This window comes from Vanacampus margaritifer, chromosome 15 (genome assembly GCF_051991255.1).
Source record: "Vanacampus margaritifer isolate UIUO_Vmar chromosome 15, RoL_Vmar_1.0, whole genome shotgun sequence".
Lineage (NCBI taxonomy): Eukaryota > Metazoa > Chordata > Actinopteri > Syngnathiformes > Syngnathidae > Vanacampus > Vanacampus margaritifer.
In genome coordinates, this window is record NC_135446.1 from 11,540,647 (window position 1) to 11,596,238 (window position 55,592).

A 55,592-nucleotide genomic window follows, 5' to 3' on the forward strand; every position below is an offset into this window, starting at 1 on the left:
TCAACGACTTATGCCTTCATTTTTTATTTGAGATCGAAAACAGCATATGAAGGAAACTGAGCGATTACCTAATTGTGGGAGGGTTTTTGCCATGCTCGTTACCTCAACCGAGTTTGGCAGACTAAAAGCAACGCACTCTGGGTGATCCAGCCAGGCAAGGATCTCGCACAGCGGGAGGGGCCGCGGCGCCTCATTATGGCGCTATTTTAACAAAGCACTCTCTCTCCCCTCTGCAGAGTTGCATGTAACCGCCGCTCAATATCCCATGCCTTTCCTTTCAGCCCTCACAAAGAGATATAAATCTTTCCGGGCAGGATAATTACCAAGATAATTTTATCCATAATGATACTTGTCAGTCAGGGGTGGTGATGAAATTGGAGAGAGAAAAAAAAAATCTCCTCTGTGAAGTTTCCAGCACAGATTTATCCCTAGATTTATGCAAGGGAAAGAAGAAAAGAGTAACTGAAATCTGAGAAACTTTTAGCAGTATAATGGGCTAACTCCATAAATCCCCGCAGTGTGAGTAGAGTCTACATTTTTCCACCTGGCCTCAGGTGGAGCTTGTCTCAATTTTGAAATAAAGGCAGCTAGCTATGAATGATTGATCAGTGTTGACATTATAATGAACGGACTTCCTCTTTTTCTCAAATGTCTTCAAACTACTCAGGGTCCATATATATATATATATATATATATATATATATATATATATATATATATATATATATATATATATATATATATATATATATATTAGGATTATTTTTATTTAGAAAAATCGATTCGGCAATATATCGCGATATTACAGCGCGCAATTTTTGATTTTTAAACATCAATTTTTTATGGGAATATTCAACAAAACGTCTTACTAAGGGTTAGGATTCACACATTAAGCATGGAAAAATGTTATATTAATGGAACATTAAGCCTTAATATTTTATTTCAGTGCTGTTCAGACATGAAACACACTGCAACCTGTTTGGTAAATGCAATGGCTCAGTTATAAGCCTGAATTTTCAGATAAATAAATACATTTTCATACAAATCCTACAGTGTAGTTTACTGATTAGTATTTTCTAAATTTTTGTTAAAACAAATTGCATTAATCAATTTATAAATTCGTATCGGGATTAATCGGTTTCGAATCGAATGTGATCTATGAAACCAGGTACTAGGCAATTTACACCACTAATATATATATACAGACGCTCCCCTACTTACGAACATTCGAGTTACGAACAACGGTACATACGAACATGTCTGCGCGCATGCGCGCATGTCAAAAAATGTTCGGAAAGAGATGCTGTAAGTTAGATTTTGTATTGCGCACCTTTTTCCGAGTACTGTAGTGCTTCTTTCCGCCGCTAATACCGCCGCTTGGCGCTGTGAGAGCTCACCCAGCATTGGAGGCTCAGCAACGTGTCGAGGAGGAGGAAGAAGAAGAAACGCCTGTCGCTCATAGATAAAGCCATCGCACTCTTCGAGCAGCAAGACCCAAATATTGAACGTTGCACAAAGGTTGCAAATCAATTGAATGATGCCATACAGTGCTACCGCATCATTTATGATGAAAAAAGAAGAAAACTGTGCAATCGTCGTTAGATCGCTTCTTTCGGCCAGTTTCTAGTAAATCCTCCAAGGAAGATAAACATCAACCCTCATCTTCTTCTCCGCGACCCTCAACTTCTTCCTACATTGAAGTTACGGAGGAGGAAGTAACTTTTGAAGCCCATTCCAGCGACGACGAAGAACCTCTCATGATATAAAATCCTCCTCTTCCTCCTCTTCCTCCTCCTCCATCAAATCCTTAAGCATCGAGTACATCTTCCAAAAGTAAGTTAAACTTCATTTTATTTATCTTATTACGTACATGTACATACTGTGTGTCTCTCGCTCTCTCTCTCTAACATACGTAGTACAGTACTGTACGTATTCTCTTTAAACATAAATTATAATACAAAATATAGCACTGAAGCAATTTACGAACAAATTCACTTTACAAACGATCGCTCGGAACGTAACTCGTTCGTAAGTTGGGGAGCGTCTGTATATATATATATATATTAGGGGTATATGGGTATATATATATATATATATATATATATATATATATATATATATATATATATATATTAGGGGTGTAACAGTCCGGTTTGAAGCAGATTTTTTTTTTTTAAGATGGGATGTGAGCCCATCGAACCATTCCACTTTGAAATATGTCAAGATACACATCAAATTGTCTATTTTTGAAGCCATATATATCTTAAAAATCAAACCGCCCCCCCACATATCAAAAACCGTATCCAATCGTCCTTTGTAGAGAGATGCACACCCCGAATATATACTCACTACTTGAGTACTTTTCACTCAATACTTATTGTTAAGTAATTATTTGGAGGACTGATTTCCACTTTACTCTTACTTGGGTGCAACTTTTGGCGATTCTTCCAATATCTTCAGGCAGCAAACTCATCACAACATGTGCCACCCTAACCCCCAACCTTACATGAGATTATCCACAGTGACATAAAATGAACGTAACGCGCTCATGTAGGTTCTTCCCGTCATTCAACTTGACATGTAATTTGCTGCTCACACATGCTTGTAAATACGCAGACATGTATTGCGGCTACATCTCAGCAATCCAGGACAGGCCTTTTAACAAAACAGCGCACTTGATCATTGTGTGGCGCTGAAGAGGGAAATTGACGCCCTTGCGGTGGAGAAACTGCACACTTTGATCTTCGTTGTGAAATTCTTCCAACTTGTCTTAGTGTTTTTTTTCTTCATATAAAAAAAGGATACTTAAATTATTTCTGAGATGCTGTTATGTGACTCGGTGTCAAAGGTAAAGGCCTCCCGTGGATAAGAGGAGATAAAAGCTTAAAAAAAAAAAAAAGAGGGGAAAAAACACAAAAGACATCACTGGCTGGTTGTTATAATATTTAGCATAAGCAGTGCCAAACATTTCTTCAAGGAATACACATCTTGTGCTTTCTTTTAAAAAATTAACGCGGTGGAACTGGGACCCTGTTACCCGTTGTATCACTCAACAAAGGCAACGGAACAATCACTTATGTCAAAGTTTGACAATGACAGAATTAGAGCAGGGTTTTTCGCAGCTCCGCGTCCCCCCACAGGGAACCTCGGCGCTCGCAACTCCGAAAAGTTTACTTTTCCTTGTCATTTGAAATTACGCTCATTTGCATTTTGGCGGAGGAACGGGGGGGGGGGGGGGGGGGGGGCCCGGATGAAAAAAAAAAACAACGATGCCACCGAGAGGGACGTGAAGAGACGCGGCGTGCCTTTGAAATGGAACCTCGGAGCACTTGAACGGGATGAGCTGTCTTGGTGATCAGCCCTGCAGGGCTTCAACAAATATGGAATTCAGGAGAATGAGCAAATTCTCCATTAAGATGATATTCTGTCTCACACTCTTTCACTACTGAAAGAATGAATCGGAGCATTTGACTGTGTCCCAAATTCATTCATAATGCAGTGTAAAAAAAATAAAAATAAAAAAAAAGTCTACACACCCTTGTTCAAAAATCAGGATTTTGTGTTTATCTTTCAAAACAGTCATTTACTATAAACATCAGTTGTTGTTATTGTGTATGTTTGCAGACATTATATTTGGACAATGCAGTGAAATGACGCCTCTCTGTTGGAACTTGTGACCCCCTTTTAAAAATGAATGATAAATGCAATCTTGTTCTCAGAAAGCTTACTTCAAAATTTGAGACGGCTGACTGCAAAATGATTCCGTTGAAGTGCACTTTCTGCACTGAAAGGCATTACTAACCTTATTCTCGCTGTTTTGCAGGAAAGCATAAATAATTGCTTGGCTGGCCCAAGTAGCAGGTTTCATATTGTGTGTGTGTGCGTGCGTGTGTGTGTGTGTTTTTTTAGTAGAAATCATTTTGTCTTAATTAAATTGATTACCAAACTGGAGGCAAGGCAACATTTTTGCACTCTTGCAAAGTTAACACTGTAGTGTGACGTAAACGTTTTGGAGGCACAAAATTAACCAATATGCAGAATTTGCAAACGATGTCGTCGTTTTTCTTACGTCTGCCTATTTCTGAAAATGTATCCGTAATCAAGCCATTTTAAATGTGCAGTTCGGTTGTATTGACCTTTAAAGTAAAATAAGATCTGCTTATCTGCTTGTATTTAATGTTGAATACTTATTTGCCTCTTTGTGTAAATGCCATTTAATTGGATCATTTTGTGCACCTGGGTTCCTCTCCCTCACCTGGTGGCAATCAGACTCACTGAAGGTATAAAAGGAAGGCGTTTCCCTGCATTTGTTGTTGCTGGATAGTTTGTGAAGATTTTTCTTCTCATTTAACTCGCCCTTTTTATAATGCTTTTCCATTTTTGTTTTGATTTAGTTTAATGTCTGCATGTTTTGTCCATCTATCGTTTTTAGAAGAACTACTGGTAGAAAATAGAAATCATTTCTTTTGTGTCTTTCTGGGATGAGTTATTATTATTATTATTATTATTATTTATTTATTATTATTATTATTATTATTATTATAAAACCGTTGTATTCTAGCTGACAGAAGGCAGGCCCCTCAAAACAAGATGCAGAACCAGGGCTGGACTGGCTATAGGGCATGAGGGGCAGATGCCTGGTGGGCCGGTGTCTTTTAGCACCGATGTGGTGCTATTTTAATAATTTTCCTACATTTCACCCCAAGAGACCAGCCCGCAATTTAGAGGAAGCAGCCCGTTAATTCCACATTCATTATAGAGAGCAAACTAAACCAATCAACATCAGTGTCAGAAACTAGTTATTTTTTTGTTTTGTTTTGTTAAAAATGATGAAGGAATTACGTTATCAGGCTAACAATGTGTCTCCTTTAGTTGGTTTCTTGTAGACCGGGATGTCACCTGATAAGACCCTTGACACAAACTTTTCAAAATGGAAGGGGGGGGGGGGGGAACTCGCAGTTACAGCGCATGTAAAAGCTGAAACAAACGCACAATTCACCACTGTTCTCTCCCAACGCTCTTACATCTAAAATCCCGCTGCAGAATCAGCTCTTGAGCTGCGCAACTTCCCTCAGCGCGTCAGTGAGAGAAGGAACATTTGAAAAGGCGAAGAAGGGAAATGAAAGGAAAATCAATGAGGGCGGATTTTCGTTTGAGCGGGCCAGTGTGAAAAATCCAGCCAAGCGTTTCACATGCTGCCGAGCCTGACGCTGACCTCCATACGGCGAGCAGATCAATGGACAGGACGGAGGCCACCGGGGCATTGATTGATTAATCAAAGCTAATGTTCTTTTGATCAGCACGGCCGCCCTATTAACTTTGGTAGGCGAAGTAAAACAGCGTGTTTTATTTACTCGCTCACGGTATGTGATGTGTGACGACGCTCGCCTTCAAACTTCTTGCATTGAGAGTTGACTTTACGGGCGGCAATTTGTTTGTGAGCTTCACAACGTCCGACCATCTGTTCGTATTGATCATCTTGTAGTAAAAGTACAGGTGTCTGTTTTGCGCTCTCGCATTTTATGGTGGTAATTTTGACTAAATTTCTCCATTCGTGCGTCATAAGAAAATGAGAATTGAGAAGAAGGGCCAATGAATTCAAGCATGAAGTCATAGGAATATATAAGCAAGCGTGGCAAAAATGGCAGAAACCACAATGTTTTAAGTTAAGCAAAAGAGAAGTGAAAAATATACTTAAATACCCTTAAATACCTTTTTTTATATTTTTTTTCAAGTCTGCAAAAAGTTCAACAGATTTTGATTTGTTTCATTGTCTGTTATTCGACCCCGGCAACACCAATAGCTCCACGTATAATAGTGTTAGCTGCTAGCATGACAGGCTAACTAGCCAACGTGTCAATCGGCATTAACAAAAGAAAATAATTAATGAAGTTTGTTTTATTGTTTCACTTTCACATTATTTCATCATTTAGTGGGGGATTTGTGACAAGCAAAAGTTAAACCAAGTAGGGGAGACTGGGACTAGTTGTATCACGGGTAAGTTGTCACATTGCAATTTTCTTCTCCACCAGAGGGCGCAATGAAAAAGTGGAATACTAGTTTTCTTTGGATAAATGGTCAGGGGTTGTGTACTGTCTGAAAAGAGAATCGCACATTGTGAGCTGAGATGAGGGCCAGTTATCTGTTTTGCACAATCCAAAGTACAATTTTTCAACTCCATATATTTTGAAACAGGTGTTGAGGAGATATTCAGGCATCTTGTCATGCCTCAGTCACTGCTCTTTTTTAAGCTAACTTTAAACTAGAGCAAGTATTAGCCAACATGGTAGTTTGGGGCAACTTGTCACAGTCATTTTGGGGTTTGTTGTCACATGCAAAGAATGGGCCAATGAAAAATGCACCTCTGGCAACTCGGTTTACATACGCCAGAATTACCCTTCAAAAATGATGAGTCTGAAGAGTGAGGAAAAACGTTTGCTTGGTTTTGTTTCATTATTTAAAAATAGATGTTCCAGTTGTTGATGGAACTACAGTATTCCCACATTTCAGGACGGGTGATGAACCATCCATTAATCCATTAACCGAAATGCTTAATTTTTCAAAATTCTATTTCATCTCAAAGTTCCAGTTTAAGGGAAGCAAAACTAGCATTTGAGGCTGAGAGTTATGACCTACATGCCAGCACTTCCTAAGGATTTTAATCTAGTTCATAATATTTTAGGTTAAAGTTTGCTCAATGACTATAGTAAATTTTCAAGATAAATGACAGACAATTTCTCTAGCTGTAAAAAAATAAATAAATAATATGAATAAAATAAAAAATAAAAAAATATTAATTTAATTAATTAATAATAATAATAATAATAATAATAATATCCATCCACCTATTTTTTTAACCGCTTGTTCTCCAAGGGTCGTGGGATTCGCTGGAGCCTATCCCAGCTAACTTCGGGCAGCAGGTGGGGTACACCCTGAACTGGTTGATTATAATAATAATAATAATAATAATAATAATAATAATAATAATAAACAGGATAAAAGGGATCATTTTGTCCTTGTTTTATTTTTTTAGTTGCAAAATCTAGTGTGACATCTTACCCCATATCGCGTGACAACTTACCCATTGGTGGGGCAACACGTCACATGTTCCCTTATATATATATATATATCTCTGCACTGACACAAAGTATGAAAGTGACATAAATACTAAAAATGTACCTAAAACTTTGTTTTTTCATCTGGCATACATTTTGTTTATACGTGATGTATTGATTCCAAGAACTAGATAAAAGTTTTTTTTTTTTAAAAAAGGCTTCTCTCTTTTCCTGTTGTTCTGATCTGATGACGGTTCATTAATATCATAATCAAATCATCACGTACACACTTGTTCTCCAAGGGTCGCGGGATTCGCTGGAGCCTATCCCAGCTAACTTCGGGCAGCAGGTGGGGTACACCCTGAACTGGTTGATTATAATAATAATAATAATAATAATAATAATAATAATAATAATAATAATAATAATAAACAGGATAAAAGGGATAATTTTGTCCTTGTTTTATTTTTTTAGTTGCAAAATCTAGTGTGACATCTTACCCCATATCGCATGACAACTTACCCATTGGTGGGGCAACACGTCACATGTTCCCTTCCTCTATTTGATGGCTTATATCTCTGCACTGACACAAAGTATGAAAGTGACATAAATACTAGAAATGTACCTAAAACTTTGTTTTTTCATCTGGCATACATTTTGTTTATACGTGATGTATAGTTTCCAAGAACTAGATAAAAGTTTTTTTTTTTAAAAAAAAAGGCTTCTCTCTTTCCTGTTGTTCTGATCTGGTGACGGTTCATTAATATCATAATCAAATCATCACGTACATGGAAATAATGTCCATCTGTTTGATGTAACGTTTTCAATAACCCACACAATACACTTGATGCCGGTCGAATTAATTGTTTAGAAAACCTGTGAGGCGAAGTCATACTGTGAAGTTAGGTCAGTGACTTTTGATGTCATTTTTTTAAAAAGCTGCTTATCATCAAAATTGGTCTCAGTACTGTGTACAAGTAGTGATGCATGCATAGGTAGGTAGATAGCAAGATCAATACTGTTCTATTTTGCAATCCCAACTTGTTTCATTTTTAATGATCTCCTCAAGTACAGAGATTTTCACGTCTTCCTCTCCTCTTCCCACCTCAGTTTACGCTCCCAAACTTGACGCTCTTGAAATCGCTTCTCGTAATTTCGAAGGTGAGCGCTTCTCTCTTCGTTTGAAAGGCCCCTCGCTCCCTCGCCGCCCTTGGGTTTCTTCAATGTCAGCGCTCACTTCAAACGCCTCCGAATGAGCTCTGAGGACTCCGTTGAGATTTCCCATTGCAAACAATTATTCTGTCCGTGCTGCTCCGACAGAGATTCCTCTAGATTTATATTACCAGGCCATGAGTCAAATTTCTGTGCCTCAGCGGTATCGTGTGCTTCGGAGAGGTTCTTCTGTTGACCCGACGCTTGAGGTGAATGTAGATGATTCTCTACAGAGATATCTACAAGCTAGTTAGGAGTGAGATTTGAAGAATAATTCTCTGCAAAACCTCTACAGCTCAATTGTTGTATTAACAGTTACAGACTATTCATTTTGCCACCAGGGTGAAGTATAAAACAGATATTCTGTACGTGAAGGTGGTCACAACTGCTCAGTAAGCTGAAGTTAATAATAGTCAGTAGGGGTGTGAATTGCCTCGTACCCGGAGATTCGATTCGTATCACGATTCATAGGTCACGATTCGATTCGATACCGATTAATCCTGATACGAATCTATAAATTGATTATTGCAATTTTTTTTTACTCAAATTTAGAAAATATTAATCAGTTAACTACACTGTAAGATTTGTATGAAAATGTATTTATTTATCTGAAAATTCAGGCTTATAAGTGAGCCATGGCATTTAACAAACAGGTTGCAGTCTGTTTCATGTTTGAACAGCACTGAAATAAAATATTAAAGCTTAATGTTCCATTAATATAACATTCTTCCATGCTTAATGTGTGAATCCTAACCCTAAGTAAGACGTTTTGTTGAATATTCCCATCAACAAAAAAAAATTGATGTTTAAAAATCGATTCGGCCGCTTATCGATTCGATTCGAGAATTGCGCGCTGTAAGATTGAGATTTATTGCCAAATCGATTTTTTTCTAACAAATTATTAGTCAGTTTAGGAGAGGATAAAGAATAAGTGGCTGAGTATTGTTGTCATGTGTTTCTGCACTGCTTGTGTTCAAATATGAGTGGTTTCATTAGCCCATCTATGGTGTTTTACATTGTGTGTTAGCATTAAGCTAGCAGACTTTGCCAAGACACTTATATGGTTGTTTTAAATATAAAAGTTGTGATTTTCGTGTTTAGCTTGACGGTAAACTTCAACTGTGAGTGGCAAGAAACGGCTGGAAGCCTCTTCTTCTTCTTCTTCTTCTTTTCAAAGAAATGTTCACTGCTGCTTCACTGCTGCTTCTCACTTACTTGCAAGCCAAAGCAAAAATAAATAAATTAGAACAATCCACTTGCAAGTCAAGATACTCGAGATATTTCCCATCAACATTATTGCGAAATCCAGACAACTCAAACCGATGTTCCAATGTAGTCCTTTTCAAGTATTCACACTGATAGTTTTTGCACCAACACGAGACCAAGTTAATAATCACCACCGAACTTTTCAACTTAGTATTTCTAGTCCAGCCCTCTTTACTGTTCTTCCTCTGGAGGTCTTACAACCCCTCTGGCCTAGGCACCTGGCTTCTTTCATGGTGTGTGGCTATATCATCCAAAATAGATAAGAAAGCCTCTGTGTTGCCACAGGAAAGCATTGTGAAGACCCCCCCGCCCCCGAGCAGTGGATTTCTGCAAAGGCCTCCCCCGAACAAGCTCCAGTCCACAACTGGAACTTTAAAAGAAGCTCGGAGTTGCAACGGCCCTCACCTCCCCGTGGTAACCACCCACGCCGACGAGGCACACAAGCTGCAGCCATGTCCTGGAGGGGAAATGAATCTGAGTAAACATGGCTGAATAAATAAATGCGTCAACTTTTTATTTTTCGGTGTTTCACATTCTTGCTGGAGGACTCAGGTGAAGTTTGCAACGAGCGTCCTACAGACTTTTATTTGCTTTTTTTTTGTTTCAGCATTAAAGTGAAATAAATTGCCAAAACTGGATTGTCATTTCAGCAATTAACTCAATTATGTAAGGGGGAGTGGGGGGGGGGGGTGGGTGGGTTATGGAATTTTATTTTTGGACATTTTAATATGAATTTCCTGATGGAAACTTTCAAATGTAATTGGTCAGGCTTGTAAAATAGAGAATAGCCTGGACACCTTTGTGCTGTTTTAGTGTTCAGAATTGAGCGCATTGCTTGTCCGACCTTTTGCCACACACATAATAATAATGTGATCATTTTTCAATACATTGTTACAATGCCAAAAACACTCTTTATTGTTGCTTGCACTAACTTTTTTTTTTTTTTCCGGGGAGAGCTCAGTATTGCTCATTTGACATGTCATCATCATTGTTCTCCCTTTTTTTTTTTTTTTTTTTTGTATGTGTGTGTGTATGTGTGCGTGCGTGCGTGCGTGCGTGCGTGCGTGCGTGCGTGCGTGTAAAAAAAAATAAATAATTCCCATACCGTTCACCTAAACCGAACACTTCAAAATCCAGCCAGAGTTGCTTGCACTAACTGAAAAAAATATTTATTTTATGTACCACCAGGTTTTATTCCTAAAAATTATCGTTTTTGTTTATTATTGTTTGAAAATTACTGTTAATTCAGTACAAAAAAAACAGTCAAATTTACACTTGGAAGAGAATTAAAAATAAAATAAATACTTCTTTTTTTCACTCAAGTCACTCAAGGGTTGAGGAACAAACCAACAACTTCAGGTTGGGAGACAGCTAATCTACTCTCTGAGTTATGTAGCTTCGTAACTCCAAGATTTTTTTGTCTCCTTTTGGATATAAGCGAACAGTAGGAGTGGCATAGCTTAGGTGGTAGAGTGTCTCCCAAGCTGAAGGTCATGACCCTTGTGTAATCTATTTTTTAATAAATGAGTAAAATTGAGTCAAAATCTCTCCTTGCAAATTTTTGAGTGACAAATCTTTAAAGGGATACTTGTCTCATTGAGCCATTTTCAGCAGTAAAAAGTTCATATTTTGTCTAGAATTTATTTGACAACTTTATTGTTTTTCGTATACGATTAAACTAAAATTTTCCACTTGCTGTCAACTAAAGATGACATCACCTGTGCTGAGGAAGTAGGTAACGACCAATCACGGCTCACCTGATTTCTGGGTTTGGTCAGCAAACTGAGCCATGATTGGTCGTTACCTACTTCCTCAGCACAGGTGATGTCATCTTTAGTCCCTTGAACTCATTCACTGCCATTGACGGCTTTAGACGTCAAAAATTCATTTGAACTATTTCTATTAGTTTAACATTTTTTCCACTTTTGTTAACAAGAGTATAAAAACCTTGAAAAAAGTTTTTATTGTATTTCATAAAAAAATTGTGGTTAATCGTGAGTTAATTATTGAAGTCATGTGATTAATTGCAATCAAAAAAATTAATCGCCTGACTACCTATTTTTTAAATAATCTTTTCTTTTCTTTTTTTAAATAATCTTTTTTTTTTAAATAAAAGATTATTAAAAATTAGGGCGTCAGGCGATTAAAAATTGTAATTGTAATTAATCACATGACTTCAATAGTTAACTCATGATTAATCACAAATTTTATATCTGGTCTAAATGTACAATAATTTTTCATTCTAGGTTTTCATACTCTTGCTAACAAAAGTGTGTGTGTGTGGAGGGGGGGGCTGTTAAACTAATAGAAATAGTTCAAATGAATTTTTGACGTCTATAGCCGTCAATGGCAGTTAATATTTTTTTCATGGGATAGGCAAATTTTCTAATAGAGTAAAATGTATTCTGAACATTTTACTCTCTTCGAGGAGTAGACCAAAAAGACTCTTTTTAGAGTAAAATTTATTTTACAGAATTTACCGTTGAAAACTAAAAACAAATCGACATAGTGACAGAAAGGTAAATAAAAATTGCACGGAAATAAACTGAAAGGGGGGCGGCGGGGGGGGGGGTATTTGTGTATTGTACTTAAAAATTAAAGACTGAACAGTACTTGGGCAACGATATTTATTTATTTATTTAGCTGTGATTCTTCTGGACACTCGATTTGAATTTATCATTTCCGATTTGTAGCCTTCAAACTGGGCTCACTGGTTTACCCTTAACAGACAAAAGTCCACTGTGCAACACACTTGTCCATCCCCACTATTTGGCACATAACCTTTACGGCACATTCGCTGACCCTGGCAAACTTATCAATCAGTCATTTTTCAATGATTTATAACCAAGCTGATAATAAACCATAATTAGACTACCTGCCGTTGGAATGTGTCATGAGAGCGGTACGGCTTCATCTGAATCGATGCTGATCAACTTTTCTAATTGCGCGCGAGCCTCAGACAGGTGAGGCCGAACCGGTTTGATCTCTCAAACATGTATTCCATCTCTTCTCCCGCCACGAGGGAGCATCCAACCAAGGTTAGCGCTCAAAGGCAGCCGGGCACCATGGGAAATGAGCGCGTGCCAGCCTCCCACTTTTGCGGGATCAGCGCGGCATCAGAAGGATCGGACTGACACTAGTGAAGTCCCCCGGTATCACCTATCACAACTTGTTTCTGGCACCGAGGAAACCAAAGACCTGCTCTAATTGTATCATTAATATCATTGCAGTGGAGGGCCAATTATTCTTGCTTTGAATTTCACCTGCCCCAACCTTGAATCGGTTTCCGTGCGGATGTTTGAGCACAAACAGTCAGTGAGGGTTTTTTTTTTTTGTGATCAAAGCAACGTGTAACAAATGACCTTCAATTGGGAAACTGTTTGTACAGTAAAGTATGTTGTAGGTTTACGTTCACCTCTCATCCCCATATATATATTTTTTAAATACTGTAATTGTGTACTTGCGGCCCTGGAGGGGTCTGCACCGATTAATCGAATAACTCAACTCAAATAATTTGATTTCTAAAAAAAAAGCTTGACACGAAAAAGCCGAGTCGCTCAACAGCCAATTTGACTCTCATCTCACTGACACCCATGTCACTCACCAGACCTGACCGAGCCCCGCCTTCAAAAGCCATACACACTCAAGTCACTGATACTGCAGGAGATCTAAGCCTTTAATTACAGGCGGTCCTTGTTCCTTAGGTGGTAATGTAACCAAATTTAAACATAACTACCACCAACACTAATAATAATAATAATAAAGTCATAATTACAGTAAATATGTATGAAAATTGAATCCCACTAATGAATACATAATCCATTTTTGTGCTAAACAGTCTGCCTGCATCTTTTATGAATGACACATGTCTGGCACTGTCAAAAGTTATTAATAATGCAATGTGTACAGTATATTAACTCATTCACTGCCATTGACGGCTATACACGTCAAAAATTCCTTTGAACTATTTCTATTAGTTTAACTTTTTTTTCCACTTTTGTTAACAAGAGTATGAAAACCTAGACATTTTTTAAAATAAGCTTTTATTTATTTTATTTTTTAAAGATTATTAAAAATTAGGGGTGTCAGGCGATTAAAATTTTGAATTGTAATTAATCGCATGACTTCAATAGTTAACTCACGATTAATCGCAAATTTTATATCTGTTCTAAATGTACAATTTTTTTTTTTTTTAGGTTTTCATACTCTTGTTAACAAAAGTGGAAAAAACTAATAGAAATAGTTCAAATGAATTTTTGACGTCTATAGCATCAATGGCAGTGAATGAGTACATACATATTACATACATTTTTTATTCTACCAATATTTTTGTCATAAGCGAAACCTCCATCAACCAACATTTACTTTAATAATTGTTCATTCTCATTAGATTTTTTTATTTCATTTTATTGATTGTTTTCTTTTATTTAAAGTATTCATAATTTTAAAAAATGATACATGTTGAACAATATTAGGTTAAACAATGTGTGTAAAAAATGAAACTATATTATTTTAACAATAAAATAATTGATTATGCTGAATCTTACATATAATGCGCTCAGTATTAAATAGGTCATTTATTCTCATGTTTTAAATTCCATGACTCCTAATAATTGTATTTCAAAAATTTTAATAAAATAACTGTACATATATTCTTCATTTTACCCATGTGTTTTCTTTTATTTACAATTCTTAAAATATCATTCACACACAGTATCCAAACGCAAGATCGCGTCCAGGGATCTTTTTTCTTTTAAAACATGTACATTCATTCTTCATCCGCCGCAAACAGCATGACAAATCCAAAGTGCCGTTCATAATGGATAGTCGGGCCATTACTGACGGCGTGGGCCGCTCGGCCATTTTTTCTTCATCATAAACTACGTGTGGGATGCCGGGGCCTGGGAAAGTGTCGTTTTTCACCGCCGCTGCGGGCTAAAGAAACACTGATGAATTAAACAAGAGGAAAACAATCAATCTGAGCAAGACGATTTGTCAGGCGTGAGGGACTTGATCACCGCTGGCCTGCCGGGTGTTCATCCGAACCGACCTCTTGGTGGGTGGTTGCAATGTAAACAAACCTGCACAATGCCTAATGACACCCAACTCAAACACAAGTACAGTTAGGAACGCGCCAACTACACGACAGGTACATGCAAAATTGCCGCGAATGATTAGTGTCGGGTTCAGGCTCTCCCAACAATTGAAGCCCAATTTAATTTGCCTGTAACAGTTTTGCTGTGACCAATCAGAGGACTGGAGAAAAATATCGTTTCTTCAGATTACTACATATTTGCCGGGCTAGTCGAACTTGGCTTGTTTTGACCAACTCATGTATTTCCACTCGAAGGTGTTCAGTGGGGCCATGACACGGATGTTTGGAGAATACCCAAAGAAAGGTTTGAACCCCTTAACAAAACCATTAAATTGAACCTAATGAAGCAAAACGGTGTGACTGCTACGTGTGTGCGTGTGTGTGTGTGTGTGATAGGGATCTGAGTAGATGGCCTAAGGAATCAATCAAGCGGGTTCCAGCCTCCACGCCTCCATCTTATCAAGTGGCAGCGCGCTGACCGATGGTTCAGATTTGAGATGATCTACATGCCTTTATGTAAGTGCGACTAATCCATCAAGAAGCCAGCCATACAAGCTCACTCCATCATTGCCGGCTAGTCCACACCTCACGCAGAGCTTTTGGAGTGTGTGTGTGTTTTTTTTCTGTAGGGGCGGGGGGTGGGGAGAAGCAAAAGGGAAAACAATTTAAAAGTTGTCAGTTTGCATCATTTATTTCCATCAGAGATGGCATTATTCAGTCTCGATAAATCACAAAGCCAGCTCACTCCAGACCCGAGTGAGGATAAGCGGTAAAAAAAATTGGGTGGATGGATGCGCATAAGAGATTTTAGTCATTGATACAGTAATGTCATAATAATTCATAACATTTTGTTATTTTAAAAAGATGTACTGTGCTGTAAAAAAAACGACTGTGAAATTGATTTGTGTTGAGGTCATTTTTCTGCCACTAGATGGCATAATTGCATTTGTAAGATGTTGGTGACAGTTCATCAATCTTGAACATGAATTAACTTGTGAAATTCTGAAAAATTTTCTGAATTGTAAAATACAATTTGACCCCAGTCTCCACAAATACATGCCTTATTATTAAATGTATTTATTTATTTATAATTTATTTATGCTGCGTTGCAACTGGATTTCCCTCAACTCAAAATTAACACACTCATTTTGACTCCCCTAATATATATATTTTTTATTATTATATTTATTAAGTTATTTTAATTTCTATATTTATTTTTCTTATTTATCGTGTGGTTTCAATAGCAACCCTTATTCAGTGATTCTTTCACTTACCACAAGAGGGAGCCCACGTACCCCACTTTGAAAAACTGAACTAATTTGAAAAATAAATAAACAGCTGTAAATAGCGGTTTTGATTCCTTCATTGCCAAGTTTGTCAGCATCAAACCTCACGTAGCATGGCCTCATTCCCAGCCCTTTCCTTCCTTGTGCTGCAGCCAAACTGCTCCTTGGAGTTTATCCTCCATCAAATCCTGCATTTTTCTCCCAAACACTCCCGTAATTAATTCACTCATTTACACTTTCTTTCCTTCAAGGTCAAGTCTTCTGATATCTTAATTAAAAAAAAAAAACTTGAGAGAAAGAAGAGAGAGAATAAAGTTTTTTTTTTGGTCTTCAAATGATTCCTCACTTTGGTGAAGCTGTTCAATCAGATCTTTTAAACTCACTTAACCCCCGATTAATCCCTCGCACCCTTCAGTTGGCTAATGAAATTAAGAAGGAGAATTCTCCATAACGGATTCAGTGTGCATCGCAGGGGAAGGTTGGAACGCTCGACGGATAACCGGACAACCAAGCAAGAAAGTTTGGAAGAAGCCGCGGATGTGGTTCCGACTCTCAGGCAAAAACAACACAGGATTGTTGATCTCCTTTGAAGCTGTATTGCTAGCTCCAGTCAAACTAAATAATCAGTCAACTTCAATACCTGACAAAATCCCTATATGAAGTAAGCATGGGAAAAAACATACCAGAGTACTTTTGAGCAAATGTAGGTACGCTGCACAAAATGGCTGCAATTTAGGAGTCACAGAATGAGGTCCAAGGTTCTAATTGAACATGTGATAGAAAATGAGACGTGGAGGCTTATGAGGTGAACGTGAGGTCCGAGCATCCCCAGAGCTTCAGGCCATTGGAAGCTCGTGATAGGCAGCATATTGTCCGGTTATGTGATGATAAATCTGCACGGGCAACAACGCATTTGTTATTACTACATTTCTAGTGTTTCTTGAGTGACTTCATTTATAGTCGTTGATGCGCCCACCTGTCTCTCAATGTCAGCCAACAGGCTGCTGGCTCCCAAGCGGAAGAGGTGAGGAGTGAGCCAGTCGTTGCCCAGCTCCTCTTTGATCAGCAGAAGCCACACCAAAGACTCCTTGGCTGTACGGATGCCCCCCGCTGGCTTGAAGCCCACCTGAGGGCCCACGCGAGTCTGATTAGTCTGCTAGGAACTCGCTGGACCAAATGTTATAAAAAAAAAATTATTCTCCTCTTGGGCTCCCCTTAGAGTTGATAGCAACTGTACTGCGCTTCAAAGTTAATTACATCTGAATTTTACTGGATTCAAAGAAATAAAAAACATTTAATCCAGCGATTCTTTCACGTACCACTAGAGGGAGCCTGTATACCACTAGTGGTACTCTTACTACACTTTTAGAATGACTAATTTGGCTTCATTTGAAATATTATAATACTAGAACAGGGTTTTACTACTTAAACATTTTTGTATATACTCTGTATTGATATTAATTCAAATCAGTGTGGCAATTTAGTGACTTTACCTTGTGGCCTGTACGCAGGAAGTAGTCTCGTATGGCCCTCACCATCACTATGGCAACAGGGTAGGTGGCATTGACTGATTCCTTTCCCGTGGACGTCTTGATGAAGTCTGAACCTGGTGGGTTAAGTGCAAGTTGTACAATTGAATGCCTTTTTTATTATTATTATTGTTTAAAGTGTCCTTCACTTGAATTCTGGACAAAAATACTATAAATTTTTGTATATACAGACAAATATCAAATGTAGCTATTTCTAGGTTTATTTTTAAGTAAAATGAAAATGTTTTTAAATATATTTCCATTTAGTACGGTGGCCGAGAGGTGCAAAAGACTTTTACAAAGCTGGAGACAAATTTACATTTTAGGAAAAAAAAAAATACAAATCAAAAAACTAAATTACATTACAAATGACAAATTTATAAGTCCTGAAACAAATTAAGATTTGAGAAAACAAATTTAAAAGATGTAAAATACTTTTACAAACGCTGACACTAATATACAAGTGACGAAACGCGTTCGCAAGCGGCCGAAACAAATTTACAAATAACTTTTCAACCGGAAAAGACGGACCAGTAATACCGGAAGTGATAAGAAGTTCATTGTGATTCAAGATAGACGACGGGGAAACGGTGTTTTTGAGCCGATTGACTCAGTTCTGTTTTTCGTGTGGTCGATCATTTGAGTTTTTAAAAGGCGCAGTCCGTCTCCTGGCGTGCAGCTGGTCCTTCCGTCTAGGCTGCGACATTTAAAAACTCCAAGTCAATCGGCTCATACGTTCGCTACAAAAAACGATCAAAAAAACGTTTGCTAGCCGTCTATGTTGGGTCACCACGAACTCCTTATCCCTTCCGGATCTACTGGTCCGCCTTTTCCGGTTGAAAAAGTTACTTGTAAATTTGTTTTGGCCGCTTGTAAAAGTTTCGGAACTTGTATATTTGTGTCGGCGTTTTTAAAAGTGTTTTTTCTCAAATGTAAATTAGTTTCCGGACTTGTACATTTGTTATGGCAATGTCATTTTATTATTTTCTTTATTTGTAAAAATGTTTTCTAAAATGTAAATTTGTGTTTCTCGTATTGTAAAAGTGTTTTGCACCTCCCGGCCACCGTAATTTAGAGCATTTATTTGCAGAAAATAGTCAAAATACCAAAATAAGCAGTGTTTTTTTCCCCCTCTTGATTGTTTTCTGTCCCGTTTGTGGGCATTCCATTTAAATGCCAACAGTTGGGCACATTACATGAAGGTGGAAAGTGGACTCTTGATACTGCAGTCAGACAAGAACAGATGTTGCTGCTGATGCTAACAGAGGGCAGCTGTACTCTCATCAATAAAATCCTTCATTTTTCCTTCCTTCACAGCCAATTATCAGCTTTCTCGATAAAAATAGAAGATGAAATGACATTCTTTTAATAGATGATCCACAAACTATAGAGTGATAATCAGCCCTTCTGTCTCCCTGGTGTATAATGACTGTTCATTACGGAACAGAACAAGATGAACATTTTCCAGTTCATTAAAGACCTGTGCTATGTATTTTTCCAGTCAGGTCTTCTTTTTTTTTTAGCATTTCTCCCTCTTCTCTCCCTCAAAGTGGCATAATCCTTAAAGATTCGTCATGGGTGTCTTAATTACCAGATAATGGATAACGGTTATTAAATACGGGTGGCGGTAATGAAGCTCCATTCATTTGTGTGCGAAGGGGGGGTGGGGATACCGGTGGAGGAAAATAGCCCGCGTCAGAGATTAATAGGTGAAATTATCATTCAATTTCAGAAATCTCATATGCAATTCATAGGAACAAGAAGAGATTAAGAAGGGAGAGTGGTGACAAAAGCAATGCGTTTTAATAATGATCTCTATCAGAGCCCCTGACGATTCGGTTCTGTAATCAGTTTATTACGTGACGGCTAGTAAAGCATCTGGCAGGCATGTGAAGGATTGTGAATGTTTTCACCATCGAGACAACAAACTGACTGAAGTGAGTTTTCAAAAACCTCTTAAGCAGCATGTGAAAATCGAAATCGGCGGTTTCGCAAAGGTGTGAAAATGTAACCATGACAACCTAAACTTATCCTAAATTGTTTGCCACTCAATTATAGAAAAAAAAATGATAATCATGTTAATTTTAATTGATACTGAAGTCAAAACTTTAGTATTTATTCGACTATGAAAATGCAATTTAAAGCTACTGAACGTAGAATATTCAATTTCGAATCGTTACTGCCACCTGCTGACGAAAAATGAAACTGCGCATACCGTTCTTCACATACACACCACGCACATTATGTCACATCCGCAGACAGGGCGCGGGAAATTCTAACCCGAATCCAGTCTGAAAACTATTGGCCAGAGGAGTACCCATTGTGAACAGCTAATTAGAAGGTGTTTCAGTCATAAATGGTCAAATAAAAATCTTATTGTAAAGTTATTTTTGGAAAAAAAAAAGTTTTATATTGCAACTTTAAGTATAACTTGAACAACCAGACACAGTTAAATAGCAACAAAAGCAATAAATATTCTTATATTGTTTGTGTGAAACTGACCGGCCATCATGGCGACCAAACTGGCCTTGTAGACGTTGGTGAAGGTGCCCAGCTCGCCGATGGCCAGGATGGTCTTCATGTGAGCGTCGCCACAGGCCTCTCGGAACTGACAGATCTCATCATACATGGCTGTGGAAGTCAAAAAAAAAATTGTATTTATGTAGTTAAAGCATGTGGGAGCGGTAAAACATTTTTATATTTGTTTTTGATGGTCTTATTACCTCCCCACTGTCCGGTGAGAGCGAGCGTCCTGTTGATGACGATGTCGATTTCAGTGGCGCCGTCCGCTACAGCCATGCGAACCTCCGTCAGGCGCGTCTCCAGTGGGGTCTGACCTGCTGGGAAACCAGTGGCCACTGGAAGAGGACATTTTGATTCAATAACACAACTTTATTGTTAGGAATCATTTTTGATATTTGTTTTGTATCTTTAGATATGAAGTAGGTTCATATTTAAAGTTTTAATGTCATGGGGGGTCACATGAAGGCCAATTCTTATTTCTAACTTTAAAATGTTTTTTTTTTTATTATTATTCTTATTATTATACTTTTTTTAATGTAATGGTCGAATTCAGCAAAAAAATTGTTTGACCATTTTTATAAGGGTGTTTTATTTTTATTTTTTAATTTTATTTTTGGGGGAGACATACCCGATGCAACCGGAAGATTGGAGTTGGCAGCTTTTAGTGATCTGACCGCATCGGCCACGCGTGACGGATACACGCACACTGCACCGGTTGTCACTCCTTTGGGAAAATAAAACAGAAACAGCAGAGAATCATTTCAATTGGTCTGTGTCTCCCCTTGCAGGCTGTTAACAGAACTGCCGGATGTTCGACAGAGGAAAAGGCACCTCTGAACAGCCTGAGGGACAAAACCCATTCGATAAAGAAAACAGACAAATTAATCTACAAAATAAACATTTAGTGTGAGATAGCATGTTTAAATGATAAGGAGACCTTTATCATGCATGTCAATTTTCTTGAGGAGCTCATACTGGACAGGCTGGGTGGCCTTCATGCACAGCCGGTGGACGTTGGACGGCGTATCATCTCCGGCCAGAGTGGTCAGGTCAATACATGTGACGGCCTTCAGCAGCCAGGCAGCCTGCAAAAGAGCATGAATTTATTACAACAGTGGTTCTCAATTATTTTTTTACACCATGTATCACCTCGAAAAATACTTAGCTCTGCAAGTCTGCATTTGTCAGACTTGAAAATTGTTTTGAAAAGAAAAGCATGTGTCTCTTTTGAAAGCAATGCAAATATTGACAAGATTATTGTTGTACCTGCCACTGTTTCTTGGGGAGCTTCAGTCCTTGGATGTATTGAGCTCTCCTTAGCACAGCTTGTGTGTTCACTCTCACTTTGGAGACCCACTCCAGATCTGATGTACAATGGGACAAAAAAAAAAGAAGAAGCATGAAGACAGGTTTCTCCAGGTCTTACACCATAAAAACTGGCCAAATCTGATTTGGCAGTATTTTTATTAAATTGCAATGATCTTATCACGCCACTCCGACGAAGAAGAAGAAACCCTGCAGTATGCATTCATGTAAAACTATCAATTGCAGCAAACAGCTATTAAGAAAAAACGTGCAGTCTAGCGGGCTAGGAAGGGAATGTTAAACTATGTCTAAAAAGTAAAAATGATTTTTGAAGCCTTGATGCCGAGATGCAGAATTAGTGGGTGTCATGAGTTGTTAATTACATGGTCACGGGAAAACTTTCAGTCAACATTTCTTTACAACGAAGCAGGAAAAAGTCCATCTTATTGTGTCACACTGGTTTGCGCAGCTCCATCCTTGCGTTTTGCAGGTCGTTTACCTCTAAAGTGTTACTTATTAAGCAAACAGAAAGCGATCCTGAGACGCACACGTTTCGAATAACGACCATACATTTGCGTAACAATGATTTACGATGTTTACTTGAGTTGGCACTTACCGAGCTGGGTCCCAGGGTTTCTAGCAGACATAATGACAAATTTATATTTTTTTAAACGCAGATATTGTTTTCCAGTTGCCCACCGAAGCTGTCAGTCACCACTTCCTGGATCCACAGTGTTACCGGAAGTGGAACCACTACGCAGTAAAATATTTCACAAATGCGCAAGTGAAAATTCCTGGTAATTTACGCTTTTCCCCCTAATACACTTATCATGTACAGTAATCCAATCTGACTGTAAATTTAACATGCCTTACTAAACATGTAAGTTGGAATGGACACACGCAGGAAGTGGAACCCTTTCATATTAAAATTCAAATACTGTACAATCTCAAACGTGTTTAGTGCGTTTCACTTGTAATGCCCTAGTTTGGCTACTAGAGGGAGCTGTGGAATACGAAACGATTACGTCATGTTGCGTGGAGGTGGTCTGGCATGAGAAAGAGATGTTTCCAGTACAAGTAGAAGTCAAATGTAAACGCTAGGCGGCTAGGGTTAACCCTAACCCCTATATGAGAGGAAATATCCACACACAATTAGTTTTGAATTGTACAAATGCATGTATTTCATATCAGATATCAAATCAGTGAATGAACGGCTACAAACCACGTTTATTTACTTACTACTAGTTTAGAATTAATTGTATTTACTTTACTGTATAACTAATTTTTATTCAATGTGCAGCACTTTCTATGCAGTAATGGTTGTTTTAAAGTGCTTTATAAATAAAGTTGAGTTGAGGATCTTAGTACTCTAGCTCAAAATGTGTTTCATCTATAGTGTATAGTGAGAGTAAACAAAGCAAGTCATTGATGTTGTTGTAGTCTGTCTCTTTGTGCCCTGTGACTGACTGGTGATCAGTCCAGGATGTTATCCGCCTTCCTCCCAAAGTCATGCTCCCTGCCACCCTGAACAGGAAAAGTCATGTAGAAAAGAGGATGGATGGAAGAAAAACAAACTTCAACCCAAGTATTTGGAAAAAAAGGAAAAGGACTGGCAATGTTCCTCCATGACTAGACTACAGTGGAAGTGATGGCGCACTGACTCAGTGAGGAAAGGAATCCACTATGTCAGTGAGTCAGTGTTGAGTCACGCCATCATTGCTTTAAGAACTCATATAAAAATAAAAAATGCATTTGAAGATTAGGACAAGGGGTCAACATTGCCAGGTAATATTTATAAAGGCAAAAATGGATATAATAAAACAGTTAACAGATAAAACAGTCTAAAAGCCAGTGTGCTAACATGAATATAAAAACATGTGTTTAAGTGGGTGGGTGCTAAAAGCGCAATGATATGTAGAATGCTAATTTTTTGCTTAAAAAAATCAAATAAAATGAAAAGTTGAGCCAAACATGGAATTTTTCCCACCAACACTGAATCGTGCCACAAAGAACAAAGTCTAAAAAGTTAACGAACTTTAGTAAAAAAAAAAAATAATATAAAAATAATTGTGGTCATTGACTAGTCCCTTTTGAGCATTTGTGGTTATTTCCTTGTGGTTCGTCTCCGCTTTATCCAAAGTGATTGACAGGTACTTTGGTGATCTTGTGGTCCTCCATATGAATAAAACCACAACCGAATGTTCATGGATTCACAAAATGGGGGGAAATACTTTTGATCCCAATATGGTATTATTTGAAAAATTGAATGATGAATGAGCAATTGAACTCAAACCCCCCAAATTGCTTCCTTTTCTGTGGTCTTGCCCAAAAAGATGCCTTGATTTTCTTGCCAATGACTTTGAAAAAGGGTTGGAAACTATATAATGTATGTATGCAAGATGTATTTTTCCTTTCTTTTTTTTTTGTTATATAGATCAGCAATTCTCAACTTTCAAGGATCCTCAGGCTCTCAATAGGGTTGAGGTCAGGGGATTTTGTCCTTGTATATAAGCAGCTCAAGCTTCATTTGCAAATCTCTGGTAGTCACGTCAATGACTTCACATAGAAAAAAATATTTATAATATCACACAAGCAAAAAATGACATTAAAAAATCACACATTCTGGATGCCATACTTTTTTATTTATTGTGCTGAATAAAACGCAGTGAATATCTATAAAGACTTTTAGCAAGCGAGTAAAAATTGTAGTGTAATCCAAGACAGGAAGTGGATAGGGAAAACAATAACAAAAAAAAGTTAAGATACTTAGACGTTAGATGCAGTGGAAGAAAAAAACACAGAGCTTGGAAAAATCCAACCACGTGCCTCCGTGCTTCTACTACACAATAAAAGTTACAAGTTCACTTGAGGTGAATAGAAAAACAGTCGTATAAAATAAACATTTCAAGATGTTCACCCAATGCTCTCCCTGGATGTCAAAACAGTATTTAGGTTTGAGATTGAGGTAAAAACAGGCCTATAGAGAGGTAGTAATGTGTATCTGATTGTACTAGAATATAAAGGTTATGACGAGTATTTTTTTTTTTTAAGACTCCCAGATCTGAAAGTTCATCCTCAGTGGCTTCAACAATCATCTCAGTCAAACGAAGGCAGCCTTGACAAAACATTCGCTGCAAACACTGGTACTTTTTGGGTTAGCGGAAAAGCTGAAGTGCCTCCTGTGTAAAAATGCCTTTTAACTCATTCACTGCCATTGACGGCTATAGACGTCAAAAATTCATTTGAACTATTTCTATTAGTTTCACATTTTTTTCCACTTTTGTTAACAAGAGTATGAAAACCTAGAAAAAATGTATTGTATGTTTAGAACAGATGTAAAATTTGTGATTTAAAAATTTAAAAAATTTAATTGTCTGACGCCCCTAATTTTTTAATAATATTTGATTTTTTCTTTAATTACTTAATTATTTAAACTCAAGATTAATCACAAATTTTATGGCTGTTCTATATGTGCAATAAAAAAAAATTCTTGGTTTCCATACTCTTGTTAACAAAAAAAAACTAATAGAAATAGTTCAAATGAATTTTTGACGTCTATAGCCGTCAATGGCAGTGAATGAGTTAATGTCATCTGTGTACAAACAACTTCACGTAAATAAATCAGGGGTGACTTCCTTAGTGTTTTCAAATTCATTGGCATTTGTTTCATTTGTCCTGCACCAAGCTTTAGACAGTGTCACATTTGTGGTGAGAATAATCGAATGAAAAGATCAATGCAGCTCCTCTGAGGATCTACCTCCGGCCTTGGGTGAAAATTGGTACAATAACACGTCCCCAAGTAAAAACCAATCCCGTATACATCTGGTTTAACTATATGACAAAACAAGAAAAAAAACAAATCACAATTGCGTACACGAGACACCTAATCAAGTATACCATCTAATTAAAAACAAGAAAACATAGCCATGAATACAATATACAATATCTGAAAGCCACTTAAAAGTGAGAAATGTACTGAGATTAGAGAAAGCACTTTCAAATGAGGAGCTTCTGCAGTCCTGATATTTACTGCTGATTATTAACTCATTCACTGCCATTGACGGCTATGGACGTCAAAAATTCATTTGAACTATTTCTAGTAGTTTAACATTTTTTCCCACTTTTGTTAACAAGAGTATGAAAACCTAGGAAAAAAATTATTGTACATTTAGAACAGATAGAAAATGTGTGATTAATCGTGAGTTAACTATTGAAGTCATACAATTAATTAAAAAAATTAAAAAATAATTTTTAATATATATTTTTTCTTTTTTCAAAAAAAAGATTATTAAAAAAAATGTCTAGGTTTTCATGCTTTTGTTAACAAAAATGGGAAAAAAATGTTAAACTAATAGAAATAGTTCAAATGTTTTTTTTTTACGTTTATAGACATCAATGGCAGTGAATGAGTTAACATCATTCAGCATGGCTCATACTGAAAGTAAACCGACATGACCAAAGCTGGAGGTAGTGAAGTGATTAGTCCATTATTAGCAGATACTTTTGAGGTATTGTTCGTCCATACTGTAGGTAGTACAATCAGGAAAAGAAAAAAAAACAGCCCTACCCATTCGGAAAAAAACAAAACAAAAACACATTCAAGTTAACTATTGTCCCAGTTTGTCGAAAAATAAAAAATTGTAGGAAAAATATGTTGCATCATCATGTGTAGATATAGAGTAACATTGAAGTAAATTAGAGAGAATAAATGAACAATAGCTGCTTTTGGGTTTTAAGTATATAAAAACAGACCACTAACTTTTTTTTTTCTTCCTTAGAAGGGAACGCTCAAGAAGCAAATGTCAGGAAGCAAAAATGTAGACAGAACAGAATTCATCCATTCGCGGATTTTGTTTTTTGTTTTGATTTTTTTCTTAGCATATTCTCAGTTATTCACATTTTTTGTGCTAAGGACAGATCCATGTCTAATATCAAAATATTTTGGCGCCCACTTCCACAAAAGTAGTGCTTTGACATCATTTTGTGGCATCCATAGGCAATTACAAACCAATTATTGATCCAATACGACCCTATAAAATCCCTTAATGCGTTCAAAACAAAAAGAATTGTATTCAACAGAATATATATATTTTTTAGAAATTCGAACAATGCATAAGAAAACCACACCAAATTATGTTGAAATATCGTCTCTTAAGTTGTAACAGCCGCAAACCTGACTTGAGCTTCTTCATCGATCGCTCCGCCATGCGCCCGATCGGAACAAAAACAGTCGAAAAGGCAAAATGCGGTTCCTTCACAAGAAGAACATCAACAAGCATGACCTCGCTTTGAAAATACAGTATCACAAACGTGAACGCGCACCGCCTTCCCCGTGCGTCGCTTCGAGTGTGTCGGAGGTAGTTTTGAAAAACCGTTGAGAAGGCGCCGCACGTCAGTGACCACAAAGCACCGACGTACAAGCAGATCGATTTCCACGCCAGGCTCCCCCTTGCGTGTCACAGTGTGAGATGAGATGTCCCGATGTTACGCTGCCGACTAAAAATCAAGGTCGCGTGTGTTCTGAGGTAATGCGTGTTGTGTTTTTATGAGGTTGTTTCGCGAGGCGGACCATCTGAGGATATATCTTTGCAGTGCCACATTGAACAACGGAGGTTTAAAGCTATGTTGAGCGGATGCAAAGCAACTTAAGCCATTAACGCAGTGGTTCTTAACCTGGGTTCGATCGGACCTCGCCGCTTCGGTGAGTCGGTCTCGAGGGTTCGGCAGAGGTCAGGAAATTGTTGCGCTTACTCGTCAACTCGTAGCTGTTGTGATGGTTCACCAGTAAAAAACATATTTTATTTTTCAATAAAGAAGAGTTTGGTGAATGCGCATAAGAAATTGGTGGGGTTCCGTACCTCCAACAAGGTTAAGAACCACGGCATTAATGAATAAACGATACAGTAGTCGGATGCAAGCAAGTTTGGTTGTGGCGTAAATGACCCAACCGGAGGTTTGTGATTCCACCAAGAACAGGGCAACTAAAGCAAAAAGCATGTCTGAGGTTGTGGCAATACATTAGACCAGAAGTCAAAATTAAAGCTTTAAAAAAAAAAAAAGTGAGGCATATAAGAATTTTAAGAATGACGTGCTTGATTGTATTTATCGAGTCACACCACGTTATTTTAGACGAATAAGTTGTTGGATAGGTTGTAAATGATCAACTTCCCAATTTGAAGTCTATGCCCAAATTTGGTCATTTCATATTTTTTCACAAATTGAGACTACTGGTGTGTCCGTTTGTGGTTCTGGTGTATTTATAAATTATGAACCAGTCTAAAGTGTTTAATTGCTTAATAACGAAACCATTTTTAACAACTCAAAAATAATACTTTAGGACACATGAGTTTTGCCCGACTGCGTCAATATACATTTTAACCCTGGAGAACCCAAGAACCCTTTTCTTCTTTGGAAAATTATGAATTATACATTAAATGACTGCTATAAATTCACTGAACATCAAAATATATGTTTTTTCAATGTTTTTTTCAATTTATTCCCTAATTTAGGATTAGGGCGAAATTTGACCCTTTGGGATTTAGGGATATCATTTCGAAAAAACTGAATAACAAAAACTGTCAGTAAACTATTTAGAATTTAAGAAAATAATCAATCAAATACACAGCTACATTGAAAAATATATATTTTTTGTTTTATTTGTTGCATTTTAGCCATCTTGTCACTACCACTCTGGCTCATGTAAGGGCAATATTCATCCACTAGATGGACCCATGCAGGGGTCAGAATTGGCACTCTGGACTTTTGAAGTTAAATTTGTAAAAAAAAAAAAAAAGGTCTTTGTTATTTGAGTAGCAGAATTTATAGGGACCAAATTTGACCCCGTGGGTTCTCCAGGGTTAAAATGTAATTAATTAATAATTTTCTTTGGGGATTAAAATTAGCATACATAACACACATTCTATCCCATTTGAATAACATTTTCTGTTGAACTGCATAATAGGTACATTTTTCTTTTAGTAAGTTGCACGCATAATGATAATCAGGCAGAATTTAGCATTTTTCCCTCATTACTAATCAGTCAATAGCTCAAAAGATTATCGTGACCGATTATCCTGGAGTGGGCCAAGTGGGTTAAGAATGAAGATTAAACCTGTTTAATATTTATGATTCCAAATTTCAGCCGAGTTGGCGTCAAGTATTTATGAATTTTGTGGTTCACGATAATGTAAGGTGTTTGTTTTTTAGAAACCTGAGCAAATAACAGTAGCAAGCTTGATTGGTTAAAAAAAAAAACTGCCCTGAGGAAGAAGTGTCTTCCTGTCCTTGGTGGTCACACATCAGTTTGCGTCAGGCGTAGGTGGCTCTAATATTTGTACAATGCATTTCTCGGAGGCAAAAAAATTGTTTCAGAGACTGATAAGAGCGACCACATCGCCAACTGCGACAAAGGTGTGTATGCATGTTGTGGAAATTGGAAGAGAAACATTTTTTGCCTGCTTAGTGGCAGGTTTCTGCATCCGGCATCCAATGACAAAGTGAAATACTGGACATGGACCGAAAAAAAACAAAAACATAAAATGACATGTGGAAAATATTTTTTAAAAAAAAGTGGTCAAGGTAGTCTTTTCCCTTTGAAAGACCTGACAGCTGAATGAGGTAGAGGTTTCATGGTATGGAAGCTTAATCTTCCTCCGGGGACTCCCCAGCCTCTTCTTCCTCCTCCTCCTCCTCTTCCTCCTCTTCTTCTTCCTGCCAAAGAACAAGATGGCAGTTACAGAATAACATAACATAAATGAGGTAAAGGCGACAGATTAGTTTGAAAATGTGCATCATTTAGAAAAGATTAGTTTGCCATTGGATTGTTCTTTTTATGAACAGAAAAAGAGATTATTATTTTTAGCGGGGAGGGATTTTAAGACCATATCGTCCATCTCAAGCAGGAAGCAACCAAATCAATTTTATTTCCAATCTCCAACCTGTGTCATACAAGTGCACCTTTTTTTTTTTTTTATGTCGAGAGCATACCGTAGCGGAAATAACACACTCCCTACTCGGATGAGATGAATTTCATTTTCCACATGGCTTCATGTTATATGGAGAGGCTAACTGGCACAATTTACAACCTTCTTCCTTTCCCAGGCCACGGGAGTGAAAGCCATTGAGCGGCCGAAGCGTTTTCTGAAACGTGCAGCTCCGCTTCCATTCATTAGCGCTTGCAGACGGCGGCCTTGAAGGGCCTGCTAAATGCTACCATGTGTGATGAGGGCAAACCAGAATAAGAGAGGGAAAAGTAGTGTGGATTGGGGGGGTGGGGGGTGCAACAACACCACAAAAGAACCTTTAATCATATTGGCCCGCCATGCACAAACTCGACAAAGAATATTGCAGGCATGCAAGGTGAAAGTGTGAATTCTGATTCAGAACCTAAGACCTGTTAAAGGAAACTGATCTCTTGTTACTGTCAAGTAAAAAAAAATCTGAGCAGCCTATTTAAAATAAAAAATCTAAGTGAATCCCACAAGTTGAATACATCTACATCCTGTCTATGTTATTTTGCATTGTTTGTTAGCATTAAGCTAAATACGTCGTAAGTAGGGATGCACGATAATATCGGTGGCCGATAATTATCGGCCAATTTGACGTCAAACAGATAAACTAAATCATAAAGAAATCCATGCCACATTGGTCCATCTATTGTGGCTCAAGTTGTGCCCAACTCCTCAACCCCTCCCCTCTCCTATGGTGGCATTGCATATTTGTGACGTCATAATGCGCGCGACCTTGTGTTCAGAGAAGGTGCATCATTGGGCTTTCTTTTCTGTGTTGCATTTTTTAAAACATGACTGTTTTGTTTCGGCAAACTCAAAATGAGTCACTGGTTGTCTTTGAAGCAGAGATATCAATAAAATGCTGAGTCATGGTTCTTTACACAATGTTTCAATGTATTTGTACACGTTAGGACTTGAAAGTATATTTGTATTTGTACGTTCATTTTGCAAACATTTATCGGCACTTCCTAAATTATTGGTTTATCGGTGTTGTTTGAAAACAGCATTATTGTGCATCCCTATTTGCAAGGTAAGGTAAGGCAAAGCTACTGTACGTGCCACAAAAACGTTGCTTGAAAAAAAATAAAAGCATAATGCCCCACTGTAACTATGCTATGAACAGGCTATGACAGAGACTCTCCACGCTTCGCTTTTTAGCCACAGTTCGATATGCTTTAAATATAGGGACAAAAAAATATACATATATATATATATATGAAAAAAAAATCTTCTGTACAGTACGTTTTTGTTCTATATTACTTCCCACCACTGATAAAGAGTAAAGCTAGCTTCCAGATGCATCAATGCTACCCCACCCTTCACACCGCAATGAAATGGTTTTGAGGTTTTTGCTCTAGCCGGGCGTTGTTTGGGCTGAGATAAAACAGCCTATCAAAGTGGGTGAACTGAAGGACAGTTTTATGGTTTGCAGCTCTCCGGGCCTCACGGCACCTCCCAACGACTTCAAGCCCTGTTCCCACAGAGCCACAAATCAGAGGTGAGTTATGCAAAAGTGGCCTGTACCAGCAAACACAGGGAGCTCGGTAGATTCCTGGACAGTGAGGGCATGATGGGGGGTTCGGGGGGGGGTCCTGTGTCGTGTTTCACTCACTCTACCATTCTACTTCCATTGGCCCTCTAATACTCCAACACAAGGCATTACTCACAATTATATACGTTACATCTGCACGTGTGGAGGAAAAAGAGAGCTTGTTTTGCAGGCAGACATTTTTTTTTAATGTCTTGTGTGGTGAATTTGGGTTTCAAACCGAGAACTCATTCAGCCTCTAAAATGCATGTCATCCTGAATTGACTTTCTGAACAAAGTGAAGGTTGACCAGTTTGCATATACCAATCAATACAATACATTCAGACTGAGTTAAATACTTAAAGTTGTAGTTTTGAAAAACAGTTACTGAGTGCACATGCATGATAATGAGGATTTCTTACCTGAGCAGGCTTTTTCTGGACGACTTGCTGCGGCTGCAAGAAAGCAGAAAAGACACACGTTACCGCTATTTAACGTAGAATAAAAACTGTTCCAATTCTCAAAACCAGACTGGAATACTGAAAGTTGTAGTTTTGAAGCACCTTTTTTTTAGTCTAATTAGGACTCTATCAGTATCTTCCTTAGTTGCCTCATACAGTAAACGCAGAGAGCTTTATCAAGTCAGTATGTGCCTGGGTGGCAAGTAGGAAGCCTTTTCTTACGAAGAAAAACATCCAACCCCGCTACGTTTTGCAAAAACAAACACAAAGTCCCCCATGCAGTCAAGGAAAACGTTTTATGACCTGATGTTTTGTGGCCAAGTCAAGCTCATTTTTGCTTTTCACCCCCTTAAGGTATATTTGCTCCAAATGGCAATCAATTTTGCCACAAAATCATTACAAAGCTGAAGATGAAGAACTTTGACGTTTACATTGTAGCATGTAGCATGATTCAACAAAGCATGTAGCATTGTAGCGTGATTCAACAAAGCATGTTAGCTTTGTAGCGTGATTCAACAAAATATGTTGCATTGTAGCATGATTCAACAAAGCATGTAGCATTGTAGCGTGATTCAACAAAGCATGTAGCATTGTAGCGTGATTCAACAAAGCATGTAGCATTGTAGCATGATTCGACAAAGCATGTTAGCATTGTAGCGTGATTCAACAAAGCATGTAGTATTGTAGCGTGATTCAACAAAGCACGTAGCATTGTAGCGTGATTCGAAAAAGCATGTAGCATTGTAGCGTGATTCAACAAAGCATGTAGCATTGTAGCGTGATTCGACAAAGCATGTAGCATTGTAGCGTGATTCAACAAAGCATGTAGCATTGTAGCATGATTCGACAAAGCAAGTTAGCATTGTAGCGTGATTCGACAAAGTATGTAGCATTGTAGCATGATTCAACAAAGCATGTAGCATTGTAGCGTGATTCGACAAAGCATGTAGCATTGTAGCGTGATTCAACAAAGCATGTAGCATTGTAGCGTGATTCGACAACGTATGTAGCATTGTAGCGTGATTCAACAAAGCATGTAGCATTGTAACGTGATTCGACAAAGCATGTAGCATTGTAGCATGATTCAGCAAAGCATGTTAGTTTTGTAGCGTGATTCAACAAAGTATGTTGCATTGTAGCATGATTCAACAAAGCATGTAGCATTGTAGCATGATTCGACAAAGCATGTAGCATTGTAGCGTGATTCGACAAAGCATGTAGCATTGTAGCATAATTCGACAAAGCATGTAGCATTCTAGCGTGATTCAACAAAGCATGTAGCATTGTAGTGTGATTCGACAATGCATGTAGCATTGTAGCGTGATTCAACAAAGCATGTAGCATTGTAGCGTGATTCGACAAAGCATGTAGCATTGTAGCGTGATTCAACAAAGCATGTAGCATTGTAGCGTGATTCAACAAAGTAATAGCTTAAGGGTCGCGATCAACAAAAAAACTTGTCATTTAACAGTGGTTACAGCCGATTTATATCCACTCCCGCTGTATCAACCAGTCAACCAAAAGAAATATAAACTGACCGATAATAAAAGGCTAACAATTTTACAGGGTGTATCCCAAGGCGAGCCTGAGTTTTATGGCTTAAGGCAAAGAGCCAAAAGAAGCAGCTACCCACCACAAGGGCATTACAAGCTCCAAGGGAATGTTGGTGGATGACATACACGATATAGAATGCAGCTGCCCTCCACACTCCATTGACATTGAGACCATTGAGAGGCAAATTGAGTCTGGATGAATGTCTTATTCGGCTTGACAGCGGTAAGCGCTACATATAGTGTATGAATGGAACATTCCTGGGAAGTAATACAGTATAGACAGATGAACACAGTTTTTACTATACACATGATTTTCATGACAGTGAATGCTCTATTGCTCTAGTTTTCATTCAGCTTTTCTATCAGATTTTGAGGGATTGCATATACACCGATGTCATGTAAGGGATGTCCTAAGCCGTCCAAAAATCTTCACAGGAAGTAGCATTAGAGCAAGCGAACAGCTGAGCAGCCCGGCCGCTCTGAGAATGTAAAGAGAACATGGAGAGTATCCTGTGCTTGTAATCCAGGCCAGCTGCAGGCTACTGAGCCCCCCCGACATCAAGATCACTTTTAGCAGCTGGTGTGTTTTGGACCAGCTGGAATGCCAAGAGGCTAAAACACAGCTAACGCAGTTGATGCCAACACCGGATGTGTAACACAAGCAAGGTGTAAAAACACAGCGGTTCCAAGTTGGGAGTCTTATCACCTACTGTTTAATGGTCTTATGCTTCCACAATGCTTAAAAATAATTCAGCACAGATAAAAGTGAGTGCAACGAGAAGATATATATATATCACATCATTAATCGTTCTTTTATTTTATTTTTTTAAATATGCCTTTAAATCACATAAAATCTTACCCACATTAACTCATTTGCTCCCAGAAACGTATAAATATCTTCTATTTTAAATGTTTTAACTGTCCCAAAAACGTATTTCTATGTTTTTTAATGTGTGTGTGTGTTTCTTTATGCTAGAGCATACAGAAGCCTTTGATGCAGCCTCTCAACTGTACAAAATGGTTGAAGAAATAGTAGTTAACAGCAGAGTAGAAGAGATCAACCAGGGCCATGTTGAAAACAAGCTGATTCACCTTACAGTTCTAAGCAGATTTGCGAATAATTTATCTATATTCTAATGCTAATTGCCGCAAAACGGAAACAGACAGAAATATACTTTTTTTTCCTAATGAAAGAAGAGACTCTAATCTTTTGGTAGGTTAAATTTTTTTTATAGCAATAGAACACAATATTCTGTGGGCCTTGCGAAATCAGTCAAAATCCAGTAAAACAGCCAGGAGCGAAGGAGATTGCTTCAGTGAAAATGGCTGGGAGTCTATGAATTAAGACGAAGAATGGACGACATAATTGTGACGTTCTGCTTGTCCCTTCACAGGTTGCCACACGCAGTTACTCGCATGATCCTTCTGGGCACGGTTACGCAATAATATAAAAAATAATATAGACGCAAGGATTCTCTGTGGTTGTTTTGTTGAAAGTCGTATAAAAGTAACAGTGGAGATTATTCTATTTCTATTTCTGCTAAAAAAATAAATAAATCTACACCCTTTTGGCACAGACTGCTCTCTCTCCCAGAGCCCCAGCTAAGACCCTTTGCTCCTTTTGCCCCCCCCCAAAAAAAAGAGAAATCACCGCATTGTCTTTCACTTGCTGCGGCAGCTTTTTGATGTTGCCCAGCTCTGACACTATGAATCACTCGCAGGCCCCAGCAGCTGCTCAGTCGTACAAGCGATTCGGGAGACAGCTTGAGGCGTAGCACGAGGGCAGCCCATTCAAAGGAATGTCGGGTGAGAATGACTCAAAAGGGGAGTGCGGTTGGGACCCCTTTCTCGGCTGAAACACAATCCCCGTCTGCTGCTCGAAGAATGCGAGCTCTCCTCCTGGGCTTCTCACCCACCCAGAAGTCCCATCCGATCAAAGGGAAAAGCCTCCCCAGAAAGTACACTGCACAGGCCGCCATTCATAAGAGACTCAAGGCCAGTCAGCTTGCTCACCATCTTCTCCTTTGTGTCCAAATGTTTTAGCCTCTACTTGACTCATTAAGAAATGTACACACACACACACACACACACACACACGCACACACACACAAATGGTGTGATCGCTTTATACCAGTAAGATACAAGAATGTTTGTCAGAAAATGGCTTGACTAGATCAGAATGAACAAAACACAGAGCACCAATTGCGGAAACATGGATTTGATCCCTAAATCTAGTCTCCCAATTATTAAAAATTATTAAAAATTAAAAAATGTACAAAAATATAAAAAAAAAAATATTAAAAAGTTTAACATTTTTTTCCACTTTTGTTGAAAATCTAGATTTTTTTTTATTGTACATTTTGTTTTGTACATAAAATTTGTGATTAATCACAAGTTCACTAGTGAAGTCATGCGATTAATTACGATTAAAAACTCGCCTGATGCCCCGAATTTTAAATAATAATTTCTTTCTTTCTTTCTTTTTAAATTTTAAATATTTTAATTTTAAATAATAATTTCTTTCTTTCTTTTTTAAATTTGTTCACTGCTGTTGAAGGTTATAAACGTCAATTAGTCAATTAGTAAAAAAAAATAGTTAAACATTTTTTTCCACTTTTGTTAACAAGAGCATGAAAACCTAGAATTTTTTTATTGTACATTTAGAACGTATAGAATTTGTGATTAATCGTGAGTTAACTAGTGAAGTCATGTGATTAATTACAATAAAAAAAAATAATCGAGGTTATAAACGTCAATTAATAAAAAAAAAAATAGTTAAACATTTTTTTCCACTTTTGTTAACAAGAGTATGAAAACCTAGAATTTTTTTATTGTACATTTAGAACATATAGAATTTGTGATTAATCGTGAGTTAACTAGTGAAGTACAATACAATAGAAGTACAATAAAAAAAAATAATCGCCTCTTGACCCTCATTTTTAATAATCTATTTTTTAAAATACATTTATGGCAGTAAATGAGTTAATTGCATGACTTCAATAGTTAACTCACGATTAATCGCACATTTTTATGTTCTAAATCCACACTAAATAATTTGTTTCTGTTTTCATACTCTTGTTAACATAAAAGTGGGAAAAATGTTAAACTAATAGAAATATGGTTGCATCTTTTCGTCATTGATACAGTCATGTCATAATAATTCATACAATTGAGTTAAAATTAAAAAGATGTACTGTACTATAAAAAAAAAGATTTGTGTTGAGGTAATTTTTCTGCCATAATTGCTTTTGTAAGATGTTGGTGACAGCTCAGTGCATTTTTCTTTTCATAATAAGAGCTATCTAATAAATTTTAAAAAATGAAGTAACCTGTCAAATTCTGCACATTTTTAAAATTGTAAAATACAACTTGACCCCAGTCTCCACAAATATATGCATTGTTATTAAATTTATTACTGCTCAATTTTGGGTCGTGTCTGCTTGCGTTGCAACTGGAATTCCCCCAGTACAGGCTTTCCAAGTAAGGGGCGGTCATAAATCGCGCATAAAAGAAATTTGTGGCATTTAAGGAACTTTAAATTAACTCAAAATTAACACGCTAATGTTGACACTCCTACTCCCAATTATTTAAAATAAACAATTTAAAAAAGTGATATCAAACATCCCAAGTAACTTTGAATGAACTTGCCAGTATTATAAATGTGTCAATTCCTTCAAAGATATATGTCTCCCATAAAGGACGATTACATATTACATAGTATAAAATATATATATACATATATAAAAAAAAACGATTTTCTAGTTCAAACCGGGTTTTGTTCCACGCTTACTACTTCCACATTTCTGTCTTTTAACAATACTAAAATGATGAGACAAAATCTAACTATGCATTGCATATAAACAACATGCAGACCCCGCGGCCTTTTAGCCTCATTCCCGCGCCGAAGGTCTTTGCAGAGGTTTTTCATTCTCCCTTAAGATAGGAGCTGCTGTTTGCTCTAGTTAACCGTTACTGAGCCCGCTAACCTTTGCACCTCCTTTGAAGCCCGGTGGATAATTGGAGCAGCGAGGTTCAACCTCCACAAACACACACGGCTGCATGGCTGAAACGGCTGTAATGGGATATGCATCAGACGGGCCGCTATGTAGTGGAGGAGGCTGTTAAAATCTGGAATGCTTGACATTTAAATAGTTAAAGTTTAACAACTGTGCCTAATAAAGCACTTTGCCGAGGTGAACATTTGACTTCTGTGGCGGGTTTGTGGAACACTTAGGAATAAACACCGTCTGCCCGGAGATACAACGGATAAAATTGCGACAATTAAACGAAGAAAAACAATTCGATGCATGTGGCAATAGTTTTTTTGTGGGGTGCGGAAATTTATTTAATTTATACATTAATTTGCTGAAAAACTTCCCGATGAACAATTTGAACTCAAGCAAAAGGATTTCTCGTGAATGTTTTATCTATGTTGAACTGCAAGGAGCGTCAATTAGTCAGGCCATAGCTTTGTCTAATAGAATAAAAGTATTATCTTTCCGATTAGCCCATGGATGAATTGATTAATCCGATAAAAGTGATTTTGTATTTAACAACAAAATGTGCGTGTCAGGCGCATTTATATCGTTGTCCACTTGGGGTCACCATAGTCACATTCCGCACTATGTCTGTTGTGTAGCTGGTGAGTGACGTGGGAGTCAGGGCTATGAATAGCGAATTTGTTATTTCTCAGGTGGGGAAACGTTTTTTAAAATCCAACTTGAAAAAGGAGTTTTTTCAACCATATCTAAACCATCCTCCACATGCAAGCGAAAGAGATACGCTATCAGCAGCTTCCTCGTTGACCAAACATTTTAGTAAACATTGGCAATGTAAAGCTAAGGTAGTCGTGGCGACACAGGTAAGCACACAGCTGCAGTTCAAACAGACATTTGCCGGATTTACCACGGTCACGCGAACACGCCAAGGTAACGTGACGCCAAATGGACCAATCACCCATTGAACACAACGTATGTTTTGTGAACATTGCTGGAAACGCTATCCATTTGTGAAGTCGCCTCTCTCCCACAACGGTTGAACATGCTGCTGACCCGTTGACGCCACCCACTGTCCCGACAGCCAGTGCCCCCACCAGAGTTATGAATTGCACCTATCAGGGTCCGGCGATTAGGGGGAATTTGCCGAAGGGCCCTTTGTCGAGCAAAAAACTGTCTGTCGTTGTAAGGAATGTGGAAAATTCCTCGCAGACAAGCAGCCTTTTGTTTGGAAGGTTTTTTTTTGGGCGGGGGGGTGGAGGGGTGCTGTTGAAGGAAAGAAAGGCACAGACAAATTGGACTGGCTCCATTTAGGAGCCTCTGCTGTTTGAAGTGAAATCTGTTCCCAGAGTATCTGGGTAAAAAGGGGGGGGGGGTGTAGGAGGTAAAAGGCAATGCAACCAATTTTTCTCTTTTTTGTTTGTTTGTTTACAACAGTGGTTCTTGATTTTTTATTTTTTTTTAACACCAAGTACCACTTTAAAAAAATGAACTTAGCTCTTCAAGTACCACCTAGGCCTAAATATTATTGAAGTTTTAACATTAAACCCTGGAGAACCCATGGGGTCAAATTTGGCCCCTATAAATGCTGCTACTCAAATAACAAAGACCTTTTTTTGGGGGTTCTCCAGGGTTAACACTGTGCTTAAATATAGCACAGTTCTAGAAAATATATACCGGTAATTAAAATGTTTTTCACATAAAAATGAAAAATTGTACTTAAATAAAAAGTACGATATCAAACATTTCTTAAGGTACAAAATGATTGTACTGAAAAGTTAAATAAAACTGAACTGCGCTGTACTGCAATTTGAGAATGTGGCTTTACGGGATTTTTTTTTACACTCTCGCTTGTTCTACCCGAGTTGCACGTGTTATGAATTAACCTGTCTTGCTGAAACGGCTCACTTCCTGCCTCGTAATAGCGCCCGGCGCAAGTACGCTAATGGCAAGAAAGTCTGTATCTATTTTAAGGAATTTTAACAAAAGAAGCGGTATTGTGAGGAGGGGTTGGGGGCGGGGGGGGGGGGGGGGGGGGGCATGCAGGACACCCCGGGACAGCTGTGGAGCTTCCTGTGTAAAACAAACAGTCGGTGAGCTAAGTGCCCTCCCTCCGCATTCGCATGACTTAATGTTTATTTGTAGATTGTGTTAAACAAGGATCATTACAACAAGGAACATTTTGAGCTAATCTAAATATTGAGGAGTGGTTACAAATTGGTTTGTGTGATACTGCGTGGATGACGGCCCAAAAATTCCAGGGGGAATTCCAGAGAGTTTGAAGTGTTTGCCAGGTTTGCAGTTGCCCAACTTTCCTCATCCCACTATTAGCATATAGCGTAGCTGTTTTGGTGCGAAATGATTCAATTCGTCCACAGTCAGCAGAAGGAAAAAGAGCTGGGTGACCTGTGGAAATCCACTAATGTCCTCGGAGACCTCCTAATACCGGGACAAAGGTCTCTAGTGGCTGGAATTCAGCTCCTCTGCAGTCAAAAAATGGAGGAAGGTGGGGTGGGGGGGGGGATGTAGGGAATGGAGGCAAGGTCTCTAACCGCCGACACCCCTTTCGCCCAACCCACTCACAAACTCTTTTCAGTGTGTGTGATCTCTGGGGGGCTCTTTTTCTCGCCCTTACAGAAACCCCGAGGGAACTAGTGTGGTCTAGTAGCACCCATCTAAAATGTACTTAAGATTCATGGGCTGAAGAGAGTGTAAAGCCAGAACATAAAGTAAAAGGTCAAACATCAACTAAAAATTTTTTTTTTTCTCCAGATACAATCAGTGAGCTAAATTAGTACATTTTGATCTCTGTTGATAACCAAAACAGCAGCATTTTTTTTTATAATGGAGCTAGATTGTTTTGGCAGTTTTGGGGCGTAGCGGTAAGCACATTGCCTGTACTGAACTAATTGTACTAAAGTAACATATTGCCACCATTCATAAAAACACACACCGCACGCTGTGACTGAATGAACAAGAAGTCTCCCTTAAGTCATTTCTGTGCAAAGACTAGCTCTGCAAATAGTGATAAATAGCGTCCCTCGATATATACATTTGCAAAGACAGCACCTTGCTTTGGCCCTTCACTTCACCGGTTACGTCTCATTTAAAAGTCAAATCTTCCTAAGAATTGACACACTGTGCAGCCCGGGACCGGCCCACTAACACACATGTTGACGTGGAGAGAAACATTTCAAGTCTGCATGGACAAGCAACTCCTGTGCTAGCCTGCTGTAATAAAAAATACACAAATAAAAAAAGACATTACATTTACATCATTACATCACCTGTCCAAGATTTTGTATCGGTGCACCACAATCCAAAAAACGTTTCCAACCACTATAGTTGGATAGAAACTTGAGTTAAAGCGGATCCACCATAGACTGTTCGCAGGAAACAAGCCTCTACTAGCTCTGTTGCCGATGTTAGCGTTGTAACGCGTATTCCCCAAAACCCAAAAAGTTGAGTCAGTCACTTTTCGACCCATATTGGGTTATTTTTTTACCCAACTGTTTTTAGAGTCTACACTCTACTTCAGTCAATTTGGCCCAACATTCTGGGTTGCTTTGTACAAAATGATACAGAAAGTTGGGTCCCCAAGTAGCGGGTCGATCCCGTTTTGATGAAAAAATTGTGCTAAATGAAAAACCCAAAACGTTGAGTCAGTCACTTATTCATCATTTTGGATTTTTTTTTTTGATCCAACTGTTTTTAGAATCTGCACTCTAGTTGGGTCAATTTGACACAACATTCTGGTTTGCTTTGTTCAAAATGATCCAGAAAGTTGGGTCAATCCCGTTTTGATGACAAAAAAAATGTGTTAAGTGAAAAACCCAAAAAGTTGAGTCAGTCACTTTTCGACCCATATTGGGTTATTTTTTTACCCAAATGTTTTTAGAGTCTACACTCTACTTCAGTCAATTTGACCCAACATTCTGGGTTGCTTTGTTCAAAATGATCCAGAAAGTTGGGTTAAATTTGACCCAACATTCTGGGTTGCTTTGTTCAAAATGATCCAGAAAGTTGGGTTAAATTTGACCCAACATTCTGGGTTGCTTTGTATAAAATGATCCAGAAAGTTGGGTCAATCCCGTTTTTGATGACAAAAAAAATTGTGTTAAGTGAAAAACCCAAAAAGTTGAGTCAGTCACTTTTCGACCCATATTGGGTTATTTTTTTACCCAACTGTTTTTAGAGTCTACACTCTACTTCAGTCAATTTGACCCAACATTCTGGGTTGCTTTGTACAAAATGATACAGAAAGTTGGGTCCCGAGTAGCGGGTCGATCCCGTTTTGATGAAAAAATTGTGCTAAATGAAAAACCCAAAACGTTGAGTCAGTCACTTATTCATCATATTGGATTATTTTTTTGATCCAACTGTTTTTAGAATCTGCACTCTAGTTGGGTCAATTTGACCCAACATTCTGGTTTGCTTTGTTCAAAATGATCCAGAAAGTTGGGTTAAATTTGACCCAACATTCTGGGTTGCTTTGTATAAAATGATCCAGAAAGTTGGGTCAATCCCGTTTTGATGACAAAAAAAATTGTGTTAAGTGAAAAACCCAAAAAGTTGAGTCAGTCACTTTTCGACCCATATTGGGTTATTTTTTTACCCAACTGTTTTTAGAGTCTTACACTCTACTTCAGTCAATTTGACCCAACATTCTGGGTTGCCTTGTACAAAATGATACAGAAAGTTGGGTCCCCAAGTAGCGGGTCGATCCCGTTTTGATGAAAAAATTGTGCTAAATGAAAAACCCAAAACGTTGAGTCAGTCACTTATTCATCATATTGGATTATTTTTTTTGATCCAACTGTTTTTAGAATCTGCACTCTAGTTGGGTTAATTTGACCCAACATTCTGGGTTGCTTTGTTCAAAATGATCCAGAAAGTTGGGTTAAATTTGACCCAACATTCTGGGTTGCTTTGTATAAAATGATCCAGAAAGTTGGGTCAATCTCGTTTTTGATGACAAAAAAAATTGTGTTAAGTGAAAAACCCAAAAAGTTGAGTCAGTCACTTTTCGACCCATATTGGGTTATTTTTTTACCCAACTGTTTTTAGAGTCTACACTCTACTTCAGTCAATTTGACCCAACATTCTGGGTTGCTTTGTACAAAATGATACAGAAAGTTGGGTCCCGAGTAGCGGGTCGATCCCGTTTTGATGAAAAAATTGTGCTAAATGAAAAACCCAAAACGTTGAGTCAGTCACTTATTCATCATATTGGATTATTTTTTTGATCCAACTGTTTTTAGAATCTGCACTCTAGTTGGGTCAATTTGACCCAACATTCTGGTTTGCTTTGTTCAAAATGATCCAGAAAGTTGGGTTAAATTTGACCCAACATTCTGGGTTGCTTTGTATAAAATGATCCAGAAAGTTGGGTCAATCCCGTTTTGATGACAAAAAAAATTGTGTTAAGTGAAAAACCCAAAAAGTTGAGTCAGTCACTTTTCGACCCATATTGGGTTATTTTTTTACCCAACTGTTTTTAGAGTCTTACACTCTACTTCAGTCAATTTGACCCAACATTCTGGGTTGCCTTGTACAAAATGATACAGAAAGTTGGGTCCCCAAGTAGCGGGTCGATCCCGTTTTGATGAAAAAATTGTGCTAAATGAAAAACCCAAAACGTTGAGTCAGTCACTTATTCATCATATTGGATTATTTTTTTTGATCCAACTGTTTTTAGAATCTGCACTCTAGTTGGGTTAATTTGACCCAACATTCTGGGTTGCTTTGTTCAAAATGATCCAGAAAGTTGGGTTAAATTTGACCCAACATTCTGGGTTGCTTTGTATAAAATGATCCTGAAAGTTGGGTCAATCCCGTTTTGATGACAAAAAAAATTGTGTTAAGTGAAAAACCCAAAAAGTTGAGTCAGTCACTTTTCGACCCATATTGGGTTATTTTTTTACCCAACTGTTTTTAGAGTCTACACTCTACTTCAGTCAATTTGACCCAACATTCTGGGTTTACAAAATGATACAGAAAGTTGGGTCCCCAAGTAGCGGGTCGATCCCGTTTTGATGAAAAAATTGTGCTAAATGAAAAACCCAAAACGTTGAGTCAGTCATTTATTCATCATATTGGATTATTTTTTTGATCCAACTGTTTTTTCGAATCTGCACTCTAGTTGGTTCAATTTGACCCAACATTCTGGGTTGCTTTGTTCAAAATGATCCAGAAAGTTGGGTTAAATTTGACCCAACATTCTGGGTTGCTTTGTTCAAAATGATCCAGAAAGTTGGGTCAATCCCGTTTTGATGAAAAAAAAAATTGTGTTAAGTGAAAAACCCAAAAGGTTGGGTCAGTCACTTTTCGACTCATATTAGGTTATTTTTAACCCCAATTTTTTTTTAGAGTCTACACTCTAGTTGAGTCAATTTGACCCAAAATTCTGGGTTGCTTTGTACAAAATGATCCGGGTTGGTCCCATTTTGATCCAGATTGGGTTACATTTGACCCAACTGTTTTTAGAGTGCAGGTTCTAGCAACCAATTGATGAAAAAGTCCGAGAGAGAAAGAAGAGAGACACTTCAGGTGAATGATTTTATTACCACACACTCACTTCCTGTCATTGAAAAGCCTTTTGTTACCCACCGGGATCCCCCTTGTAGGTTTGCCGCCTTGCTTTTAATACATCTTGAGAAATGACTTGTGGCGTCATTAAATGTGATTATGTCACCTCAATGCGTCACCTAAACGTGTTCAAGGAGACCCCCCCCCTTAATGTTGCCGTTATCAGTCAAAGAAAATGTTTACCCTCCAGCCTGACCACAGGATGCCGCTGCACTATACACAGCAAAATCGCCAGTGTTAGATTAACACTGAGAGTGTTAAACTAAACAAAACAAAAATAAAAGAAAAAGAGGGGAAAAGGAGAGAGAGAGATCAATGATGACTGAACAATACTGAGCTCTCTCTCTCTCAAAAAAAAAAGTAGAAACTGGGGGTTCACGTATCTTGCTCAAGGATACTTTGACACACTGGCCTGGGATCAAACCCACACTCTCAGGGTTGCAAGACGACCACTACACCACTGATCGATCCACGCCGCCCCAACAACAGCAACTGGATGTATCGTTGTTGAAATGTCGAAAAAAATGGAAAGTCTCCACCGGAAATGAGGGTGTGGTCAATTTAACACTTAACTCTTTGACTGCCAGACGTTTTCAGAAACGGGATGTCGCCAGTGCCAGCCGATTTAAGCATTTTGACTGATCTTTCAAGGTCCACAGAAAATGTTGTGTTTGGACTATGGAAACACACATACTACCAAATGAAAGATTGAACTCTCATCTTTCAACGCTTGCAACTTCAGCGTCAACCTCGGAGTCACCATCATCATCATCGATGATGATCATCGTCGTCATCAATGTGCTCTTTAGCGTTGGTCGATGCTTTTCGTCTTTGAAAAAAAATCCTCGAGCGTCAGCTGCTTGCAAACCGGTCGCCATGTTCTCTTCCCTTCCCCAGCCATTGTGCCCTCTAGCTCCGCCTCACGTCTTCTACTGACGCCTACCCAATCTTGTAAAAAGAGAGTCATCGCTGCCCTCTAGGGGCCAAAAATAGTCATTAGGCTCACTAGACCTGCTTGAAACTTTCACCACAGCTGGGCAAGGCTTTACTCCACCCGTTTAAAAAAAAATGGATGGACGTCTTTTAACGTCTTTGGCGCTCCTCCGTAGGTTTTTGCAGAACGTCATTTAACGTCTTTGGCAGTAAAAGAGTTAAGGTCGTGCTAGTCAGGTTACACACAACTTCCACCCCAACCCTCAAGGAAACTTACTCTGACAACACTGACTGATTTGCTGTGTACGCTGCCCATCCAATAATATCCATCCATTTTGCATAGCCCTTGTTCAGGGTTACATGTAAGATGAAGCTTTTCCTCGCTGACTTATCAATCAGCTATGTAAGACATTACATTAGTCACACCGCATTTTCAACATGGGAATTTATTCCAAAACTGAGCATGACTCATACGGTGGCCAAATGAATGCTTAAAATAGTCAGACTTCGATGCGCCACGGTCCTGACTCACTCCAGACACGGCAGATATCCTGTCAAGAAACCACAGAATTTTCTCAAACAGCTGTTTGATCACAATACGACATTTCTAACACAAGCGCTGCTTTCCGCACACTGATTGTCGCTAAGGGCTCTCCAAAGCCGCTGGCCAAACGCCAGGAAGTGCCGCTCATCACCTCGCTTCTCCAAACGCTTGGCACTTGCCCACCGGTGTCTGACCCGAAGCCAAGAGCAGCAAATCCGCGCAGTTAGGAAGTTTTCACCCTCCGCGCTTCACACTCCATCAACTCCCCCCCCCCCCCCCCCCTCTACACGCGCTCGCGCCAAAGCACTTGCGCTTCCTCTCCCATTCAGCCGCTCGTTTCCGCAGGGTTGCATGTGGGGCGTATTAGTCTCACAGTAGCCCCCATTGAGAGTTTGCGCGGTCACAGAAAAAGAGGAGATGGGTACGAGCGCGAGTACGAGCGTGTCCTGGGTGTGAGTAACTTCAGATGTGACTGCGGAGAATCGAGCACAAAGAAGCAGCTGTGTGTGGAAGGAAGCGGGATGCGGAGAGGAACTGGCCCAACTGGTGGAAAGGAAAGCTGGCCACAAAAGTCAGACGAGTGATGAAGAGAAACCTTACAAATACATACGGTGCATTTCCTACTTGGCATGATTCGATTCAAGGCTCACAAAACATTAGGCTGCGGGTCATGGTCCTCGGAAGAAAACGTCTGACTCATTTCCCGTGTCCAAGCATGAGTCAAGGTTCGATCATCCTCTAACTCTTTGACTGCCAAAAACGTTAAATAACGTTTAGTAAAATCCTATGGAGGAGTGCCAAAGACGTTAAAAGACGTTTGTTTCAAAACAGAGGTGAAACTAACCATTTTCTATTGTTGATTACTCAAAAACAGAATAAGGTAGAAACAAAGTTTTTTTTCTGGTGAAAGATGAGAGTCCAATGTTTCATTTGGTAGTATGTGTGCTTCCATAGGCCAAACACATCATTTTCTGTGGACCTTGAAAGATCAGTCAAAAGATCAGTCAAAATGCTTAAATCGGCTGGCACCCACGGCATCCCGTCTGAAAACGTCTGGCAGTCAAAGAGTTAATGTTCACGTTTAGCATAATGAAAGTAGCCAATCTACCCGACGTAATAGTAAGGACTAAATTCCTCGAAAAATTTCAAACGCAGAACCTCTCCTCCACCTTCGCTGATGCTTTGACCCGGAAAATCAGGCACCAAGTGTGTGTGTGTAAGTCTACGCTCTAAAAACAGTTGGGTCAAAAATGGACCAATCCAAGTCAATTTGACCCAACTTTGTAGGGGTGTGAATTGCCTAGTACCTGGCGATTCGATTTGTATCACGATTCATAGGTCACGATTCGATTCCATACCGATTAATCCCGATACGAATCTATAAATTGATTATTTTTATTTTTTACTCAAATTTAGAAAATACTAATCAGTAAACTTGTACACTGTAAGATTTGTATGAAAATGCATTTATTTATCTGAAAATTCAGGCTTATAACTGAGCCACTGGATTTAACAAACAGGTTGCAGTCTGTTTCATAAAATATTAAGGCTTAATGTTCCATTAATATAAAATTATTCCATGCCTAATGTGTCAATCCTAACCCTAAGTAACATGTTTTGTTGAATAGTCCCATAAAAATGTGATGTTTAAAAATCGATTCGGCCGCATATCGAATCGATTCAAGAATTGCGCGCTGTAATATCGCGATATATTGCCGAATCGATTTTTTCTAACACCCCCTACAACTTGGAGTCAAGAAATGTGTCTTATATTATTATATTATATATATTATAATATATATATATATTATTGCACTATATTATTGTCTTATAATATTGCACTCTAAAAACTGTTGTGTCAAAAGTAACCCAATTATGGATCACAAATGGACCAATCCACTTTATGTCTAGTTTTCTGGGTTGTTTTATACAAAATGACCAACCAATATTAATTTTATTTTTTTTACGCTGAAAGACCCATTTCTTGACTCAAAGTTGGGTCAAATAGACCCAAGTAGAGGATCAGTCAATTTTTGACCCATAGTGACACTGTTTTTAGAGTGTGGCCAAATCCTTTACTTGGGTAAAAAAATTGGGTCATTTTGTTTATAACAACCCAAAAAGTTGGGTCAAATTGAAGTGGATCGGTCATTTTTCATCCATAATTGGGTTTCTTTTGAGCCAACTGTTTTTTAGTGTACAATGGAGCGATTTGGGGAAAAAGGGATCTTTTTGAGGGCACATTGCCCTCCATCAGCTTTGACATCAACAGAGGAAGCAGAAGCTTCCTTGTGCAATCGAGCACCTGCACAAAGAGGCAATAAAGAGAGGCAGCGGAAAAGGAAGTTGAAATATGGTCCAAGAGTCAAAAAAACAATCCAAATCTCCTTTACCACTCGACTCAATACACCTAAAAGATTTAAAGATTAAGTGCCAGCCCAATTATTAGGCATCGGTCTATAATTACGCTTGGTAAGAATTATTCAAAGAAGCAATTTACTTTGTACTTTCCACCATTTACAGTATACAGATTTAACATAATCAAATGCATTGTGGCTGCTACACTAAACAACACACACAAAAATCCCAGCGCTGACGTGATCCATCTTGGTTGAAAATAGTAAAAGATTTTCCAAGAACTGCAGACAAGACCGGGCAAGCACATCACAAGCATATCACTCTCGCATTTCATTGAAGCAAGACATTGGATTTGAATGCCTTCAATATTTTGCCCTTTTATCAAATGAGTAATAATTCTTGGCAATTCATGCAGACAGCATCGCTGAATGAACATTAAGCAAAGTTTTCCACAAAGGGGAAATTCTTCAACCATTCTCTCTGAATTGCTTCATGCCTGACTCAAACCCAGAAAAATATATATGCTGCATTTTAGAGCTGTCAAAATTAATCGGTTAATCGACAAGTAATCGATTATCAAATTAATCGACAACTATTTTAACTCTTTTACTCCCGGCGCTTCTTCACTAAAGCAACCCCCTTCGCTCCCGGCTGTTTTACTGGATTTTGACTGATTTTGCAAGGCCCACAGAATATTGTGTTCTATTGCTATAAAAACATGGAACCAAAAGAACTATTAAAGTATCTTCTTTCATCAGGAAAAAAAGTTCTGCAGCAATTAGCATTAGAATATAGCTAAGTTTCATCATTATTCACAAACCTGTTGAAAACTTTTTGCAACATGGCCCTGGCTGATCTCTTATACTCTGCTGCCACCTGCTGGCCGTTTTTTAGTTTTTTGTTTTAACTACCATTCCTTTAAACAATCTCTTCAGGTTAGAGGCTGCATCAAAGCCTTCTGTATCCTATAGCATTAAAAAAAAACATAAAAAACGCATATAGACGTTTTTGGGACCATGGCACTTTTTAAAATAGAACGTTTTAAGACATTTTTGGGAGCAAATGAGTTAATAGTTGAGTAATCGTTTGGAGCCATTTTTTTATTCAAAAATGTCTAAATCCTATGATTGCATCATATTAACAGTAATTGTTCAGTCATCATGAACAACATCAATCCCCCTTTTTTAATCACTATGCAAATACATACAAGTACGAAATAAACACTAATCACTGGTTAATAAACAGTGATAATAAAAAGGGGGAAAATGTTTTCGCAATACACTTTAATGCTAAATTAAATGAGTATGATTAGTCGATTCATCGATTCAAAAAAATATTCGATAGTGACAGCACTACTGCAGTCGGACAAAGATTCAAATGGAGGCGCATCAACACATTTGTCTTCGTCATGGCATCTATCAGGCGCCTGACTTGCTCCCGAAATCCTGATCGCACAGCACTGCACGACTATCGAAATCTATGAAAAATAAATCGGTGGCCTATAGTGAAGCAGTTCTATATACGGGCAGCCAGTCAAAGTCAGCACCTTTGCGTTGTCAAAACGGTTATCTAAAGAGCAGACTGTCTGCAGTGGATGTCAAGGCTAGAGCGTGGGCGTTGAAGCGGAGGTGCGTGTACCTGGGACATGCAGGCACCAGCAGACGCTACTACAAAGAAAGCACTGCGGCAAACTTCAACCGCTCGTTATCAGTTCAGTCCAATGGTTCAGTGGCGGCCTTGCAGCTGTGTTGAGAAACTGATTTGCTGGGCTTGTTGCTTGGGAATGAACTTCCTCACTTAGCTCATCCAAACATTTTCACAAACAACTGTCCTCTCTCTCATGCTTTTTTTTTTTTTATTTATTTATTTTTTTTTGGTATGGTCTCTCTCTATATCGCAGATTTTCACCTATCGTTATGATAAACGTATATTCAGTATGTTGAGCCCCAGGAAACCCCCAGAGGAGAGCCGTGGCGGACGAAATATATGTGGAATCTAGTCAACATGTACACAGTCCATCACCGCACACCCTTCCTGGTGGCACCTCTGACTCCATTTCCTTGCGCTATCAATCACACCTGTCACTTTGGTGCTGATAAAACGCTGAGACCTTCAAGCTGTCAGACGCATTATTTCAGTTTTCCTGTGGTCAGGCTGGAGGGTAAACATTTTCTTTGACTGATAACGGCAACATTAAGGGGGGGGGGGGGGGATCTCCTTGAACACGTTTAGGTGACGCATTGAGGTGACATAATCACATTTAATGACGCCACAAGTCATTTCTCAAGATGTATTAAAAGCAAGGCGGCAAACCTGCAAGGGGGATCCCGGTAAGTAACAAAAGGCTTTTCAATGACAGGAAGTGAGTGAGTGGTAATAAAATCATTCACTTGAAGGGTCTCTCTTCTTTCTCTCTCGGGCTTTTTCATCTATTGGTTGCTAGAACCTGCACTCTAAAAACAGTTGGGTCAAATGTAACCCAATCTGGATCAAAATGGGACCAACCCGGATCATTTTGTACAAAGCAACACAGAATTTTGGGTCAAATTGACCCAACTAGAGTGTAGAATCTAAAAAAAATTGGGGTTAAAAATAACCTAATATGAGTCGAAAAGTGACTGACACAACTTTTTGGGGTTTTCACTAACACAACACAATTTTTTTTGTCATCAAAACGGGATTGACGCAACTTTCTGGATCATTTTATACAAAGCAACCCAGAATGTTGGGTCAAATTTAACCCAACTTTCTGGATCATTTTGTACAAAGCAACCCAGAATGTTGGGTCAAATTGAGTGTAGACTCTAAAAACAGTTGGGTCAAAAATAACCCAATGTGGGTCAAAAAGTGACTGACTTAACTTTTTGGGGTTTTCATTTGACACAACTTTTTCATCAAAACAGGATTGACCCACTACTTGGGTCAAATTGACCCAACTAGAGTGTAGACTCTAAAAAGATTTGGGGTTAAAAATAACCTAATATGGGTCGAAAAGTGACTGACCCAACTTTTTGGGTTTTTAATTTAACACCTTTTTTTTTTTCAGCAAAACGGGATTGACCCAACTTTCTGGATCATTTTATGCAAAGCAACCCAGAATGTTGGGTCAAATTTAACCCAACTTTCTGGATCATTTTGTACAAAGCAAACCAGAATGTTGCGTTAAATTGACCCAACTGAGTGCAAACTCTAAAAACAGTTGGGTCAAAAATAACCCAATATGGGTCAAGAAGTGACTGACTTAACTTTTTGGGGTTTTTATTTAACACAATTTTTTCATCAAAACGGGATCCACCCGCGACTTGGGTTAATTTGACCCAACTTTCTGGGTTGCTTTATACAAAATTACTCTAAAAACAGTTTGGTCAAAATGTACCCAGTTTAAATTTATCAGGCACCGACCTAACTTTTTGGGTTTTTCATTTATCACCTCTTTTTTTGGGGGGGTCAAACAGGACCAACCCACTCTTGGGTCAACTTTCTGGAGTGCTTTGTACAAAATGATCCAATTTTTGGGGGGGAGGGGATATTTTGTACAAAATGGCCCAGAAAGTTGAGTCAAATTGAGCCAAGGAGCGGGTCGGTCTCATTTGGACCCAAATTGGGTTATATTTACCTTAACTGTTTTTAGAGTGTGTATTGAAGATGTATTAACGCACTCCTTCTCAAATGGATACATTTAATACTTCCATATAAAAGGAACACAGTGGAAAGTAACTAAACCACTGAGATCCTGTCTAAATGTAAATCCTAATACTTTTTCTTCTGCCTGGGTAAGTGCATCATGGGTAAGGGAAAGCTTTTAGTTCGACTTACCCATTTCCTGGGTCGCCCCCTTCGTCTTTTCTCCCCAGTCGCTTCAACTTTCTGTGAACACAGGAATTGATTGAGACTGTGAGATGTGCAATTAAAGATTGCACATAAATGGAGGATAGTGATATTAATAATCATTTTCACTCCTACGCAAATTGGCTGCATCAAAGTTAGAATTGTGTCCAAAACCATGTGGATGTTACACTCCCATTTTAGGGAAATGGCCGTCTTTTTGTATGACAAGGTTCCATTACCCACTAGTGACTAGTCTGTATATTGCAATCCCAGACCTGCTACATTTTTAATGTGGACAATTGATGGTCACAAAAGGAAAGACAATACCGTGTTCAATTAATCATCAGCGTGTTTTATATGGCTGAGCAGACATGCAGAAAATGTTTCCAGCAGCTCATATTCAAATTCATATCATTACCATACAAAATGAGATCATATTTTTGCAAGCATATTAAAAATGCTAATTATATGCTCCCCGCGACAACTGATTAAGTATTTAGTTGATTGTTTGGTCTGTGGGTGAAGATTTGAGTTCGATTCAACTGAGATTTTTCCAAACTTATATTTTTTTGCAATTACATTCCAATTCATTACTATAGAGATTATTGATGAAAAGTCTTATTGTCACACTCACGCAGCAACATATCATGGATGTGCGTGTCAATCAGGTGTTGGAACGCACCTTCTGTGCTGCCTTCGAGGGGCCCTTGTTCTTACTTCCTTTGGGGCGGCCCCTTGGTCGCTTGGGGACGGGCTCTCCGCTCGGCTCCTGGAGGGGAAAAAGGGGGGGTGACATGAGTGTGGAGAACAGGAAACAAAAAAAGCGGGGAGCCCCCCTCCCAACACACCCCCTCCCACCCACACACACACGCACACACACACAACTTCCCCACCTCAACTCACACCACACACGCACGGTGGGCAACCCCTCTTGTGTGGGTCCCTTTTCAAGCATGTGCTCATTTGCTGGTGGTGGTCCCCCATTTGGTCACTGCTTTATGGTTCAAGAGCGACGCACACAAAGCTTGCGAGCGTGTGTAACAATCGCGTGCATGTGTGGGCTGACACCGGGAAGTGTTTTATTCCCTCTTATTGTGCACTTTTACTTATTTCTAACAAAGCCTGACTCAATGTGAACCACATATACAGTAACTGACGTAAATAACGGATATTCATCTGGAATATATGGAAAAGGTGACAGTTTATTCAATGCATGTATCACAACAATCTAGTGACTATATAGCTGCACATTGTACATTTTGTGTTTCTTAAATGTGCATTTATTTACACAGTATTGTCTTTGTCATTGACAAAAAAAATAGTTGCAAATTCCTATTGTATCCCTGGCCAGTAAATATGATTCAAATTATAAGACTGATTGTGGTTTAGGTATGAAATAATGCTGGAAAAGTGACTCAATAGTGGATTTTACACAGATGCATCGTGCACGTGTTCAAAACTGTCCCACTTGTTACACTGTTTCGGGTTCGAATCATGGATGTCTCTCATTAAACCTCCCAGGCGGGAAATAGTCACGTTCCCTTTTTTTTTCTTTTTACACAAACATGACAACACGAGTCAAGTTACACACACACTGCGATCGTTTACAAATGTGCTTGTTTTTTTTGTTTTTTTTAGAATAAATGAATGCACTTTAATTTAAGAGGGAAAATGTCGATCGATTGTTATTATGTTTGTTTTAGGACAGAAATAAACTTATACTGACTTTTTGTAGTTTCCTCGGTCGCCCCGGTCTTCTCTTTTGGGGCTCCGCGGCCCCTGCGGGCTCCTGGGAGCTCTCGCCGGCCTCGTCCCCGCGTCCGCTCATGCTTCCCGGTGGATTCTCCGTTCAAAAAAAAAAAAAAAAAAGTGGTCAATTTTGTTATCCAGTTAGCGGCTTTTAACGATTAGTGAGGCGGGGGAGCCTGGAAGTTTGGGTACACGGTGAGACCCAGGGGGCTCAGCGGGACACCCGAGTCCGCGACGCCGGCGGAGAAGCGACTCAACTCGGCTTATAAGGCACCGCGGCACCGGGGTAGACCGAGTAGCAGCGGCGAGGCGTGACAGCTCGGCACGGACCGTCTGAGAAACATACTAACCGCATCCACGGTCCACTCGAGAGTAAAAAAAAAACGCTCAATGAGGATGAGGTTTAAAAAAAAAAAAAAGAAAGAAAGAAAGGAGGGGGGAAAGAGGACGAAATCACCTCTCCTGTGGGTGGACGCACAGGGCAGAAGGGGGAGGGGTGAAGGGGGGGGGGTTCTGGGGTTGGGCCAGAGAAAACACGCCAGACGGATCCTGGCGGTGGGCCAGACGTGACAGACCGCATTTATGAATTAAATTCACATTTTCACACGTTTCAATGGAATTCGACCACTGGACGGCCATTGAGAGGAAAGTTCCTTTCTCAATGGTGGCCTGATGATATCAGCTCGACGTGGTGGAGGATCATTGAGGAGTTCAGTTACGCTGCAGCCCCTGAGTGGCAAGGCTACTTCATTACTGCACTTTTTCGCTATACACTCGTGCCTTGACTTGTGAGATTATTTCATTTCATGACTACCCTTATCTCAATTCATCAATACTCATTCATACCATAATTAAACAGAATGTTATGGATTTAACAGTGCATTTTTATGCTTCCATTCACAGTCCTCCTTCTGGTGTGTGTGCTTTGCCCACCAGGGGGCAATATAAGTCCTCCATCAATAACGACTATATTTGTCTCCAACAACAACAAAAATCACTACTAAATTACTCAGTAAACTGTAATATTAGTTGTTTCTTTGTAGAGGATACATAATTTGTGCTTGCGTATTTTTATATTGTTTGTCTACATGTGTTGCCGTGTGTTTGTGTTCAAATATTTGTTGCTTAAAGTGCAAGATCGATGATAGTTTTGTGAGTCCATCCAGTGTTGTGCATTTTGTTTTATTTAGTGTTAAAATAGCGAACTGATAAGAAACTTTTGTTTTGTGTCTAAACTTCAACTGGGACAGAAGTTTAGCGTATGACTACATTATCCTTGTTTTTTTATAATTAACACAGAGTAGTTACTACATTGTGAAATTGAGTAAATAACCTTGTCTCAATTCTTATAGTGTTCTCAAATCAAATAAAAAGTTTTTTATATAGCACCTTTCATACATAAAAATGCAATTCAAAGTGCTGTGTAATTGAATCATCCATGCAATATAAAAAGAAAACACACACACACACACACAACATGAGAACTATGTAAAAAGACATGGCAGGGCACAGAGAAACTATGTGAGGAAAAGCAGCTGGTTTAATATTTTTTCATTTTCTCATTGGGCAAAAATGATTGCTCTGCACAAATTCTGCCTAGCAACGAGTGATTTTGTAAATGTGTGGTGGCTCGGAAAAATAATGAGAGCAAGTCTGTTCTGCATGTTAGTTTTTTTTCTGATGGAAATTTCAGGAAAAAATAAATTGTCAGATTCAGAATTTTCTGCAATAGTTTTAATCTGCATTTTATATATTTTATAGTTTATACAGAGCGGAAGACAACCTTCAGTGCTAGTAAATAATTTTTCCTTTAAAAGTGATCTTAGGACTACTAACAGATCAATCTGCGTAAGGCCAAAAACACAAATTCACCAAGGAAATGCAAGGTGTCCACTTGGCGGAAATACCACGGCCCACTTTGAAGCTCTCCGCCATGGACGCGCAGGCAGATCAATTCCCCAAGAACAACAGAAACAAAGAATAAACTGTCTTAGGTGCGCGACCTTTCCCACGATCCCGCCGTCTCCTCTAAATGCTTTTACAGCCTGGCCAGTTGCGAGTCAAAGTAGTGAAATGATCAGCTAGAGTGAGCCTAACGTAGCCGTGACGCTATCGAAACGTTTGTTAGTGTAACTACTCGCTCGCATGCAGACAAGGACTCCACTGAGAGAGCATGGTTAATTTGTAGCGAGTATTCATTCATAAAAACAGCCCCCCCCCCCCAAAGAAGGGGGTTTCTGTGCAAAGCCCGCCCCCGCAGACTGAATGGCGTCGGCATCAAACCAATACAATCAATGGGCCGCGCAGCTCCTTCAGCTACCTTCATGGTGGTTTGATGGCGCACATGTGCAGCCTGACCCCTTGTTGAAGCGCAATTAAACGAGGACGTAAATATGTTATTGCGTTTTGTGAGCCTTCGCGTCATCTCAGACTTTCCACCTTTCCAGCCTGGAATGCTGCCTGAGCTAAATAAATACATCCGAAACAGTCTGAGTGATGTGGCGCTCACCCGGCGGCAAACCCAGTCAAGCGTCTGTCTGTTTTTTTGTGTTGTCCACAATGATGGGAAGTAACTACGTATGAATACTTCAGTAGATTTTACTCTACTTTTCTGAAGACTTTTATTCTCTATGATTGAAAACAAATACAACGGTGTCTAACTATTACACGTCTCAAATTATCTTTCAACATTAAAATGAATGGAAATGCCATTAATTCGTTTCAGCTCTACAAAACAAGTGAAACATTTTGTGCCGTGCTTTTTAAAAAGAAAAA

At 38.7% G+C, this 55,592-nt stretch overlaps 2 protein-coding genes across 2 annotated transcripts; both read right to left on the reverse strand.

Moving 5' to 3' along the window:
- Positions 1-14,192: 14,192 nt before the first annotated feature.
- dera (deoxyribose-phosphate aldolase (putative)) lies at positions 14,193-22,011 on the reverse strand. Its single transcript, XM_077545085.1, has 9 exons — positions 21,888-22,011; positions 21,233-21,330; positions 20,904-21,051; positions 20,595-20,690; positions 20,167-20,301; positions 19,946-20,074; positions 17,408-17,520; positions 16,891-17,040; positions 14,193-16,807 (listed from the first exon to the last, which is right to left on the reverse strand). The coding sequence occupies exons 1-9, from the start codon at positions 21,916-21,918 to the stop codon at positions 16,751-16,753; spliced, it is 957 nt and encodes a 318-aa protein (XP_077401211.1). The 5' UTR covers positions 21,919-22,011; the 3' UTR covers positions 14,193-16,750.
- Positions 22,012-23,901: 1,890 nt separating this feature from the next.
- Positions 23,902-53,218, reverse strand: hmga2 (high mobility group AT-hook 2). Its single transcript, XM_077543242.1, has 5 exons — positions 52,795-53,218; positions 51,751-51,837; positions 51,057-51,107; positions 31,231-31,263; positions 23,902-28,981 (listed from the first exon to the last, which is right to left on the reverse strand). Exons 1-5 carry the CDS (start codon positions 52,894-52,896, stop codon positions 28,913-28,915), a joined length of 342 nt encoding a protein of 113 aa, XP_077399368.1. The 5' UTR covers positions 52,897-53,218; the 3' UTR covers positions 23,902-28,912.
- Positions 53,219-55,592: the final 2,374 nt, after the last annotated feature.

Excerpts from the sequence above, each read along its gene's own strand:
- dera (XM_077545085.1), bottom strand. The coding sequence starts at position 21,918 with ATGTCTGCTAGAAACCCTGGGACCCAGCTCG. Across the intron at positions 21,331-21,887 it reads AAACCCTGGGACCCAGCTCG|ATCTGGAGTGGGTCTCCAAA; the intron begins GTAAGTGCCAAC and ends ATTGTACATCAG. Across the intron at positions 17,041-17,407 it reads TCCTGCGTACAGGCCACAAG|GTGGGCTTCAAGCCAGCGGG; the intron begins GTAAAGTCACTA and ends GTGGGCCCTCAG.
- hmga2 (XM_077543242.1), bottom strand. The coding sequence starts at position 52,896 with ATGAGCGGACGCGGGGACGAGGCCGGCGAGAGCTCCCAGGAGCCCGCA. Across the intron at positions 51,108-51,750 it reads CCTCGAAGGCAGCACAGAAG|AAAGTTGAAGCGACTGGGGA; the intron begins GTGCGTTCCAAC and ends CTGTGTTCACAG. Across the intron at positions 31,264-51,056 it reads GGGGGCGACCCAGGAAATGG|CCGCAGCAAGTCGTCCAGAA; the intron begins GTAAGTCGAACT and ends GCTTTCTTGCAG.